The sequence below is a fragment of the Trifolium pratense genome, linkage group LG1, assembly GCF_020283565.1.
Source record: "Trifolium pratense cultivar HEN17-A07 linkage group LG1, ARS_RC_1.1, whole genome shotgun sequence".
NCBI lineage: Eukaryota > Viridiplantae > Streptophyta > Magnoliopsida > Fabales > Fabaceae > Trifolium > Trifolium pratense.
The window spans coordinates 44,531,489-44,596,071 of NC_060059.1; the positions used below are offsets into that span (position 1 = coordinate 44,531,489).

General features: G+C 34.0%; 3 protein-coding genes and 1 long non-coding RNA gene across 19 annotated transcripts; 3 read left to right on the forward strand and 1 right to left on the reverse strand.

The window, feature by feature from the left end:
* Positions 1-6,357: 6,357 nt before the first annotated feature.
* LOC123907162 (EVI5-like protein) lies at positions 6,358-32,993 on the reverse strand. 7 transcript variants are annotated; one of them, XM_045957324.1, is made up of 19 exons: positions 32,826-32,993; positions 32,464-32,560; positions 32,179-32,248; positions 31,230-31,904; positions 30,991-31,137; positions 30,765-30,878; positions 29,076-29,134; positions 23,996-24,062; positions 18,441-18,492; positions 18,250-18,342; positions 18,052-18,135; positions 17,515-17,939; positions 15,253-15,314; positions 14,592-14,661; positions 12,564-12,644; positions 12,331-12,432; positions 10,833-10,957; positions 9,032-9,107; positions 6,358-6,844 (listed from the first exon to the last, which is right to left on the reverse strand). In XM_045957324.1, exons 2-19 carry the CDS (start codon positions 32,508-32,510, stop codon positions 6,755-6,757), a joined length of 2,439 nt encoding a protein of 812 aa, XP_045813280.1. In that variant the 5' UTR covers positions 32,511-32,560; positions 32,826-32,993; the 3' UTR covers positions 6,358-6,754. The 7 variants fall into 7 exon arrangements, 3 of the variants coding, with proteins under 3 accessions (XP_045813280.1, XP_045813272.1, XP_045813263.1); XM_045957316.1 differs by having other exon boundaries at positions 32,464-32,553; positions 32,826-32,972; XM_045957307.1 differs by having other exon boundaries at positions 32,464-32,587; positions 32,826-32,972.
* A 1,715-nt stretch (positions 32,994-34,708) lies between these two features.
* On the forward strand, positions 34,709-35,863 carry LOC123885849. 2 transcript variants are annotated; one of them, XM_045935183.1, is made up of 3 exons: positions 34,709-34,871; positions 34,966-35,092; positions 35,301-35,863. In XM_045935183.1, exons 1-3 carry the CDS (start codon positions 34,816-34,818, stop codon positions 35,715-35,717), a joined length of 600 nt encoding a protein of 199 aa, XP_045791139.1. In that variant the 5' UTR covers positions 34,709-34,815; the 3' UTR covers positions 35,718-35,863. The 2 variants fall into 2 exon arrangements, with proteins under 2 accessions (XP_045791139.1, XP_045791147.1); XM_045935191.1 differs by having other exon boundaries at positions 34,969-35,092.
* Positions 35,864-48,321: 12,458 nt separating this feature from the next.
* Positions 48,322-54,000, forward strand: LOC123917846 (thylakoid membrane protein TERC, chloroplastic). The gene is made up of 14 exons (XM_045969721.1): positions 48,322-48,559; positions 48,649-48,729; positions 48,856-48,953; positions 49,036-49,112; positions 49,646-49,733; positions 49,869-49,949; positions 50,067-50,123; positions 51,027-51,108; positions 51,607-51,656; positions 51,849-51,905; positions 51,988-52,066; positions 52,398-52,456; positions 53,456-53,513; positions 53,598-54,000. Exons 1-14 carry the CDS (start codon positions 48,436-48,438, stop codon positions 53,687-53,689), a joined length of 1,083 nt encoding a protein of 360 aa, XP_045825677.1. The 5' UTR covers positions 48,322-48,435; the 3' UTR covers positions 53,690-54,000.
* Positions 54,001-55,598: 1,598 nt separating this feature from the next.
* Positions 55,599-59,224, forward strand: LOC123917854. Of its 9 annotated transcripts, none has more exons than XR_006812572.1 (6): positions 55,622-55,832; positions 55,985-56,361; positions 56,543-56,629; positions 56,736-58,183; positions 58,530-58,611; positions 58,880-59,224. It is a non-coding gene; the product is annotated as an uncharacterized LOC123917854 (long non-coding RNA). The 9 variants fall into 9 exon arrangements; XR_006812566.1 differs by having other exon boundaries at positions 55,623-55,832; positions 56,543-57,211; positions 57,343-58,183; XR_006812570.1 differs by having other exon boundaries at positions 55,624-55,836; positions 56,543-57,660; positions 58,061-58,183.
* Positions 59,225-64,583: the final 5,359 nt, after the last annotated feature.

Below are 64,583 nucleotides of genomic sequence, written 5' to 3' on the forward strand. Positions count from 1 at the left end.
ATATATATATACTCCCTCCGTCCCAAAATATAAGCAAAAGTTAGTCAACAAAAATGGATGTATTTGGTCCAAATCTTTAACCAAATACATCAAGTTTATTTGACTCACTTTTGCTTATATTTTGGGACGGAGTAGTATATATATATATATATATGTGTGTGTGTGTGTTTGTGTGTTTTACATTTAATGCTGAATAATTATGGCATTGATTATATTAAATTATTTTAGTGTAAAACTGTCACGTTTTTATCCATTCTCTGACGTAATCTTCAGGCAAGTCTATCCATCATGCTTCTGAAATTTTTATTTCTGACGCCAGGTTTTTTTCTGATTCACTTCTCTGCACAATATTTCTGTTCTGTGTTGTCTTTTCAACTGACATACCCTTCTATATGTCGGATTTTTAGCCATATTCAGGTCTAAAACAAAATTTAAGTAGACTACTTTAAGTTGTCATGTAAGAAAGGAAGACTTGCTGTATTCCTTTATTGATTGTCTTACACCATTTGGTCAATTCAATCAAAGTTAAAAAATTTGTATTGTATTTACTATATTGTTTATTTTATTTTTCGTTAGTATAGTATTAATATTAATATTAATTGACAATAAACCCTATCTGTTTTATTATTAATTTATTATTACTTGAATCTTCCCAACAATCATTCGTATAATTTATATATAAATACCCCTATCTGTATTTTTATATCTGTGTTGCATATAGTGATATTTCTCTCTTATACTGCATTTCACTTTTCATTACTTTCTAATCTCAAAATGAACTTTCCTTTCTCTTATCTTTTTCCAGATGTTGCTGAGAGTTTGAAAAGGTATTTCTCTCAGTTTTATTACCATAAAAAAATACTAGGTGTTTTGCATGTTTATTTTTTTTTCTATATCGTATTTTATTCTATGTAATTTCTTCGTTTTATATGATTTTTTTTATCAGGGTTTACCGTTCATCTGTATCAAATTCTAATTTTGAATTTGAAACTATCATATCACCTAATGAGGTATAAACTTTACTTCATTAGTTTAATTTTTTTTTGAACTTTACTTATTTTTTGAAAGAAATTTAATTTATGATTATTGTTATTTTGAAGTGTAAGATTCGCCTCCCCAATGGTTTTTGGATGACTGAAAAAACAAGATTGTTGTCTGAAGGTGTAGGATTTATTAGAGATGATTATGGAAATTTTTTTAAGGTTTTGATCACTAACGATGGTGATGAAGGTTGTTTGTATGATGGCAGCATTGTTTCTCTGTATTGTGGTTTTAAAGAACCCCATAAGGTTATTCTCAATTATCAAGTTCTTGACAATGAATTTCAGATGAAGGTTGTTGACGAATTTGGGCAAGAGACTAATTACCTAGGTTTACAATTTCCTGAAGATCAACAAGTTCTTAGAACTATTGATCCTAATGTGGTTTTGCAGCCTACTTTTGTGAATACAGTCACATTTGAGGCTACTGAAAGGGCTGAATATTTATTACGGGAGGATGGTGTTGTGTTTGGCTATGATGATCTTGAGGCTATTCCCTTTGATGTTGGACAGGTTGACATGAATATTGATGAAGAATATTTCAATTGGGAGGTGAAAATTACTAATTCCATGGCTGCCGGAAGAAATGTTTTGGTTGGTTTCTTAATCATTCGTTGTTTTTATATTAGTGTTTTTTTTATTGTCAATGATTTGTTAATGTATATGAATACTGATATTAAAATATTTTTGTGTTCAAGCATATTCCAAAACACATTGCAGATAAGTGTTTTCCTTTAGATCAGAACAGTGTTGTTTTGGTTAATCAACAAACGGAGCAACTTTACTTTTGTGCTGTTACCACAAGTTATCCACCTGGTCGTCGTACCAGACGCATTGGCAAAGGTTGGTATTCTTTTGCAAGGGATGCTGGACTCGAACCTGGTGATAAAATCATTTTTACCCTTACAATTGCTCCTGAATTCATACTGGCTAATGTTGTTCGTGGTGCTGCTGGAAATGCTTTATTAATTTAACTCGTGGTTTTTCCATTATCAATGGTTCTGGGGTGGTCTTTCTATGTTGAACTAATTGTGTTTTTTCTTTTTGTATCTTATGTTTTTTGCTAAGTAATCTTTTATGAAGTTTTTATGAAATCTTATAATATAGTAGTTTGATCTATGTAACTCTATATAAGTGATGCATTAGGCTTTTGTTTCAATTTTATATAAATCTTGCCTATGTATAATTATATTAATTACTTCAATCTATTAGATGTTGCTTATATTCATTTGTTTGGTTAGCAATTTCATTGTTTATTTGGCTTTTTCTAATTTGGTCTTTTTTGCTTTCAATTGTGGTTGATAAGGGGTTTTCTGGATTGTTAACTAACATTTACATATGTTATAAACTGTTAGAGCATTTGATATTACACATTTATTTTCCTTTTCTTTTATAATTTGTTGTGCTCTTGATTGATTAAGAGGCTTATTTACATGTTACGAGATCTGTATGTGTATATACATATAGTTTGTTATATAGCAAATTATATCCACAGAAATACTTGGAACAGCAAAGATTTTAACATACACAATTATAAAGAGAAAAGCTAACTAAAATTAAAAAATTTGAGTTAAATTTCAGTTTACCTGGTCGAATTGAATGGATCTGGAGAAGATAAGTTCAACACTCCATTTGCGCTGCATGTTCAGTTTTCTTTTAAAATCGCCGGTTTCATTATTCACGCGAGTGGTACCCAGAATTTGATTCAAGCAATGAGTTGAGAGGTTTTCGAATTAATACAGTGAGAAATTGTGAAGAACGCTTTAGTTGTGGTCTAGATCTGAGGTTGAAGAAAGTTTGGTTGTGGTTACCATGGAAAAACCACTGTTTCTGATAGCAGATTAATTTTTTTTAGTTTTCATTTTGTTTGGTCAAAGTTGATTCAACGTGTGAATGAATGATTGGTCATATGGTGGTGACAAATACATTTTAATTATATGGGTTATACTCTATATGATATATTAAAAATTAAAATTAAAAAAAAAAATACAATGGAGTATGATGAGAAATAGTGGGCCTGACCCAATTTTAATAAGGTAAAGTGGTACGATGCATAACTGAAAATTTGGTGTTAATATAATTATACACAAATTTATATTTATATTTTTCATTTACAATAACTTAGGGATTACACCTATAAAATATAGTGTACTTCCGAATAGGGGTGCTCGCGGTTCGGTTTGGATTGGTTTTGAGGCAAAAACTCATCCGATCCAAAAATAAATTCATTTGAGGTTTGGTTCGGTTTTGGATGAAAAATAAAAAAAATCCGATCCAATCCGATCCAATATTATGCGGTTTAATTTGGATCGGTTTTTGGATATCCAAATTATAAAAAGATAAACACATATTAAAATATATGTATGCGGTTTGGATCGGTTTTAAGAAATCAATCCGAAATCCGATCCGATCCAGCGGTTTTCACAAAAGAACATCCAAACACATCCAAAAAATTTCGGTTTTTTGCGGTTTTCGGTTTTTTTGGATCGGTTTTCAGTTTTTATTTAGATTGGTTTGGATTTGAGCTCCCCTACTTCCGAAACTCTTTATTATTATACCAAATGTATTGACTTAGTTTAGATTTTGTTTATACTATTAAAATTATTATTTTTTAAGTAATTAAAGAGGATTGAATTGTAGTTATTTTTACCAATATCATCGTCAATAAATATTGAAACAACTAACGATTTGTTATTTTAACATATTTTTGTTTTTAAACATATAATTTACAAAATTTATTTTTGCATCAAGTGATTTTGGTTCCTCCTGTTATATATTTATTCCTTTAACATTGTAGTTTATTTTTAATTCGTAATTTTTTTTAATAATATTACTTATATCTTTTTTTTTCACTTGATTATCGTTTTTTTTTTCTCTATTATCATAAAACCCGTGCGATGCACGGGTCGCTAACTAGTATATACTTCAAAGGAACAAAAGTTATTATATATATATATATATATATATATATATATAGGGGTTTGCTAACTTAGACCCTAGTTAGGTCTAAGTTAGCAAGGTGCACCTTTTGAGTTGGACAAAAATACCCATTTTTTTTTTTTTGAAACAATAGAGCAACTGGGGCATGTATGTAATTTGCATCATAAAAATACCCTTTTTTTTTTTTTTTTGAAACAATAGAACAACTATTACATTTTTTAAATTTCTTTCAAATTTCGACCTCATTTTACGTGAGAATCGAACGCCGATTTCAAAAACTAATACCGGAAACCTTTGTAAAATTGAAAAACGATCAAAATCCATATAAGGAACGTCGAGTTTCGTTGAGTATTGAGGGAGATCGAACCGGGTCAAAAACCGGGTCGCACGACCCGTTTCTGCATAAAACGGGTGGGAGGGACGATGAACAGTGCGCGTCGCCCACGCCCACTCTCACCGGCGGCGCGTGGGGGCGCGTGCAGCCTCAGGGAGGCTCTATTTTTTTTTTATTTTTTCATAATAAAGTAGTAGATAATATTCTGGAAATTTTGGTATATTGTATGAAATTTTTGGAGACCCGAAACTATTTTTAGTTAATTAAATGAGTAAAAAGGTAATTAAAAATATTATAATTCCATAAAAAATTTCCAAAATTTTATGTAAAGTACTATGAATTATTTAGAACCCTCTTGTGTACCTCACTCTCCCTAGTTCAAGTCATGAAATTATTTTCACAAATTCCGCTGATTATTTAAAACCATTTAACAAATAATAATAATAATTTCATAGATTTGTACTCTGAAACCAATTGTTTTTTTATTTGTTTCTAATAAAATATTAGATAATATTCTGGAACTTTTGGTATATTTTATGAAATTTTTTGAGACCTGAAACTATTTTTCGTTAATTAAATGAGATAAAACGGTAATTAAAAACTATTGTTTGCTTCTGAAACCATTTAGCTGGAAGAATGGTTTCAGAGAGTTATACTGTGAAACCATTCTAGCAGTAAAATGGTTTCAGAAGCAAACAATTAAAAATCAACTCCCCTGAAACCATTCTATCAGTGAAATGGTTTCAAAGTACAACGCTCTGAAACCATTGTACCAGCTAAATGGTTTCAGAATGGTTTCAGAAGCAAACAATTAAGAAATTACTCACTGAAACCATTCTACCAGTAAAATGGTTTCAGAGAGTTATACTGTGAAACCATTCTACCAGCTAAATGGTTTCACAGTATTATATAAAGATAATTAAAGGTAGTGAAAAATTGAGTTTTTTTTTTTGTGTCCAAATCAAACGAACCAAGTCTCTATTTGTAGACAAAAAAAAATTATGAATTTTGGTATAAAAATAAAAAAATAAAAAATTAATTTACAACGAAATAATTGAGTTTAAAGTATTAAATGGAAAAAAAAACACGCCAACCACCCAGCAGTTGACACGTGTCCTGCTTTTTTAAAATGGAATTTTCTCTCTCCAGGCGCAGATCTAGTGTGGTGCACGCGCTGGCTTATCATGGAGATGGATGATCTGGACTGTCTGATTGATCCGACAGCCATGATGAGATCATCTCTTGGCCGTCGGATGGAAATCAACGGTCTGTAACGGTGGTCCTGCGGTAGGCGCGTGACACTGGATCAGCGCCAATATGTTTTTTTTTTTTTTTTTTTTAAAAAAGAAAGGGTATTTTTGTCCAACTCAAAAGGTGCACCTTGCTAATTTAGACCCAACTGGGTCTAAATTAGCAGCCCCCATATATATATATATATATATATATGTGTGTGTGTGTGTGTGTGTGTGTAATTAATGTATGAGATTTTATTTATATCGTGATTATGATTGATAAAACTTAAAATTAAATTGTATGTTTGACAAGTATGCTTTATATATACATGAATCATTCGTTATTATGTTGGGCTTCGAGGGGGTGTATGACAAAAATTAATTAAAAATGAATTTTTATAATATATACTTCAAATGAACAAAAGTTATTATTTAATTGGAAACAGGGGGCGCGCTAGAAATTTGGGGGGTGAGGTGCGCCAGAAGTTTGGAGGGAAAAAAATTGGGGGCGCGCTAGAAATCTAGGGGAGGAAAAAAAATTTGGGGGGCTCACAAGAAATCTAGGAGAAAAAGGAAAAAAATTGGGGGGTGCGCTAAGCAAAAGGGGGGCGCACAAGTAATGGGGTAGTATATGAGGGGCGGGCGAGTAATGGATTGCCTAATTTTGGGCTTGGGCTGACTTTTGGTGTAGGAAGCAAATATGCTGGGTGTAGGAAGCAAATATGCATGGTGCATAAGTTTGGGCTTATGCACCATAACCACACCCCGGATCAAATAGTTGATTTTTGAAAAAGGAGACAAAATTTAAAAATATCAAAATAAGGACACCGCCTAATATTTTTTCTCACATTTCAATGCTTACCGAATCTGTATCAAATCTAAGAGCCCTTGCTAACCAAGATTAGATTTCCGTTTTTCTTCTTTCGGTCAGTACATAATTTTGTCAACTTTTTCCACTATACTTGGCAAACAAATTGATTGGAACAATGGTGTCAAAGACAAAAATATATTCTCTACACCTAATTGATCTATCAACACATGAAACAATTTCTTACATCGGATTTAACTTTAGCAGAATACAATGGATCACGAAGAAAGGAAGAGGAGAATTAACAATGAAAATTGGGCAGTGATATCAGGAATAAGCAACAACTCAAAAGTTGGCAAAGAACTGGATTGTGGGTTCGAGCGCCACTGCGCTGCATGCTCTATCGACCTTGTTCTTCCTTATTGGACTCTTTTCTTGGAGTGACGTTGTCATGCAAACTTTCACTGGATTCCTCGGTGTTAGGTTTTCCCTGTTTAATAGCATGTGAAGGGATAAACTTTACAAACAATAATAAACAATAAACTTCTGGTTCTAGCTGCCGAAAACTGGCAAAGGTCTGCCAATTGGATAGAAGGATATACTACTACTACTACTAACAATACACTCTTCAACCCATTTGTTATATTGCCCTTTCTTTGGTACAAATTTTTATCTCAAAGTGACTCATAGTGTGACATTAGGAAGTTGAATGGCGTTGTGGGATTGTTCGGTAATATAATTCTGACACCCAAAAATTATGTCGTTGAGTAACGTTGTGGGATTGATCAGTAACATAACTCTGACACCCAAAAATTGGTACCACATGCATGTAGAATCCAGTTAAGAAAACATTGCATACATACTTGTAATCGATAATGTGTTGTGTGAGATTGGTGAGTTGTCTTTCCTTGATAAATGATGTGTTTTGTGATTGTTGAATGATGCGTTAATTGACTTGTGTTAATTGGTGTGTAATGGTGAGTTGAATATTTCAGTAGCACATATATATGATATTCTAAGAAATGATGTGTTAGTATTTGAGAAGTGTGCTTTGTTAATTGGTGCATTATGTTAATGATAATTGGATAATCATGTTGATGATTATTTGATGAAATGAGCCTATGTATGTGTCATATGATTCAACTGTTTATTGTTGTCTAGTGTTTGATGGATCGAGTCTATTCAGTTACTGTTTTATGAATATATTCTCGGGAGTTACTTTTGCCGCCCTATTGGTTACTCAAACACTGTCCGCTACTTAAGTAAGTAGCGGACAGGTTTTTTTTCCCAAAATTTGTGATTTTTACACATCCGCTATATTCTCACCCCTGTTTTGTGGTATGTGTTGGGCTCTTGGAGTCCAGATTCTCAGGTTGTTGAGTCTCGATGTTCTAGTTTTGGTGAAGCTCTGCTCTGATTGTGACACTCGAGAAGGGTTCATAGAGTCATATACCTTGTTTTATTGCAAATTAAAAATGTATCGTTTTAGAAAAGGATTTTTGATACTTGATGTTCATGCTGATTAATTACCTTAGCAATGTATGAAGTAGATAGCAATGTCCTGGACCAATATTTTTATACTTTAATTTTTTACTTTAAATCTTAAAGTTGTTTTTATCCGCTACCTGATTAGACAGAGCAACCTAAAACTAGAATATTATGAATATTGGATTTGGGGTATTACACCGGCGGCAAATGGTGCCACCGACAACGATAGTGAAGCACAAAGTCAAGTCAGAGAATTAGAACCTTCTCTGATACCATGTAAAATATGTAAAATTATGTGTGTCTAGAAGAAGATCACACACCTTCAATGATGCTGCAATAATTACTTTAAATTTCTATAAAGTTGTAATGACTAGGAATACTAACAAATAGCCTAGGACGATGTAAAGTCAAGGAATAGTAAAAACAGACCGACTTTTAACATTGTTGAATCCAATCATGTTTGTGAGCCATTAGTCCGTGTTGGAGTCAGGCCTCTGAGACCAGTTCATCTCAGAGTGTCCTTTGAATTTGTAAAATGGACAAGATAATAATAATTATGTGAGTTACAACTTTATTTCGTATAATTACCAGAAAAACTTCTATGTTGATCAACTGACAAATATAGATGTACCGACATCTAGGTTTTTTGTGGAACTCACTGAGACAAGTGACAGTCTCACACCCACATTATTGATTTAAGATAAATAGGTGGAAAGAGATATGAAGGCAGAAGAGAGGACGAACCAGTGGCAAAACCTCATGTTGCTTTGACCTGTTTATTTCAATGATGGAATTATTTTATAAGACTTAGTCTTGAATCTATGTTACTACTATGCGGGTTATAGTAGAATTATGTAATTATCTGAATTACTACTTTGTAGTTTATTTTATCGGACAAATTTTATTTTGTAATTTTAATATATCCTGATTTAGTTATGTACATCCCTATTGATATTCAAGATAAATCGATATGGGGTGTTATATTTCCCCCATCAAAACATGAAGCTGTGGGTTCAAATAACAGTCAGTGATCGGAATTTTAATGGCATGAAATTGCCAATTGAATTGGTGAACTGTCCAATGGTGAATTCTTCTTAATTAGATTTAGCAACACAAAACCGTAAGCATGTGTTCTCTACTTGAATATTAGTAAATGGGGCATACTTTAAGCAAATAGAGAAGATCTTACCTTGTTTCTGTCACGCCAGCCAAGTCCAAAATTTAGAAGACTAATCTTCCTTGCAGCGTTTTCTACACGACCAGCCCTACAAAAATACCTCCAATTAAAATGATTAGAAAGAAGAGAAATGCTAGTATCACACTCTCAAACACACTCTTTCAACACACTCCAATAATATTATACCACCTCACCCCACTTTTTTACTCTATTAACCGGCAACCCATACCAAATTTGAGAGGTTTAACTTTTTATTATTTTGTGTAAAAAAAAAAAACTTTTTATTATTTATTTATTATTTTGCCTTCGATCATTCATCTTCTTGTCAGTAACCAAAGTCCAAAAAATTCATTTTCTCCTCAAGGTGGCTCTGCAAATTCGCCACCATGGTTGCTAGAATCTTGCCAAAATAAAAAACGAACACCCAACAAACTTACAAAAATAACACTACGACGAGTCGCCGCGACGATGTTCAATCGTGAATACATATGGTCAAATTCTTTGTGTTTTGGTTGCTTGGGTGTGGGTAGAGAATTAAAGGTGGTCACTGGTGAAATAGAAGGTGGACATGGCAAAAGAACATATTTTATTTAAGGCAAAATGACCCACTTGTAATAAAAAATCCTTTGTTTTGTTCAGATCTGGTATGTGTATGAGAAAGCCAAAGACGAATAATAAAAGTGTTGCTTTTGTTGTTCATTGCAGATCCATCGATAGAGACCATAGATTTCTCCAAGAAGATGAACAATTAAATTCTGATTCTAAACAAATAAAAATAAAATGTGTTGTTTGTTTTAACCGATAGAACCGGTTAAACAGGTTGTAGAATAAAAAAATGGGATGGGGTGGCTTTATGTTATTGGAGTGTGTCAAAAGAGTGTGTTTGAGAGTGTGATGCTAGCATTTCTCTTAGAAAGAATGTAGTATCAGACGAAGTAGTCTCACATCATATGCAACACACTATATTAGCATCCCTTGCCCACAAAGGAAAATCCAGGGAAACTAGGTAATGTCATTCAAAGGACTAAGATGGTAGAAAACAAATTATTAAAGTTAATGAATGTACATTTTCTAATATTGGATAACAAAATAAAAATATTCTTTCCAATATTAGAAGTTTTTCCATGATATGATCATAATAACAACAGTCTTCTTTCCAATAGTTTGTCATTTCGGAAAGTTATTTGCAGTTCAGCACTAGAGAAGCATGAATGATGATATTGACCAAAAGACTTCAAGTCTTTCATTGAAGCCTTGGCTACTTTGTTGCTATTCATTCACTATTCAGTTTCATTAATGAAAATCGACCATTTAATGCTATTTGTTTAAACAAAAAAATCATTTTTTCATAGTTGGTTAAGATAAGCTTATGCAATATGGGTAGTTCATAGAGGATGCTGTTTACATCTAGTTTAAACCTAAAAAATTATCTATTGCATAAGCAAGTTCCTAAGACTGATTGTTAATATTCCTAGAGTTTACAACTTCCTAGGTTAGTGCTTATTCATTATACATTCAATGTATTTATTGTAACACTGTTATAAATATAAGTTGTGAGATCTGAGAAAAGACGCACATAAATTACATAATTTAGAAGGTAATTAAGAATCAATGTTTAACTTATCATACATGCACAATAACAATGGTCTTGAGGTATCAAGTTCCAAGAAATTGCAAAGGAGAATCATAGCAAGTAGTAAGAAACAATTTGGACTAGAAAATTGATAACAAACAATTTAGACTAGAAGAGGAATGTCGTATGTAGATTCATAGAATCTACGAAGAAAATCTGATATCTAAAACACGTGTGTACCTTGGAGAAGATAGTGCTTTGGATTGACCAGATTCATACTGAAGGGTAGCCTCTAACATACTTTCTGCCATAACAACTCGCTTCTGCATCTCAGCAATTGATGCCATGGCCTTCTCATACTTTTCCTGCATATTTATTACACTGCATATAATCATGTCTAGTAAGATCCTTAATAGTTAGCACAGTGCGGCTACTTCTTTCTCTCAAATACCAAATATTAGAAAGTTCCTCAACATAGAAGACGACTATAAAATATAGGGAAAGTTTGAATTTCATGATTTGGATATGCAGCACGTATAGAGTATATTTATTATACTGCTTAACGTTTTCATCCTTGCAACACTAAACTTGCTTTCTTGTTAGCCTTTATCAGCCAACGTTCAGCTTTCCACGACAAGATTTTTCTTTACACTTCGATTGTACTTTTCTATCACAAATCACACCAGAAATATGATAGACTTCTTATTATGGACGGTTATGAGCGATTATGTTATTTATTGGTGTCAGTTATGCATAGCAATTATTGATTATGTGTGTTTCTGTTGTTGAATAAATATAGAAAGGAAAGGAAAAAGTAATGATTGGGTAGTTATTGAATGGTTATGGGAGGGAGAGACCAAGTTCTCTAATACTTGGAGGGAGAGATCAAGACTCTCGACTTTCTTGGGAATTGCTTGTATCTATTCTATCATGGTGTCTCTAAACTTTCTCTAACGTACTTCTTTTTGAATTCTATATTAATAATACAAACTGTGGTTATAGACAAATTCTGCAGAGGATTGTTCTAATATGATAAAAGTTCCCTCGGGGGGCAGCAGTGGGGAACCTTGGACAATGGGCGAAAGCCCGATCCAGCAATATCGCGTGAGTGAAGAAGGGCAATGCCGCTTGTAAAGCTCTTTCATCGAGTGCTATCATTTTTATTTTCTTTTCTTTAGTTCAATGATTCACTATATAGCTACCGTTTTCTATCAAAATATTTAAGACATGTTTTGGTGCCTAACACACCAAGTTGTACATGCTCTTGCATACTTACTCTGTTCTTAGTGTTATGCTTTGGCATCTTATCATTATTCCAATTTTTAATATTTTTACAAAATGAAATGCTTCGTAATATGCTCTTTTAGCCCTAATATTTTGTTGCTTACTATCACCCTACAATCAAGAACATTTATCATTTGGTCCAAAGTCTCTCGATTCTTGGAGTGTATGTTTGTCTACCATTCTAATTCCTTCAGTCATCTTGTTACATGTCATCTGCACTTCCTTGAGTCTCCCAAAACATCTTTCTCAAAGAAACCTCCTTTTCACTCATATTTTGTAACATTCTCATCTTTGTAAAACCTATGCACTTCCAAGACTTGTCTCCATATCTCTTTTTTTTTTTAAAGAAAAACATTGATATGACATTCTAAGCATGTTTCCATATAAAAAAATTTACTGTGGTATACAGTAAAAAATGACCCAAATCATCATGATCATTAAGGGGAGAGGTTACCTGGAGGATGTGAACTTCAAGTTTCTGAGCTGCAAGTTCTTGCTCTGCTCTTCTACGGGCATCTTCAGTAACTTTTTGGTCCTGCTCTAGCCGAATTAGGACCTGAGCAAGTAGAAGAGTTTAAAATTTTCCATACAATTTATTATAGATATTTTTCTCAATTTCTATACTTATTTACTTCTGCAAATAAGCTTACAGAAATAGACACTGGAGAAAACAGGTGCACATAGAACCTGCAGCATGGAAGCTTCTTGTTCTTGCTTATCGTTAAGGGCTTGTTGTAACACAGATACCTCCTGCTCCAATTGCTCAACCTGCATGATGATCACACATTCTTGAAGCTCTTGAAATTCAAGTTACCATACATGAGTTTTGTAGAGAAGAAAGAAATCATCAACATATTTGTTTGTACTTGGATGCTGAACTAGCTTTCCTAGTAAAAAATCCTCTCTGAGGATTGAATGATTAAATGATATTTAAATGAAGGTATTTTATAATAATGCATCTCAGAGAATATGGCATTGACATTGTAAATTCTTGTAAATTGCATTGACATTTATTATTCTTGTAATTCATGTGTATAAATTGAACGTTGAAAATATATCCCGCCTTCCTATTTTTCACATATTACTTATACTCTATGTACTTAAGGAATGAGTCTAGTATAATGATCTCTTCTAAGATATATACCTTAACAGGAAAAAATAGGTGGTTAAGGTTAATCTATTGTTATCTTGAAGTTTCAAAATTTCTCCCTATTTGCTCTGTTATAGAAAAATGAAATTGACATAATAGTGAGTTCATGTCAAGACATTTGAAGGATCAAGCACATAAAATATTCCATAGTAACAATCTGACCCAAGGGTATCACTTAAAAAAGTAGCAGCCTGGCTGTATGCCATAGCATTGGGTCAAACAATGACAAGGATGCACAGGGGACTAATACCAGTATCAGCAACAGAAAATTTATAAAAAGCATAGGACAATTTGACATATTAAAAGCTTCAAATATATCAAGTATCAATAACAACCAAGTTTAGTACCATTGGATAGAGTTAGCTATATGGACCAAGCAATGCCATTCGGCTCCATCAGAAACCAATTTTACAATAACTCAGGCACCGGTCAATTACACGGTATTCCTGTAGCAATTGGTATTATGGAGTTTGAGTTTTTGGGCGGCATTATTGGATCTGTAGGGGGTGAGAAAATTACTCAGTTGATCGAATATACTACACAAAAACTTTCACCTCTTATAATAGTATGTGCGTCCAGAGGATAGTTGTTTTTATTGTTTTGTCTCAGGTTTTTTAGTGTTCTTCAACCTTTTATTAATCAGACAATCTTCCATTTGATCCCCCTTTTGCACTATGAAGGATATTTATAGAAAAATAAAGGCAAGGCGAAAAATAACTTTCATTTTCAGAAATTTAATGAACACCATTAAGATCGCATATAAACTAGGGATATGGCCAAAATATAGTCCTCATAAATTATAAGGCTCAGACAGTTTAGATGTGATAACTTTTATAATTGAGTTATGCCTTAGCTCAAGTTCTAATATTGTATCAAGACCAAATCCTAGATTTGTTATTAGACCATCCGTATTTGTCCACACTATACATGTCTAGTTCTAGATGTGGAGATTTACTTTTGCCACCCTACTCTATTTTTCGTGTGTCCTACAAAATTACCAAAATACCCCCGTCCGCTACTTAAGTAGCGGATTCTACGTTTAAAATCTTGAAAATTTCACGGTAGGAGGGTGTTTTTTTCTCGAAAATCTCATTTTTACCAATTCTCTACTTAAGTAGCGGATTCTGTCCGTCCGCTACTTAAGTAATGAATGTTATAAAAATGAGAAAATTTCATGTTAGGGGTTTTTTTTTCTTCTCAAATTTCACATTTTTATAACATCCGCCACTTAAGTAGCGGAAGGGTAAAACTGTAAACTTGTAGGGCGCACGAGAAACTGGTAGGGTGGCAAAAGTAAATCTCCTAGATGTGAATGAATGTTGTTATTGGGCCACCCAAATTTGTCCACACTCTAGATTTCTCATCTTGGATGTCAAAGGGTGTGTGTTGAGATCCTACTTCGACAAGAAACATGGCTAAAATAGTCCTTATAAGGCATGAACAACCCTCACCTCTTGAGCTAGCTTTTGGGGTTGAGTTAGGTCTAGTCCAAATTCTAAGAAACAGAAATAGCAACAAAGAGATAATATAAAACAGAAAGATCAATTTTCAAATCTTGCATATACCCTTGCAGTCAACTGCAGACGATTATCTTCCTTCACCATCTCCATTAGAGCTGTTTCTAGTTCCTCAGCTCTGTTCAAGATATGAAACACACATGGAAATGTATAAGGTATTAACTATTATTAAGGCAATCTCAAAATTCTGTATTAAAAACATAAAGTTATCATATTAATAAAGGAACATGGGTAATGAAAAGGGGAAAGCTACACATAACATTAAAAGTGCTAAATGCACTACATTATAAAGATTTATAACACTTGAATTATATGCAAGAAGACCTGAATGGAATATAAAACAAATAAGCAAAATCAAGAATATTCAACAACGGATCAACAATGAGGCGTGAAGTAGAAAGATGCATATACTGTTGGTTGATAACTATTTCCAAACTCAGTTTTGGGGATTGATTTGAACACAGTCATTGGAAATATTGGAAGGAATTTCTTATGGGTAGGCTTTGAATTACTGTAGCCGCAGATAGGTGACTAAACAAGGCTAAGCCTGAGGCTATTGCACTGGGATTATGATTCCTTCATGAACTTAATTTTTCCTCCAATTTTATTAGAGAAACATTCTTTGCAACTTTATATGTAATACGCTAGAGAACAAATCAAGTTGTCTAAAAGGATTGAGAATTAGAATATGAAGACCAATAATAGTAACCTGAGTATGGAAGATCTTTTCTCCTCCAGCAATCTGCACAACTCAACCTTCAACCAAACCACCTGCACAAAAGCTGGTAACCATTAAAACTAGGAGTTACAGGGTTATAATAAAGCAACAATTCATAGGATAAATGCTTTTGGATCACTGTAAACCATAATTGAACCCGGAAATAAGACTTTGAAATTATGAATTGTCATGATTGTAATAATACATGATTTCAATGAATTTGTGAATCATTGAAATTTATAATGTTGCACAATAATTTCAAGTCCATAATTATTTATAGGATACATACTTTCAGTCCATAATTAAACCAGGAAATTAGACTTTGAAATTATGAATTGTCATGATAGTAATATTACATAATTTCAAATTTTGGCCACTGGGAATGTATAATTTGACAAATGAAGTTGTGGTTCCATCAGGAAGATTTGTGTCACACAGCCAACCTACACTTAGGAAGAATAGAATAGGTTATTTTATCCGAGTGTTGCAGCCAACTTACAGTATCCAGTCATGTCAATTATGCAAATGCAATAGCTAAAAATTTAACAATAGTCAACCCACATGACCTCAAAAATAAAGGTCATTCGATAGAAAATTGTATATTTACATTCGCACACAATTGCATGCTTCTCTAGTAAGAATGTAGCAATTTAAAATTTTGATTTCACTAAACATGTTTTATCTGTGACAGTGATCCTTCATTTTCTTTATTAAGAAAGTAAAAAAATAATAGCCCTATATTTGTAAATAGCAAGCCAAATTGCAAACATTTATAGCACTACAGTATGCAAACATTTATAGCACTAAAGTACTACAGAAGCAAAAATTGAACAAGCAATATCCTGCTGCTGAAGTGGACACTCAAGTTAAGGTCAAAAAAAGGCAAAAAATTATTAGACTGTTATAGACCATGGATCACAAGCTCCACCCCAAACCCAAGATTCACAAGCATTAATAGTTTGATTAGAATTAGAATTTTGGAACATCTTAGATGTTATAAATGTTTTGGTATTTTGTAAGCATCTTAAGAATATTACTAGTGTTTTGGTATTTTGAAATCTACATGAGATGCACACAGTGCAATTGAAACTAATGTTTTGGTGTATTTTGGTATTATGGTATCTTGAAATCAACATAATAGATGACCAATTTATGGTATACTTTATTTCATTATGAGGCATAATTTTCTGATTTTTAATTATATATTTGGATAATTTACTGATTTTTAATTATATATTTGGGCAATTTACTGATTTTTAATTATATATTTGGGTAATTTACTGATTTTTAATTATATATATGTATAGATGTTAATTTTACTGTTTTTTTTTATTATTATTAATTTATTTAATTAATTAATTATTTTAATACTTTTAAAACATAATATTTTATTTAAAGAAAAAAATTAATGACATGGAATATGATTTGTCCACATGGACACTGCCACGTCATCAATGAGCTTCACACATCAACAAACATTTGACCAAATTGAGTTGGGGGACTAAAATTCAGAAAAAACTAAAATAGGGGGATCAAAGTGTTGGCTTTTAAAATAGGGGGATCAAAAGTTCAAGTTTTTCAAACTAGGAGGATCAAAAGTGCATTAAAGCCCTAAATTTTTTATTTTTAATTTATACAAAACAAAGTTGTAACAAGCAATCAATCCCAATTTTGTTAAGTAGACAGATAATAGATGTATATCTATTAGATGGAACCAAAGAAACGCTATAGAAATGCTTCGTAGAAAATAATTATCTCCATACGGAGCAAGCATTTTTTTTTAAGTACAATTTTCTGATTAATAAGATCTAATTCTGCTTTAAAGGACAAAAATTCAGAAGTATAAAATCAACAAATTAAATCCCACTGAACAGACACAATTGCAATTTAGTTTCATCCTATTCTAGTTCCTTTTAAATGTTTTAAATGCGCCTGAGTCAAATGGTATATGAGTATCACAGATAGACAGTTACTCGTGCTTGATATTACAGATTGCTTAATTTCAAATTGTATACAGTGCATACACCTTTTACCACTGTTAAGTTAACCTGACTTTAAGATAGAGAGCATAACAAAACAAAACAAAACAAAACAGACACATCTTGAAGGAGTTTTAGCATACTAAGTTGGATATATAGTTTGAATTAGAGTTTAAGGGTAGATAAATTTCAATCTAATTTCAATCAAATTAGAGTTGGATTTATAGTAAGTTGCGATGGAGAAGCAAGGTGAAAATTGAGGAGGAGAAGCAACCTGATCCTGGACATCTGGTAGGGAATCCACTTTGGAATCAATATTGAGGCTATTGAGCAATTCATCTAAATTAGAGGAATGGGACTCCAAGTCCAACTGCACATCCTTATCAGCTACCATATCACCTTCGTCATTAGCTTTTCTTTCTTCTACCAGGGGCCCTGGGTCTTTCTTGAAACTATACAATTTAGATGCAAGCCCTTTGGAATCTTTCCAAACTCGTCCTTTCTGTGACCTTTCTTCTATAACTTCTAATACAGATGGACGGTGTTTTTCTCTCAGTTCCTGTAATCTTGCCTCAGTCACAGCTAGGTAACCCATACAAGCAGTAAGGACAAGTTGGCTGCTATCAAATGTTGAGCCAGCAAGTGATTGCAATAGAGTAATTGCATCACCTGCATCTGTTGTTGTAACTAATGCAGGACCTAGAAAGATACATTATTTTAACAATGTAAACAATAACTTAGTTTAGTTTACTACTTGCACATACTGGTCAGCGCATATCAGAATGTAAACAAGAAAAGCACAAGTCAATACCATATAATTCCATTAGAGCCAGTGCTGTTCGAAATAGCATAACACGGTTTCCTTCAAATAGCAGAACATCCCAAACTCGAATAACTGAGATGCAGAAACACGTCGAAAGGTAACATTTAAGAACATGCCAACTTGCCAAGTTCAAAATCAATACTGTAATATTAAATAAAAACAAAAATATTCCAAAAAATATTTTACCACTTTCCCATGGAATCATGTTCACAAAGATTGATAGAAACCACGGTCCAGATATCCATGCCACCTGCACTCCCAAGTAATCTAGATGATTAACTGCACCAAAAACATCCATAGAATAAAAAATGCTATCCAAGTTGATTCAGAGACAATTGTAAGAAGAATACTAAAGAGCAAAGATGATGAATACAAACCAAGTTTAGGAAATCTCTCACGCATCAATTCCTCAAAAACAAGCTGGTCCACCTGACAAGTTAAAAGCTTCTGTGAGTCTGTTACTGATAGAATTGTGGATCAAGTGGGCTTAGATGAGAGTGAGCCCAAGCCAAGAGTGTGGCGTGTCTATCAGAGAAAGAAAAGAAATATGAATGATGACGTGGATAAGTGAGGAATTGTGTGGAAGTTAGCATTATAAAAGGAGGTGTCAGCAAATGATTAATTCACTCTGGAATTTGTTATTGAGTAGGGCCACTGTGTCAGTGGTTAGGAAGCATCTTTGCTTATTTTGGCTGTTAGAAATCACTAACAGAGTTCGTTCATTCCCTTTCCATTCCCTATTTGTCAGTTTGTACTCTTTTTCTTCCATTAATAATATTCCTATCACATATTCACTGTTCTATTGAAACTGTTATATCCCATTACTGCATAAATCATACACACACACCTATCAATTGGTCCGACCTGCCGGATCCAATACCCAATACAGAAAATACATACCTTATGCCAAAGAAAGCTGCCGTTCCAAAAATGGGAGATCGTGTAGAAGTGTTGGAGAGCCAGATGGGTGAGGTACAAGCTACCTTGAAATCCTTAGCTGAACAGATGCAACAACAGAGTAAAGTGATGACTGAACTAAGTAAACAGTTGGGCAAGAGGGTTCCTGCGTCGTCGGCGTCGGAGTGTGAAGGATCGGTTACAAACGATCTGAATGAATCTCGTTTGTCTGGAAAGAAAGTGAAACTTCCGGTGTTTGAAGGAGAGGATCCAGTGGCGTGGATCACACGCGCTGAGATTTATTTCGATGTTCAACACACGACGGAAGAGATGAAGGTGAAATTAGCCAGATTAAGCATGGAAGGGTCCACTATTCACTGGTTCAATTTGTTGCTGGAAACAGAGGATGATCTGTCTTGGATCAAATTGAAGAAAGCGCTGATTGCAAGGTATGGGGGTAGGAGATTGGAAAATCCATTTGAAGAACTTTCGGCGTTAAAACAAACCGGAAGTGTGGAGGAGTATGTTGAAGCGTTTGAACTTCTCTCGTCTCAGGTAGCACGACTTCCAGAGGAGCAATATTTGGGATATTTCATGAGTGGGTTGAAGGCTCAAATCAGGAGACGTGTGCGAACGTTGAATCCGGTGACGAGAATGCAAGTGATGAGGATTGCGAAGAATGTGGAGGAAGAATTGAGAGATGAAGATGACGATGGAGATCGCAAAGTGGGTAAGAAGATGTACGGTGATCGTATGGGCCGGAGCGATTGGTTTGGGCCAAATTCCAATCGTATCGGGTCGGGTACGGCCCAAAAGGACACTAGATCTAACCCGAATCCAAAAACGGGTAGTAACAGTTCTAACGCAAATTCTTCGTCTTCGCTTGCAACAACTGGACGAAAAATGGACAGTGAAGTACGATCCAACTCTTGGAAGGGCGTACGCAGTGTTAGCAACGATGAGGTGGTAGAAAGGAGAGCTAAGGGACTTTGCTTTAAGTGTGGAGGGAGATGGCACCCAACCCAGCACAAGTGTCCAGAAAAGGCACTTAGGGTGTTGATTTTAGGGGACGGTGAAACAATAAATGAAGAAGGTGAAATAGTAGTGATGGAAGGAGAAGTTTCAGAAGGTGAAGAGGAGGTGGAGGTTGAGTGTAAGTCTATGGGAGTTCTAGGAAGTATGGGGGGACAGAGCACGATGAAAGTGGAAGGAAGAATTGCTGATGTTGATGTATTGGTCTTGATTGATAGTGGAGCCACGCATAACTTCATTTCTCCTCAGATAGTTATGGCGTTGGGTTTGAAAATCACTCCAATGGCTGATAAATACATCAAATTGGGCGATGGACATAAGGTTGTTTCAAAAGGAATCTGTAAAAATATTACAATTCAAATTGAAACGATTCAAGTTGTGGTTGATGCGTGGGTCTTGGAGCTTGGAGGATTGGATATGGTGTTGGGGGTGGCATGGCTCAGTACATTGGGCAAAGTAGTGATGGACTGGAAAACCTTGTCAATGCAATTTATGCAAGGGGATCAAATGGTTAAACTTCAAGGTCAGGGTAGCAATCATGAGAGCTATCTCAACAGTTTTCTGGGCAACAATCACAGTAGGTGGAATAATGAGTGGTGGTGGGCTCAATACCAACAGATGGAAGATGAAGCTCAAATCCCAACTGAGTTTGAAGAATTGTTGAAACAGTTTAATGAAGTGTTCAAAGATTGTATTCAGCTGCCTCCTGAAAGAACCAAAGTACATCACATTAAACTTTTTCCAGAGCATGAATCAGTGAATGTCAGACCTTATAGGTATCCTCACCATCAGAAACAAGAGATTGAGAAGCAAGTCAAGGAGTTACTGCAAGCAGGTGTTATTCAACCAAGCATGAGTTCTTTTTCCAGTCCTGTGATTCTAGTCAAGAAGAAGGACAAAAGCTGGAGGATGTGTGTGGATTACAGGGCTTTAAACAAAGCCACCATTCCAGATAAGTATCCAATTCCTATAGTTGATGAGCTACTTGATGAACTGTTTGGCTCTACAGTTTTTTCTAAGATAGACCTTAAGTCTGGATATCATCAAATCAGGGTACATAAAGATGATGTACATAAAACAGCTTTTAGAACTCATAATGGACATTATGAATATCTAGTAATGCCATTTGGTTTAATGAATGCCCCAGCCACTTTCCAGGCCATAATGAATGATATTTTCAGACCTTTTTTGAGAAAATTCGTATTGGTCTTCTTTGATGACATTTTAGTTTATAGCAAAAATGTGAGGCAACATAAAGATCATTTACATCAGGTGTTGTCTGTGTTGCAAGCAAACTGTTTTGTGGCTAATCAAGCCAAATGCAAATTTGGTTGCAGTCAAGTTGATTACTTGGGCCACATTATTTCTGGGGCTGGTGTGTCTGTAGATCCTGAGAAAATTAAGTGTATACTTGATTGGCCTGTACCAAAAGGTGTGAAGGGAGTACGTGGGTTTTTAGGTCTCACAGGGTACTACAGGAAGTTTATCAAGAACTATGGCAAAATGGTTAAACCTCTCACTGATTTAACCAAGAAGGACAATTTTAAGTGGGGTAATGATGAGCAAGAAGCCTTCCAATTGATGAAAAATATCATGTCATCTCCTCCTGTCCTAACCTTGCCTAACTTTGAAATTCCATTCGAGGTAGAATGTGATGCAGCTGGCAGAGGAATTGGGGCAGTCTTGATGCAAAAAAGGCAACCAATTGCTTATTTCAGCAAAGCATTATCTGATGGGAATTTAGCTAAGTCTGTGTATGAGAAGGAATTAATGGCATTAGTTTTGAGCATTCAACATTGGCGCCATTACTTGCTGGGAAAACATTTTACTGTTTTCACTGATCATAAGAGCCTTAAACATATTCTGCTACAGAAGGTGACCTCTCCTGATCAACAAGGATGGCTAGCCAAACTGCTAGGCTATCAATTTGAAGTGAAATACAAGCCAGGATTAGAGAACAAAGCAGCAGATGCACTATCCAGGTGCTATGATGAAGCAGAGTTCAATACATTGCTGTCTTATCCTACTTGGATAGATAGTAAAAAACTATTAGATGAGGTTACACAGGATAGTGATATTCAGAGTCTGATAGATGACATACAAACAGATTCTAATGCAAAACCAGGATATTGTGTGAAGAATGGTGTTCTGTTCTATCATGGCAGGTTAGTGATTTCTCACAAATCACCATCCATACCTCTGTTACTTGAAGAATTTCACTGCACACCTACTGGTGGTCACTCTGGCTTCCTCAGAACTTATAGGAGACTAGCAGAAAATTTATATTGGGTTGGTATGCAAAAGAGTGTCAGAGACTTTGTTAGAGCTTGTGACATATGTCAGAGGCAAAAGTATTCAGCAACTACACCTGGGGGTTTATTGCAGCCTCTTCCAATTCCCAATGCTATATGGGAAGAATTATCCTTAGACTTTATAACAGGCCTGCCAAAGTCTAAAGGATATGATGCTATAATGGTGGTAGTGGACAGGTTATCAAAGTATGGTCATTTCATTCTCCTTAAACATCCCTATTCTGCAAAGTCTGTGGCTGAATTGTTTATAAAAGAAATTGTTAGACTTCATGGTGTGCCTAAGTCATTAGTCAGTGACAGAGATCCATTGTTTGTAAGTCACTTTTGGATGGAGCTGTTTAAATTACAGGGCACAAAATTGCAGATGAGTTCTGCATACCATCCTGAGACTGATGGTCAAACTGAGGTCATAAACAGGTGTTTGGAGAGTTATCTGAGATGTTTTGCTTCAGATCAACCTAAAACTTGGTCTAATTGGGTTGCTTGGGCAGAATATTGGTATAACACCACATATCATGTTTCTATTGGCAAAACTCCTTTTGAAGTGGTGTATGGTAGACAGCCCCCTGGTATTGTGAGGTTTCTTTCCAATGAAACCAAAGTAGCAGCTGTAGCTTTAGAGTTGAAAGAAAGAGACGAAGCTCTCAATCAACTCAAATTACACCTCAAAAAGGCTCAAGAACAGATGGTTGCATATGCAAACAAGAAGAGAAGAGACTTATGTTTTGACATAGGTGAATGGGTCTTCTTGAAGCTAAGACCTCATAGACAGCAGTCAGTAGTTAAAAGGATTAATCAGAAACTTGCAGCACGTTTCTATGGCCCTTTTAAAGTTATAGATAAAATAGGAACAGTGGCTTACAAGTTACAGTTGCCTGAGCCTTCTAAAATCCATCCTGTGTTTCATGTATCTCTGTTAAAGAAAGCAGTTGGGGAATATCAACAACAAGGAGAGCTTCCTAAGGATCTGGAAATAGCTGAAGCTATTGATGTATATCCTGAATTGGTGGTAGGCGCTAGAGTTGTTATGAAGGAAGGTATAGCTGTGCATCAGAGCTTGATCAAGTGGCAGGGCAAGTCTCTAGATGATGTTACTTGGGAAGATGTGGAATTTCTGCGCAGTCAATTCCCTGAATTTAGCCTTGAGGACAAGGCAGTTTTTAAGGAGGGTGGTGTTGATAGAATTGTGGATCAAGTGGGCTTAGATGAGAGTGAGCCCAAGCCAAGAGTGTGGCGTGTCTATCAGAGAAAGAAAAGAAATATGAATGATGACGTGGATAAGTGAGGAATTGTGTGGAAGTTAGCATTATAAAAGGAGGTGTCAGCAAATGATTAATTCACTCTGGAATTTGTTATTGAGTAGGGCCACTGTGTCAGTGGTTAGGAAGCATCTTTGCTTATTTTGGCTGTTAGAAATCACTAACAGAGTTCGTTCATTCCCTTTCCATTCCCTATTTGTCAGTTTGTACTCTTTTTCTTCCATTAATAATATTCCTATCACATATTCACTGTTCTATTGAAACTGTTATATCCCATTACTGCATAAATCATACACACACACCTATCAGTTACTGGCAATGACAATTGTGTCTCTCAATACTATGATTACCAGACAAACAAATCTGACTCAGGAATCAAGATAAATAATATATTCTGTTACATTTTAATATAGACATAAGTTTCATTCACACCTGAGATTCTATCATTTCTTCCGTATAGTAGCCTTCAAAATAATCATCAATAATTCCAACGAATGTCCTGAGTTATCCCAGTACAACAAATCAGTTCATATAAACATAAAACAAATTAAACCGAGTATTGGTAGTATACCTCCAATAATGAAGGTTTATGTTACACAAGAAATAAGCAGGGCAGTAGGTAAATAGAGCCTTAAAAGAAATAATAACAGTGGCACAGCAGAATAGCTAACAGTTGGTTACTTACCCCACTGCTTCTTATAGTAGGTTTGCAGTCATAGAGGTGAGGTAGTTACATAAATTTGGAAAATAGAAAATGTTGATTATCTTGTATTTTGGGAAATAGTATTGAGGAGAGCAGTACCAAGTCTTTGAACACCTGGATACCCAATAATATTTCTATATTTTCACCATCCTTGACCTCTGTGTATCAAGTTGGTACAAAACTATGGGTTGAGGATTCAATTCATTAATAATTATATCTTTGCTACTTCTTTTGATACAGTTCTAATATGTGTTGTGTTAAACACTTAAACCATGCCAATATGCAGTCATACTTAGAAGATTGAGTTTCCCTTATATAATCCATTACAAAAAAAATATTGATGGAAGTTTATTCACGAGAACAACTATTGGTTATGTTGGAAAATATTTAGTTTCCTAGTTTGTTATTTCTAGGAGATTCTAAGCTTATCTATTATTTCCTTTAATGCTTGTACTCTTCCTATTTAAACCAGCCTTGAGCTGAGGAATAAAAAAAAAAAAAAAAACAGTATTCACTTATTATTTTCTACATGGTATCGAGAGCTCCCGATTTTGGGGGTCTCGCTTCCGCAAAACCCTAGCCGCCGTCGTGTTTACAATCTGACCACGACAACTGATTTTGTGTGCGGCACTGTTCATTCGCTGGCACTGTTCATACGTACTGTTCACTCATGGTACTGTTCATTTGTTGGCACTGTTCATATGTACTGTTCACGTGGTTACTGTTCGCGCGTACTGTTCACCGGTTTTAATTTTTCTTTGCTGCTTCCGGTACTACTTGGCTAAGATTATTAATTATGACGTTTTTTTATTCTCGACGACGATCATCCACTTTCAAATATCGTCGTGAATGCAAATATTGTCATCGTTTGGGACATACTATTTTTCAATGTTGGAAATTACATGGTCTTCCGCGACCTTCAAATCAGAAGAACAAAGGTGGAGGTGAGGGTCATACATTCCAAGCCAGTAATTCTGATCAAGAGCATCAGTCTTCTTCAATTCAGCTTTCATTCACGATGGAACAACTAGACAGACTGTACAAAATTCTTGAATCTAACACTCTTTCTGGCTCTGTTGCCCCCAAAGGTACTTCTGCCCTTTTTAGTGTCAGTCCCAGTCGTGCTTGGATAGTAGATTCGGGTGCAAGTGATCACATGACAGGTGATTCTACTCTGTTTTCTTCTTATAGTCCATGTGCAGGTAACCATAAAATAAAAATTGCGGATGGATCCTTTTCAGCCATTGCGGGTAAAGGTTCGGTTGTGTTGTCTCCAAGTCTAACCCTTAAAGATGTTCTTCATGTCCCAAATCTATCTTGTAGTCTCATGTCTGTCAGTAAATTAGCCCAAGATAGAAATTGTCAAACTAATTTTTTTCGTACTCATTGTGTTTTTCAGGATTTGAACTCGGGGAAGATGATTGGTAGTGCTAAGGAGAGTGGAGGACTCTACTACTTCGACATTGAACCTGAATCACAACTACCTTCCAAACCAATAAGTTCATGCTTTGAATCTTTTTTAGTTCTGAATAATAATAATGATGATGTTATGTTATGGCATTCACGATTAGGTCATCCTAGTTTTCCTTATTTAAAACACTTATTTCCTGAGTTATTTCGTAATAAGGATTTATCTTTGTTTAAATGTGAAGCATGTGAATTTGCAAAACATCATCGTTCTCATTTTCCATTACAGCCCTACAAACCATCAAAACCTTTTTCTGTTATTCACAGTGATGTTTGGGGCCCTAACCGAACGAGTACACTTTCTCATAAAAAATGGTTTATCACATTTATAGATGATCACTCAAGAGTTTGTTGGGTGTACTTGTTAAAGGGGAAATCTGACGTTTGTCAGGCCGTAAAAGATTTTGTTAAAATGGTGCAAAATCAATTTCAAACAAATATTCAAGTATTTAGAAGTGATAACGGCAAAGAATATTTTAACACAATGTTGAGTGATTTTTTTCGTGAAAATGGAATTGTGCATCAAAGTTCATGTCCTAACACTCCCCAACAAAATGGAGTTGCAAAAAGAAAAAATAGGCACTTGTTGGAGGTGGCTAGAGCTTTACTTTTCGCAAGTAAAGTACCAAATTATTTGTGGGGTGAAGCAGTTTTAACTGCTGCATACTTAATTAACAGAGTGCCCTCCAAAGTTCTTAATTTTAAAACTCCAATTCATATTTTCAAAGAATGTTTTCCTAATGATCGTGTTTCAAACGATTTGACCTTAAAAATCTTTGGTTGCACTGCATTTGTTCATGAACATAAGAATATTAGCAAACTTGAACCGCGTGCTATAAAATGTGTTTTTGTTGGGTATTCTCCAACCCAGAAGGGATATAAATGTTTTGATCCAAAAAATCAGAAAATGTTTGTCACCATGGATGTTACATTCTTTGAAAACAAACCTTTTTTTGACACGCATCTTCAGGGGGGAAATTTAAATGAAGATTCGTCTCAAACTGAGGACATGAGTTTTTTTAACTCGTTTCAAACTGAGGACATGAGTTTTTTTAATAATTTATCTTTGCCGGTATCACAAAGTTCTAAGACTTATACTTCTGCACCAACGAAAAATGGTCATGATTCTTTATCTAATCCTACTCCTGTTATGAGTAGTGAGCTTGGTGAATCCGAGCCTACATTTTCTCATGAAGAAAACAATGAGAATCTTGAAAACAATGATAATGATGATCTAATTGAAATGCCACAAAATAATGAGTCATATAAAGATAATAGGTTTGAAGCAGGAAACAAGACTTGGAAAGGAAAGGTTTTTGTGAGAAAGAATCACAAAGAAAGTGATGAGTCCACATCTCAACACTGTCATGAATCTGAACCGGGGGATGATCAACTTCCTAAAAAAAGAAAAGGTAAGTCTATCTCTGTTTCTGAGAGTCGTATTTTGTATCCCGATATCGATGATCCTGTGGCTGTTAGAAAACCTATTAGATCTTGCACTAAATACCCATTGTCCAATTTTATATCATATTCAAATTTGTCTTCGTCTTTTTCTGCCTTTACCTCAAAATTGTCTAGTGTAGAGATTCCAAAAAAAATGTACAGGTTGCTCTAGAAGTTCCAAAGTGGAGGGAAGCTGTACTTGAGGAGATGAAAGCTCTTGAAAAGAACAAAACCTGGAGTGTTATGACACTACCGGATGGCAAGAAGACGGTTGGATGCAAATGGGTGTTTACTGTGAAGTATAATTCAGATGGGTCAATCGAAAGGTACAAGGCTCGATTGGTGGCTAAGGGTTTTACTCAAACTTATGGTATAGACTACTCAGAGACTTTTGCTCCTGTTGCAAAATTGAACACTGTCAGAATTCTCTTGTCTCTTGCTGCTAACTTAGATTGGCCCCTACATCAGTTGGATGTTAAGAATGCTTTTCTCAATGGTGATTTAGAAGAAGAAGTATATATGGACATTCCTCCTGGCTTTGAAGACAAGTTTGGATCAAATGTATGCAAACTAAATAAGTCTTTGTATGGATTAAAGCAGTCTCCTAGAGCTTGGTTTGAAAAGTTCACTTATTCCATGAAGAAACAAGGGTACATTCAAGGACAAGCTGACCACACCTTGTTCACAAAGTTCTCCCAAGATGGAAAAATTGCTGTCCTAATTGTTTATGTTGATGATATCGTCCTTACTGGAGATGATATAGTTGAAATGGCAAGAGTAAAAGAGAAATTAGCATTAGACTTTGAAATCAAGGACTTGGGATCCATGAGATATTTTCTTGGTATGGAGGTTGCTCGATCAAAAGATGGTATTCTAGTTTCCCAGCAAAAATACATTCTAGATTTATTGAAAGAAACAGGAATGAGTGGATGTCGACCAGCAGATACTCCCATGGATCCTAATGCAAAACTTTGGGAAGAAGGTAGTGTTCCTGTTGATACTGGAAGGTACCAGAGATTGGTTGGGAAACTGATTTATTTGTCACACACTAGACCTGACATTGCTTTCTCGGTTAGTGTAGTAAGTCAGTTTATGCATTCTCCTTTTGAGGAACATCTTGAGGCAGTCTATAGGATACTGCGATATTTGAAAGCAAATCCTGGAAAGGGATTATTTTTTAAGAAGACTAATGAAAGAAATGTGTCTATCTTTACCGATGCTGATTGGGCAGGTTCAGTCACTGACAGAAGATCAACCTCCGGATATTGTACCTATGTTTGGGGTAATCTTGTGACATGGAGGAGCAAGAAACAAGGAGTTGTAGCAAGAAGTAGTGCAGAAGTTGAGTTTAGAGCTATGGCTCAAGGTATTTGTGAAGGATTATGGATCCACAGAGTCCTAGAAGAGCTTAAGATGAAAATTGAGCTTCCATTGAAATTATACTCTGACAGTAAAGCCGCTATTAGCATAGCTCATAACCCAGTTCAACATGACAGAACCAAGCATATTGAGATCGATCGACATTTCATAAAAGAGAAGTTAGATGCCGGAATCATATGTCTACCTTTTGTAACTTCGAGTCAGCAAACTGCAGATATCTTGACCAAAAGCTTAGAAAGACCCACCTTTGAGCATTTGATCGGCAAGTTGGGCATGATAGATATCTATGCACCAACTTGAGGGGGGGTGTTGGAAAATATTTAGTTTCCTAGTTTGTTATTTCTAGGAGATTCTAAGCTTATCTATTATTTCCTTTAATGTTTGTACTCTTCCTATTTAAACCAGCCTTGAGCTGAGGAATAAAAAAAAAAAAAAAACAGTATTCACTTATTATTTTCTACAGGTTATGCTGTAAAGGTGCTGACAAAGGGAAATAAAAGGAAAGTTTCGTAAACCTACCAAAAGGCATTTTCTTCTGGCATAAGAAGCAGCAACAAACCAGCAAAGAAGTTCATTGCCTGCATGCGTTTCAGTAACAAAATTTAATGACAGAAAATATTATGATGATGGCGATGACAACAACAATAATGAAGAATACCACCAGTGAAGAGATTAATAGATGCAATCAACAAAATTGATAGTGCTAGTCAAACACAAAACACACATGCACACACACAAAGGGAGTAATAACTATGGAAATGCAGAGATGGTCAATAACAGCGACTAGCGTGTATATCACACCTCAAGTTGCACAGAACATAAAAGCTTCCAATCAGCTTATGCTTGAGGCTTTAAACATTCTATAATTATCTAGCAAACACATGCTAAAGATTTAAGGAGGAACTAACAAGTAGGTACCCTAAGAATGCTTAAGATATTCTATATATGGAAATGCATTATTAATATATTAAATAAAAAATAAAGGCAGGTGCACTTAAAACAACAAATGGTCATCAGAATTAAGTAGGCAAGGTTTCACAGACCACTAGGAACCAATGTCAGTCTTCGGCTATAAGTTGAAGAGACCTTACTAGTTTGCAAAAGTTAAAGCAAATTTAAATTTATTTCCAAGCATTGCCTCTATTTTACCCTTATTGTCTGTTTATTTGATTATCCAACCAACTCAACCATGGGACCACTGAATGGTATATTTAAAAACTTGTCCGACATCCATATACATAAAGCAACATTTCATGACCCTAACTTTGCTGAAAAATAGAAAGTTATAGATAGATACTTATATTGACATGGCCTGACCATGCTTGACAATGGCAAAAGGTTAGTATCAACTATCAAGTAACTGCTACTAATTATATGATCTTTAAAAACATAATTCCCCCACCATGAACATAAGTCTACTTTTGACATAAAACCATAAACAATTAATGTATGGGTCTGCTCAACAAATTAGTTCAGAAACTAGTTTTTATTTTTATAGTATAACAAGTGAAAAGACACATCGAAAGCTATTCCGCACAAACTTTTTTCAAGTCCTCTACTGTAGCTCAGACAAAAAAATTGTCAGATATTTTACTATTGTTTTCATTTTCTAGAACAGAAGTCCTTTTGGGAAAAGAAAAATTAGACCAGAAATAGTAAAGCACGGGTTTCAAATTACACAAGAAGTAATTAAATCCCAAAAAGAACTTGGCAGTTTTATAGTATATTAACATCTATAAACACATTTAGTAGTTCTTGAAAGGATACTTTCAACTTCAGTTATGACATAATTTGCAAACCAGATATCAAGTGGCTAAATGGAGAAGAAAATTAGACTTGACATAATTTATATTGTTCTATGGTCCAACTGTAAGTGAAAAGTGAAAACAAAGAAATGAACAATTTTTTTTACAGTTTTACACACACACACAGTGAGTGAGAGAGAGAGAGAGAGAGAGAGAGAGAGAGAGAGAGAGATTTTCAGTTACAAGATCACTAATTTTTCATAAAAGGAGAAAATTAACATTACAGTTTTTGGACATACTGACTAAATTTCTCAATGGCACAACATATTTCAAAAGCTCCAAAAGGGAAAGTACTTGTTTGGAGGAATGGAAATTTTATAAGCAAGTTCCAAAAGCTCCAACATTAGGAAATAGTAGATGAATCAGTACTTACCAAGAAATATATTTTTTATTCTACATTTACCTGGCAGTACCCAACGGAGGGGTTATGTCGAGCATATGCTAGCAGTAAACGCCTCAAGGAATTTCTGCCATTTTCATCCAAAGCAGGGTGCCCTGGGAAAGTTCGTGGTATGTCCTGAGAATGAAAAATGCAATTTAGTATAAGGAGAGAACCAACTTGCAATATAAAGCAAAAGATGCAGCACCTACAAATCAAAATAAATTCCAAGGCGCATGCAGCTAATGACCTTCTCAATCTGCTTTCTGCATTTCCCTGATGCACCAGATGGAACAGCTTGCTCCTCGCCTTCACAACTGTTAGTTTCTTGAGCTAACAGATCATCATAATAGCTCTCAACACGCCGTACTTTCACACCTGCAAAGGCTTGCCAGACCTGTAACAACAATATTGTAGTGTAGGGAAGGCTACTGTACTTTTTCCTTAACAAAAGTCGGAACTTGACTGAAATAGAAAGCACAATTTTACCTCTCCTCTAAGATCCTTTGGGACTCCTCCCCTAACAAGGGACTCCAGTTCCTTCCATGGACAGAAAAGTTCTGGCAAGTCCTGATCCGTTATATCATTTTCAGCCCTTGAGCCATTACCACCATTTAGTGTTTCATTAGTGCAGACCTCTCCTCCCTGAATATTTTCCTCAGGATCCCCTTCTACAGGTTCTGATTCTTCTATAGATGGAAGGTGGTCATCACGACCATTTATCCTTTTAACTTTCATTTTCTTTCCTTTCTTGACACGAGAGCTCAATATTTCTTCAATGACACTAAGAGATGGTCTAATTTCAGCCCAGCGTTGAACCTTACGGGTCTTTCTTTCTTCCGAATGGTGCAGTTCCTTTGCAGAATTATTTCTTAGTGAACAATCAGATAAAGACTTTGTGCCAGAAGACTTCCTCCCACTTGAATTGTTTCCTTCACTAGTTCTGTTTGCATTTGTGTCTTCTACCTCTGTACTTCCAGAAAAACTCCTGCTACTTGAATAATCCCCATTACTTACCCTATGAGGATTTTCCTCTTCTTTGACCTCACTACTTTCAGCTTCCGATGTTTCTTTATGTTTGTTCTCAGAAGATTTTACTTGAGATGATTTGTCTATCTGTTCAATGAAACTTGTCCATTTATCCGATCTTTCGCCTTCCTCTTCCTTATATGACAAATGCATCAATTAAAGTTACATTGTATTTGTGCTACTTATTGGCAAAACCCAATTCTCAGAATTTTCGAATATTCAGCTGAATTTTTAGTTGTATCAAAAGGCTAAATTATATAATTAATGCCTTTAATCGCTTTTCTTTTATTTATTTACTCATAAAATACATTTAAATTTGGCAATAGGGGACTGAAATGTGAAAATAGATGAGCGGTTAAGTACTAAGCAGTAAAATAAATGGAAGATGAAGTACAATGGGCAGAGTTACCTTGTAGATCAAGGAATATTCTCGGTATCTTTGTGCGTATTGAGGCCTTAATGCAAATCCATAAGAATCCCTGTAGACATGGACACATGTGAGTGATTATTGCTATTGCTATTGCTATGATGAAGAAAAGGAATGACCATAATAACATGATAAAAGTAGAGTTTCTGCAGAAATAATCATGAAATTCAAACACAGGACAGGAGGGCAACAAAAATGCAAAATCAAGGACAAATGTGTGCACCGCCTCCTCTACCATATATATATATGTTAATTAATAATAATTACCTGGAATCAACCTCCAATGTACGCTTACTCAACAAGGACAACAACATAATTTAAGAACAGTTTCGATTCTACAGCCCATAGCTTTTCACTCTGAAAGCTAATCTCAGAAATCCAATCGTTAGCACTACATTACATTTCAGACAGTAACATGAAAATTACAGTGAGATCTCGTAAACAAGTGTTAACAAATCGGATTGTGATTAGAATAAAAAGTGATTAGTGAGTCGATAAATTGCAGTTTAACTTAGAGCAGTGAAGAAGAAACATTCAAAATAAGATTGAAGAAATAGCGAAATGTTAGGGTTAGAAGACAGAAGGGGAGAGAAAAGGAATTATGAATGTGTGGAAGGAAGTATATATACCTGTTTGATTCGGAATTGTGGTGGAGATTGAAAGTAAAGTCCGGCATGTTCGGTAGTGTTGGCGCGAATGTGAATTGTAAGAGAAGAAGGATTAGGGATTGGGGAGTGAGTGAGTTTCGGAGCGGAGGGTGGAGTGGAGGATCAAAACCAGATGCTAACTCAATGTATATATACTCATACATACGAGCAAGGTTTTAAATAGCCGTCGCGATCGCGTCAAGGATTTCGCGATTTCGGCTGTTACGGCCGTTGCGTTATGAAATACAATCGTCGCGGTGTGAATTAATCACAATATCACACAAATCTTATTAAAATTATTTGTACTATGATATATGTATAACAACTTAAATATGAGATAAATGTAAAGTTTTGAACTTGGAAAGAGTTAAAAAGATATAACACCTGTCCCATAAGTGTAGCTCAAATGGTAGCTACCAGGGACATTATTAGAGTGGCTGGGGTTCGAACCCCGGATTCCACACTTCTCCACATTTAAATGTGTGAGAGTCTAGCCATTAGGCTACTTGACCAAAAAAAAAAAAAAAAGATATAACACCTTATGAGTCCCGTTTGATTCGCTAAAAATAAGGGACTGGACAGGACAACTGTAGTTGTACTGTGTTTCATTGTAAAACTGTTTCAGGAACTGGACAAACTGGGAAGCAATGGACTGGACAAAAACAGAATTTTTTGTACCTCACTAAACCACAGCACAACTTTTTGTCCGCAGTACAAGTTGTCTAAAATGCCAAAATACCATTTTATTAACAAAATATCGCATAAGACAAAAAAATGTTCAATATCCCAAAAGTTTGTGTTGTGCTGTTCTGTCATGTGTTGTGCTGTTCTGTCTTGTACTGTTCTGTCCAGTATTTACCCTTTAACAAATCAAACACACCTATAATTTATGTTTATATTTGTATTAAAAATGTGATTTTTATGCATTTTTATTGGAAAAAATAAAAATCTTTATCTATTAGTATTTTGTCGCGGCCGTATTGCGTTTCTTTGCGGTTGTATCGGTGTTTCGTCGCGGCCGTAACGGCGTTTCGGCGTGATTTTTTTCACCATATAAAATCGGTGAAAAACGGTAACGATAGGCGCCAATACCTTTTTGTCACAGCCTTTTTCACGATAACGGACATTTATTTAAAACCTTGCATACGAGTAAAGTCATACAATGTTGTCATACAAATTAAAAGATATAACACTTTATAATTTATGTTTATATTTGTATTAAAAATGTGATTTTTATGCATTTCTATTGGAAAAAATAAAAATCTTTATCTATTAGTATTTTGTCGCGGCCGTATTGTGTTTCTTTGCGGTTGTATCGGTGTTTCGTCGCGGCCGTAACGGCGTTTCGGCGTGATTTTTTTCACCATATAAAAACGGTGAAAAACAGTAACGATAGGCGCCAATACCTTTTTGTCACAGCCTTTTTCATGATAACGGACCTTTATTTAAAACCTTGCATACGAGTAAAGTCATACAATGTTGTCATACAAATTTATTGAGATAGATGTATAATGAATTGAATTCCACATTGAATTGAATTAAAAAAAAAATGGGAAATACTTTTTGTTACGGAAACTTAACAAACGAATTGCAAAAATCATTCCACTTATATATATATTCTTGCCTTTCTTGTATCAAGATTTTCGTACTATCCAGCAGTACTCTTATTAACAAAAATACAGTATATATGTGGTTGTATTGTATGACAATCTTTTTACATTATTAAAGGAATAAGTGCCAAAAATCACTGAAAGTATATTTAAAAAGTTACAGTCAATAAGTGCCAAAAGACAAATAAAGCAATCCTACTTAGAGGTGGATATTAAATTATTTATAGCTAAAAGACAATGACATAAAACTCACCACACAAATTCCTTTCCAACCCTTTTGTTTATTTTTTAAAATTATACATCACCCTTCCCTTTTTTTTCTTCCAACTATTTTTGTTCTGATCTGATTCTAAAATTCAGAGATGGGTACTTTTTGTGATGAAATTGAAGCTAACACAAAACAGGTCCAAAAATGCAGGTGCGTTGCTCTATCTCTATCTATTTATCTATAATTTCTCTTATACTGAATTAATTGCGAAAAATTGAATGACATTGTTGAATTATTGATTTAGTAGCAAGAAAATGGAAGTAGATGAAGGTGTGAATTTGAACACTGTGGCATGTTTAAGAGGGAGATTACTAGCTGAGAGACAAGCTTCAAAAGTAGCTAAGGAAAAAGCAGAATCAATGGCAAACAAAGTAATAATATTCTTTATTTTTAACTAAGTAACAATGTTTCAATTCAACTTTCTGTAACATTGTTTAGATCATTACTTTAAAGGAGTGAAAATGACATTCATGTTTTATTGTTTTCTGTTTTGTGTTTATTTTTCTGACAACTTTTATTCTATTTTTGTGTTTCTGTATTTTTTTTAAAAAAATATATAATATTTTTTTTCTGTTACAGTTGGTTGAGTTAGAAAAGTTGGTTAAAGAAGAGATCAAATTAAGAGATAAATCTGAGAGAAAGCTTAAATTTTTAAGGAAAAAGCTTGAATCTTTAAGCATATCTTCCAAATCAAGACAATTGGGTCATTCTGATTCATCGCGGAATTGTGAAAATTCTTCTGGGTCATCATCGTCAATTTGTTCAAATTCCAAATTTTCAAAAAAAAAGGAAACCCAAAATTGTGCAAAAAATACAACTTTGAAAGAAAATGTTGTGCCAAATCACAATGTTTCAGGGACACAGTATAGTTCATCCACTACAAAAGATTGTGATTATCATATTACTGATAATTCAAGTAGCAATTATTCAGAACATGCATGGTTATTCTTCTTCACAAATTCTGAACCAGAATCCAAATCCAAGCTCCGAGTCTGAGGATTTGAAGAATGATGAAAGTATGTAATATTAGATTAGATTTGAAGATGTGATTTTTTTTTGTTGTTGTTGAAGAAATTTGAATATGTGAATTGAATGTTTGTTTGTTGAAGAAATTAGAGTATATTAGATGAAATGTTTTTGTACTGTAATTGTATTTTTTGAGCATGTTGTCAATTTTGGAAGATGTGGTATTTTTTAAGCACAAAATCATCAGTGACAGACAATGAGAGAGTTATCAAGTAGATTCCTTTGATAATTCTTTGGCTTTAGTTCCTGCGAATGTGAACATGACAGAAACATCACAAGCTACCAATAATCACAAATTATTTGATATGTTTATGTTAATACTATAGAAAATGAAATGAGATTATTATGCATCATGCTGATAAAGATAAGTAGAAGAGTGGTGAATTTATTGTGAATTGTGTTTCAATTGACAACAGAAAGCATGTGACGTTGGGATGTGTTGTCAGATATAAACTATTTTGTCTATATCCTTTGTTTTCTTTTGTTTCTTCATACACATCTGGTGACTTTCAATGTGGTCATCAGTCATCACTTGATTCATGTGACTCACATCAACATTGTTGAATTTGGGTTTTGGGTTTTGGTTTATGAAAAGGCCAAGACTTTGATTCAAAACTAGAATTTGGGTCTTGATGATACTTTTAGTTAGGGTGGTGTCTACTCAAGGTTTTAAATTGCGATAGTTGTAAATTCGATCATTGTGGTTGTAGTAACGCTCAATGCGGCATGAAATCATTTTAAAATTTCACAAATTATATACTATTTATCCACCATTGCATAGTTTTAGCTTATTTCATAAACACTAATTTGAATGTGCTTAAAAGTACACAATTGAGAGAATGTTAACAGTAAGATTTTTCATTAGATTTGATATAAAATTAAGATTCGTAGTTCATAAATTTTACTTTTGGTGAGAAAATTTGAACGAACATCACCGAAAATGTCTAATGCAGCTTCTGATGCGGTTACGGTGCGGCCTGCAATTGCAGTGCAATGCGGTTGCGGAGCCTGCTGCATCAGCAATATTGCGGACCGCAATTTAAAATTCGTATTTGTTATATAATATTATCCATGACTTGTGCACCGTGGAAGAGATGTGTTTGGTTTAGAAGAAAAATTGTTATACAAATAACTGACAGTTAAGTGGATAGCTGTTAAAACAAAGTCTTGCAAAAATGTTTCCACTTATATCTATCACAGTCTTATAAATCCAATTTTGCGGTTCAGAATCTGTTGTATTCAGAGGCTACTACTCTTTGGAGTTTCTTCTCAAAGACTCTGAATGTAGCAAATTCTAACGACTTTCAGACTGAACACCATTCAGACGCAAGCAGTATTCATTGATAAAATGCATGTTCAAACTTATTTTTTATAAAATCAAGTCTTTCAATAGCAAGAGGTTTGGTAAATATATCAGCCAATTGATGTTCAAACTCCAGTATCTAAAATCTCTTTCTGAACTTAGGGTCCGTTTGTTACAGATTAAAAAAAAAAATAATGATTTTGATGTAAAATAATTTAGAGATTAGTTTTTAGAGATTTTTAGAAAAGTTGAATTTACTTTGTGTTTGTTTATTGTGATAAAAATCGTTTTTTTAAATAAAATAATCTTTAGTTTGTTTAGATACAACTTATCAAAGTGATTTTTTTAATTACAAATAAATCTCTTCTTTTAACATTTATTTTCTCTCTCTTCTAAAAAAATCTATTATTTTATAAGCTATCTTAGTATTTTGTCATTTTTAGCTGTTTTCTGATTATTTTTAGTTTCTGATTATTTTAAAAATTTGTAACAAACAGATGCAAAACAATTAAAAATGATTATTTTTATAAAAAAATTGATTTTTTTTTTCTCTAAAATAAGTTATAACAAACGGCCTCTATAATCTCTAATAAAATGATGCTTAATTTCAATATGTTTAGCTCTTGAATGCAAAATAAGATTCTTCGACAAATGAATAGCAGCAATATTATCACAATAAAGTGGATTACTGCTGTTATTTATTTGATAATCCTCCAATTGATATTTCATCAAGAGCAACTATGTGCTACACTTTTCCAGCTGAGATGTATTTTGCTTCTACTGTGGACAAAACAATAGTTGCTTGTCTTTTACTAGCCCAGGATATCAGGTTTTCACCTATAAATTGACACTTTCCACTAATGGACTTTCTCTCGATTTTACACCCAACATAGTCAGCATCATAGAATCCAACTAACTTGTAATCTAAGGATTTCTTATGTTTTAATTTATGATATTTATCTCAATGTAATATGTTTTTGTTTTTATCATGTTTTTTATCTTTCTTTTTTACTAATTTTTCTTACTAATTTTTCTTCAGGTACCGTGTGCTAGTTAAGTAGCTTACAAGGTGTTCTCAACTTAACTATCGAACATCTCTATTAAAGAAAAACAAATTCAAATTGATACAAAACATCAAAAAATTGTTATTCTCTCTGTCAAATTTTTTATTACTATTCGTATTATAGCTCTCAAAGTAAAGTTACATTGAAATATATTTGTTACAACGTACCGTCAAAAACATAAAATTGTTACAACGTAAAGCAATGTAATTTAAAACATTAGACAAAAAATTACATCAAGTTAGAGACTCCATCAAGTGTCTCAACTTCTGAGAGAAGAATAGAGGCATACTCAACTTTTGTTTTTGGTCCTCGAGACTTCCACTTAGGTGTGTTTGGTTCGAGGTAAATGGAGGGGAGGGGAGGTGAGGGGAGGTGAGGGGAAAATTTTGAGTTTGGGTTCTCTCCATTTATTATCCCTCCATTTATTCTCCATTTAGAGAGAGATAGACACATTAAACCCATTAAAAGTGGGTCCCACTAATTTGTGGACCCCTTAATTTTTTCTTGTGTCTATCTCTCTCTAAATGGAGAATAAATGGAGAGATAATAAATGGAGGGAACCTGAACTCGAAAATTTTTAGTTGTCCCCAACTTCAAGTTTGATAGCATATGTGACAGTTCCATTTGACTAAAACACATTTTAGTTAGTGATGACATTATCAATTTGACAACAAAAATCTCTCGTTGATTACTTGATTGATTAACATAACGATCCCAACCATCATTATTAAAGAACGTCAATAAGATCATTAAGACTAAACTACAACAAACTATAAAAATTAGACAAACAAACTGTGGTTTATTCAAAAAAAAATATTTTTACAACGTCGCGTGAGAAGAGTATGAGAGGAGGGTGCGCCAAAAAGAAATTCTCCGGAATTATTGATGAATGGGGGTGTGTTGTGACCAGACCACTAGTCCACCAAGTGGGTGAGAATCAAATGTCTGATCTCTTATCACTCCCATGAATTTTTCTCTCCCCAACCCATATTTCTATCAGGGTTCCGTTTAGGATAGGCTAAAACATGTTTTTGTTCATCTTGGACCAATAGAAATACCTGCTATCAAAGGTTTTGATCCGGTAAAAGATTCATTTCCACTGTATACACTCCAACATAATAGTATCCTCAATTAATATTTAAATTTAATGAAAAAAGACAGCTGTATTTACCTTTGTTCAGTCAAGTGTCAACAAAAAAAAAAAGATCCCTTTTGTTTTCTCTATCTAAAAACACGATATCCATATCCAAATTTCTTGTTGAACATTTTTTTTTTCCATTGGTAAATTCTCAAAGGATATGGAACGATTCTAAAAATAAACACTGTTAACCAAATCGAGTAAAATTATGGATTTTGTTTCGGATTTTGAAAAAATCTTTATTTCTTCGATCTATCTTCTCTCTCGAAAAGATTGTTGATCCTCAAAATAAACCTGAGATCTCGTTTTGTTTTTTAATGGCGACCAAAACCCATATCAAATCATTGTTTTTCGTCGCCTGTATATAGAGCGAAATCGATCCAGGTAAAACATTCTGGGTCACACGACCCGTTTTTTCGCTAACCGGGTGAAGAAGAAAGCGTACCAAACTTAAAACTTCCAATTTATTATTTTGCTAATTATTTTTTATTTCGCCTGTATATATTGGTCCAACTAATATTTATTTTAATATTTATTACTAATTACTAATGTATTAAAATCGATTACCACCAAAGTTACTAATTTATCCTTCTTACTTTTAACCACGTTGTAAATTTTATATACTTCATTGTAATTTCACAAAAAAAAAAATATAGAAAGATGATATGCTTAAATATAAGAATAAAACAGATTATAGATAAGAACAAAAACAGAACAATCTATATATAAAAATAGGAAAAAAAAAATCAAAAAATTATATAAAGTTTACCCAATAAAAAAAAATAGAAAAAATAAGAAGAAACCGCATAAAAATAAACATATAGAAATAATAAAAAAAAAACATAAACAATTTTTTTATTTTATAAACGAAACATAACTAATATTACTACAAAGTTTACTAAATTATACTAAATATTCCTAATAAAATTTCAAATTTTTGATTAAAAATATACACGGGACCATTATTTATCACTTAAACATAAAAATTGAATAAATAAATTTACAAGAAATAATTAACACAATAAGCTTTCATCATCCTAACCCTTGTAACACTCCTAACCCTTTTAACCCTTCTAACCCTTATTTAAGGACAAATAATACTACATGGTAACCCTTAAGTCGTTATAATAAAATAAAATATGGATTAACACTAATTTAATATGGATTAAGGACAAATAATAAGTGATGATTTTGCTTATAATATGAGACGGAAGGAGTATTTTTTATCTAATAATTAATATTCTTTAGTTAATAACTAATAAAATATGGATTAACGGTCTTATAAAAAAAATTATGGATTAACGCTAATTCAACTAATATTCCTCTAACTCATTCCTTGTTCATCTAAACTATAACTCGCGTCACTTAAGATAAATTTACTCTAATTCGACCATTTTAGTTCAACTAATATTCATCGAACTCATTCCTTACTCATCTAAATTAGAATTTGCGCCACTCAAGACGAATTAACTCTAATTCGACTATTTTTTATCTTATAACTAACTTTGTTTATGTGTCAAAAAATAAATTACTTTTGTAAGTCGATAGGTCCAATCGTATTAAATATGGATTATTCCTAATTCAAGTAGTTTTTTACTAAAAAAAAACGTATTTTTTTACTTAATAATTAAGTAAGATTATTTAAGTCATTAATAAAACAATTATGTAAATCATAAATATGTCACCAACTGCCATAAATAAATAACTATATATTTTCTTTAAACCAATTTTTATTTTTATATTGACCTCCAGTCCACTTATTGTCAAAAAAAAAGTCCAGTCCACTAATCTGGTAAAAAAAAAAAAAGAAGAAAGAATCATGTATGATAGTTTTACATGCACCTCTGTCCTTGCAAATTTATCCTAAAAGGTAGCAAACATTTAATCCCAGCCATCCAAATAAATTTATATTATATCCATGGTAATCAAATGCATTGGTCCAAGATGGACAAAAAGAGTTGTTGGTCCAAATTAAACGGAACCATCTATCATAGCCTCAAAATTTCCAATCTTTTATAATATAAGCTTGTATACATAAGCAATTTCTAAACCCTAATTTGCTTTTCCCGTTTCCCTCCATTTTGTCGTGCAATTTTTAATATAAAATAATACAATTTCATCTTTACTAGGATTCGAACCCGCAACCCTTCAATACAAGGCAATATTCTCAACCACTATGCCAAGTATACAAATTGTGATTAAAATTATGATCAATAATTGATAAACACCATCAATAATTTCCTTTATATTTATTAGCATTCCCTTTTTTTTTTTTATGTGTTTGCATCATCAATGATTAAATGTATTCTATATATATATTGAGTATTTTTTTACCGTATATATCCCTAATATGGTTACATAATTAGCATTCCTTTTTTTTTTTTTACGTGTTTGCATCATCAATGATTAAATGTATTCTATATATATATTGGTTGTCCTTTTGTATTCTATATATATATTGAGTATTTTTTTACGGTAAATTGTCTTAAAAAAATGTAAAGATGTTAAATATCAAGCAATTAATTAATACATTTAATGTCGTTTAATTTTAGAAGTTAATTAATACGCCTATAATTAATACGATTTTATTTTATTGAGTATTTTTTTGTCTCTTTTTTGGTTTTTAATGTTTATGCGTAAAATTAATCTTTTATATTATAAGCTTGTATACACAAGCAAACCCTAAACCCTAATTTGTTTTCTCTGTTTTCCCTCCATTTTATCTTGCAATTTTTATTAAAAAATAATACAATTTTGTCTTGACTAGGATTCGAACCCGCAACCCTTCAGTGCAAAGCAATATTTCCAACCACTATGGCAAGTATACCAATTGAGATTAAAATTATGTGCACTAATTGATAAGCACCATCAATTTTAAAAGTATATCATATCGAAATTATTGTTGACTATATTATTCATCACGAAATATTTTTATGTTTTTCCTAATCAATGATTTTTTTTTCTACCGGGTCATAAATTTAGAGAATAATTATCATGTGAGATTTGGAAAGTTATTATCACGTGTGATTTGGAAAGTTATTATCAAACTCAATTCTGCTAAATCAATTTTTTTTGCAATACAACCAAACACAACCATAGTCATGTCACTAATCACATTCATTACTTTGATTTTAACATTGCAGATTTAATATTAATCGATGATCAATTGATACAATATGCACTAGCAGATATTGAGATGATGTTACGTAGTTGTGGGAAGAGTTTAAAAGATTATCCTCCAAAGCCTAGAGCAGACACATCATTAGTTCCTGATATACAAAATAGTTTAATACACGATGAATTGAATTATAACAGACAATCATTAGCTGAGGAACATGTTAGATTGATGTCAACTATGACTTCAGAGCAACGTAAAGTATATGACACAATCGTGACAAGAGTTAACGAAAACAAATCTGGTGTGTTTTTTCGTTATGGTTATGGCGGTACATGGAAGACATTTATCTGGAGGGTTATGTCAACCGCATTACGCTCAAAAGGTGAGATAGTTTTAACAGTTGCCTCAAGTGGGATCGCTGCATTGCTTATACCTGGCGGTAGAACAATACATTCAAGGTTTTGTACTCCTCTAAATGTTGACGAGTTTTCAACATGTATCATAGTTCCTAAAAGCCCTTTGGCGCTATTAATACAAAAAGCAAAGCTCATTATATGGGATGAAGCACCAATGATGCACAAACACTGTTTCAAAGCTGTTGATCGAACTTTAAAAGATATTCTCAAGTCTGTTGATGAAAAAAATAAACACATTCTCTTTAGTGGAAAAGTTGTTTTTGACGGAGATTTTAGACAAATTCAACCATTAATACCCAAAGGTACAAGGACAAAAGTTGTTCATGCTACTATTAATTCTTCAGTTCTTTGTAATTTTCGTGAAGTTTTAACATTGAGTAAAAACATGAGGCTTCTCGGTGGTGCTTCGAGTGCAGACGTTGAACAAAGAAGATTGTTTTCTAAATGGGTTTTGGGTGTTGGCGATGGAGAAATTGGAGATGACAACGATGATGATTTAGAACTTGACATTCCATCAGATTTATTGATTCCAAATTCAGGTTATCCTCTTGCTTCTATCGTTGAAAGCACATATCCCCAACTTTTACAAAACATGAACGATATAACGTATTTCCAAAATAGAGTTATACTAGCTCCTAAAAATTCAATAGTCGACACAATAAATGATTATATGTTGGATTTAATTTCCTGGTGAAGAAAAAACATATTTGAGTTATGATACTCCACTCACACAAAATCTAGACGGTCAAACAGTGGATGATGTTCATACTCCCGAATTTTTGAACACGATTTCTACGTCGGGACTTTCAAATCACAAGTTGAAACTTAAAGTTGGAGTTCCAATTATGCTATTAAGGAATTTGAATAAAAAATTAGGATTATGCAATGGAACAAGATTTATTATTACGAGATTGGGAAAACGTGCTCTTGAAGGAAAAATTATTTCAGGAAGTAATATTGGTGATCAGGTTTTCATACCTAGATTTTCTCTGACACCATGAGAATTCATTTTAAATTTTAACGGAGACAATTTCCTATAATGATTTCTTTTGCGATGACTATTAATAAGAGTCAAGGACAATCTTTAAAGCATGTTGGGATATATCTCCCGTTGCCAGTGTTTTTACATGGTCAGTTATATGTTGCAATTTCAAGAGTTACTTCTAGAAAAGGATTAAAAATATTGATCATCGATGACGACGATGAAGATACGAATAAGACTTCGAATGTGGTCTATAAGGAAGTTTTCCGTAATATAATATAATTTTCTTTGTATGAATATTTATCCAAAATTATTGTTGAACTATCGTTTAATGTTATTCAACGTTTTTCATATACCTTACATTATTGAAATTATCATATCTTATTTAATCATTATATATCTTACAGCTAATCAAACCCGCGCACCGCACGGGTCGACGTTCTAGTTTTACCTTTAAACTTATTTCGCAAAACATGTTTTAAATTAGGGTCATGCTAATTAGTGCCCCCGGAGCACTAGTTAAGGAACAAAAAAAGTAATTTTTGCATTGGAAATGATACTTTTTATACTTTATAAACATTGACTACACAAGTTTCAATGTAATTTTACTATAACTAGTATAACTTACCCGTGCTATCGCCCGGGTTAATGTTCTATGAAAAATATAGATCATTTTTTTTCACACATGAAAAATATGGATTATTAAAATTTTAATATTGTGATTTTTTTAATTATTTGTAAAATTAATTTTATATTTAATGTAATAGTTTATTTAAATATGATAAAATATCCAAATTTTGGAGATTTTAAGGAGAAATGGCAGAATGGAGAGTGATACTCCACTCCGCGTTCCCAACTCACATGTTCATATATTTGTTCTTTTATTTTCATAAAAAAAAAGTCATTATGCAAAAACTAATCTAACGGTTAATATATTTGTTCTTAATCGTCATCTCTCTCCTTTAGACATTTATTTTCTTCAGAAGTATTTTATCTCATGTCCCCGTGTGAAAAAATTTCACATTTGAGAAGCAAAATGGGGCGATTTTGATTTTAATATTATTTATTTAAAAGTAATGAACAGTAGAATTGTTTGTTATTTGCTTGACACAAAAAAGAAATTATATAATTTTTTTAAGCATATCTCATTTGTTAATGTGCAAATTTTAAAAAATGTATCTATTTGTTTTTATTTTTATTTGTTTATTTTACAGTGATGTATGAAGAATAAAAATAAAGTAATACATGATATTATTGCTTTTAATTCTTTTTTTTTATATATAAAATCATTGTTACTTTCCCTGCTTTCAATTGATATCATATTTTTTATATAATAAAATCTACAAATGTATGTCTCACCCCGTGTAAGTTATTTTTTGCTTAATACCTCCATGTAAGTTTTTTTTATCAATGCCCCTGTATTTTAATATTTTGTTTGGTACATATCACTATGTATTTTTTTTTATTAGAAAAATCACGTTAAGGTAAACCATAATTAATAAAATAATAAAATGAAATAGAAAAATAATCTATGAAGTCAATTACTTCATTCCTTTTATATTTCAGACAATGACACCTTTTTCTCTACGTGATAAGCATGAAGTTTAAGAATAATTTTTTTTAAGCATATCAATTTCTCAATTCCACATTTTTCCAATTCATTCTATAGTATAGTCATTCGAGGAGTTTCTATTATTTTATCAGTATATTTGTTAAATATCACATGAAAAATTAGACAAATAAAAAAATAATGAGTAAAAAAATAGAGTACAACATTTATTTATAAATAATAGTAAAAAACATTTAAAAGCATGATTTAAATCCAATAAAAAATAATACGAACAACAATTCTTTTTTAATAAGTAAACATATGATTTAAAAAAATGACAATAAAATATAAAAAATATAAATAAATACTTAAAACTCTAACATCAATTGATAATACTTAATCCTAATTTGAATAACAAACAATGTTGTTCTTCCGTATATGGACCTGCAAATAAAGAATTATAACTCAAAATTAGTACAATTATCTGATTATAGAATTAAACTTGAATATTTTATCCACTCCTCTGTTCCTAATCCACATGTTATTTATCCCTCGTAGTCATCTTCATCAGTGTCTGCAAGAATCTTGTCGATCATCATATAAAAAAATTAGATTATTATCATATATGATTAAGGTTAAAGTTAATTAGTTGAGATATTAGTTTTTCTAAATTTAATTTTAGTTTTTTTATTCTTATTTTTAGTTAATGTATTTTTTGTTAAGTAATATATAGTAACTAAAATTTCAACTTTTTAAAGTAAATAAGTAAGTGTATGAGAGTTTACACTAAAAACAAATGTAACTATAAAAAAAAATGCACTATTATTAATATGAGTGTAAATATAAGTACCAGTAAAAATTATAAAAAAATAGGTATATCTAGCATTAATACGTGTAGAAATATAGGTTCCCATAGAAAAAAAAAAGAGGTCATTCGCCCCGTATTAATAAATCTCGTATTAAAACATCTGTAGAAATCTAACTCCGTAAAAATTACAAAAAAATAAACCCCATACATGAGTATAAATAAAGGTTCTGTACAAATTTTAAGAAAAAGTGGTCCCAATATTGGTATATGGATAGAAAATCTTCGAAAATTAACTCCGACATGCAAAAAAATAAAAATATGATAAGTTTCACCTTCCAAATAGATGAATCAATATATTTGTCAACAATATATTGTTATGGATCCAAAACAATTTCCTCTCATTGTTGGAATTTGAGAGCATCTATTATTTGTCGTTTAAAAAAAAAACAAATGCCCCGTAAATTTATATATAATAATAATTTCTTACATTTTTGTGTATCACCGTAACAAATATCAAATAGTAAATAAAAGTTACAAAGATAGACGAATAATATTTTGGCTTCTTAAAAAGAAGTTTACAAAATATTATTGACTTTAGAGAAGAAAATGATTTCTCTTTTTTATGTTGAATCCTGTTATTGTAGCCTAACACAAGTAAACAAAATACCTGCAAAGAAAAACAAATAAAATTTAGATTTCATTTCACTTGAGAGAAACAAAAATTATATTGAACAAATAAATAAGAAATAACCAACAATAGCAATAGATTTTTTATTTAAAAAAAAAAACCAACAATAGCAATAGATAGAAAAAAAAGTAGTGATTCTGTGAAAAAAAAAAAAAAGAGTAGTGAAGGTGAGAAGAGAAAATAGAGAAGGGGCGCTGAGACACTCAATGACCCTCGCTCTTACATGTTGACCCGTATATATAGAAATTATAGTAGATTTTTGGTCCTTAATTTTTGAAATTTTCATACATTTCAGCATTGATTTAATTTAATCAATATATATTCCAAAAATGAGTTGGTCAATAATCAAAAGTTTTCATATGTAAAATTTCAATTGTATCAAAATATTAATATATAGACATTTATTCATAAAACCTGATTGAGCAATTTCTATATTTATAATTGAGCACTAATGACTAAAGGAAAAAACATAGAAGAATGACACATCAGCAAAATGAATTGAGAGATTGTCACGTGAGATTTTGACCGGTAAAAGAAATGAGAGGACGCCACCTAAGAAATTGAGCATAAGAGAGAAAAATTTCAATAGTATAAAATAGCTATATATTGTAAAAAAAAAAAAATAATTGTATATGTAACGTAATAAATAAACAAAAATTATGAATTTTTTATATATTAAATTACATTTGGCTATAGATATTAAATATATAAATTTTGTCCATGACTTTGTAAGGGGCTTTTCGATAGGTCTTTAAAATTATGAATATTTTGATATAGTTCTTTGATAGTACCTGCAAAAAAAGTGCATTTTCGTTTTTATGGTTTTATTGAAATTGAGTAAAAAAAATAGTTTTATTTAAAATTGGATCGATATAATTCTTTTTACTTTTTATTTTCTTTTTATCACCTCCAAAAATTATTGCATCATGTTGTTAGATGATGCGACTGGCACCCACTGTTCTCTTTGTTTTCCTTACTCATATATAATTTTTTTTTGTTGGTACATATTATATTTATTAACAAATCAAAATTGACATTTGCGTACAACTTAAACTTTGATTTGTTAATAAATATAATATGTTTATTTTCCTAATTTGTGAATGTGCAAAATAAATACTGAGTTTTAAGGAAACCTATTAACAAAGAGAATTAAAAAAAAAAACTTAAATATGAGTTTTAAGGAGTTTTAAATGTGATAAGAAGATCAAAAACTACCAAAATTGTGAACATAAAACTCAAGAAGTTGTAAACAAACGACACATAAGCAACTCATGCTTGAGAAGATGTCATGTAGGATGAAAACAAAGTTGGCTAAGCAAGAGAATGCCACATAGGAAAGTTTCCATGAGAAAAAACTCCTAAACATATAAATAATAGATTAGTATCCTTAACTAGTGTCCGGGGCACTAGTTAGCATTTTCCTTTAAATAATACGCAATTTTTTCAAATAATATTTTCCAAAATGTCATTTTGGGAAAACAAATTATCCTTTTAACTCCAGCAAGTAGAGTCCACACCACAGAGTCTTAAACAAACAAACAAACTTATCTTCTAATTCCATTCAATTCAACTCAAGAAGGGCAAAATAAGAGGATCGTTCCCATTTTCTCAACTCAAGAATTATGGGTTTGGCTTCTGTGGTTTACAATGGCGTCCAAATTCCATTCAACTTCAAGGTTTCATCTTTCAAAACCTCTACACTCCTCCATTTCCTTCACCATCCTATCTCTTCTTTTTCCTCACGAGGTATATATTCTCCATCTCTCAATTCACCTTCCTGGTAATTACTTCTTTACCCCTTACCACATTATTTTTATTTGTGTTTGTGGTGGTAGTGTATCATTTTCATCATCCTCTCCGTCTTCCCCTTCCATACTCCAACCGAATTCCTCAGGTTCATCCATTTCCTGCTTCAGGTGATTCTATTCATTTGTTTATTTTTTTTTAATGCTTAGTGTTTTTTTGTCAATGAATATAAAAACATATTTAACCTGTAATTTAGTTTACTATTTCTTAATTTTTTTTTTTGAGTGGTTGTGTAGAAGTGAAGAGAATTAATGCTCAACGAAATGATGACATTGAGGAGACATCTTCTACTGAGGAATCACAGAGCTCTGCTGTTAGAACTGTAGCCTTATGGGTTTGTTTTTTTACTGCTTCTCTTTTGCATTTATTTGGTTCCTCCGATATGGATCAATCTAGTTATTTATTGTTTCTTGTAGGTTTGCGCTGCAGTGGCATTTGGTGTTGGTTTGGGTTTTACAGAAGGTTATGAAAAGGCATCTGAATTCTTTGCTGGGTATGCAACATTTTTATATTTTCCTAGAATGAATGAGTGACCTCTCAGGAACTTACTTCTCTTTTTGTACTTCGGGTGTTGTTTGATACATGTGGTCGATCCTACCTAGTAGATACTAGATAAAAGGCTTTGTTGTTGTCCTATGCAGAAGAATATTTTAATTTTGTTATCCAATTTTACACTACTGGAATACAAGAACCGATGTTTTGGATGATTCCACTGTTAATATTTTTTGCAAAGTTTCTTTATGATTTTTAATTAATTCAAGTATTTCAGATTTCTTAATATCACTTTTGATAGGCTGCACTTCATCTCTTTTTATTTTTCTTCTCCTCTGGATCTATGGCCTTAGACTAGTATATCACAGAGATTGATCAAATGCCAAGAGTTTGAAGTTATAGCATATGGATGTTTATTTTGGAATTCATGACTAGTAACTTCAGAGCTTTGGATGTTTTGAAGTTTTTTAGATGTTTACATCTTTTTTACTTTTGCAAACTTTGTACTCTTATGACCTTTGTGCACGTTTTTAGATACATATTGGAGCAAAGTCTCTCTGTGGATAATCTCTTTGTCTTTGTTCTAATATTCAAATACTTCAAAGTGCCAGTTTTGTATCAGGTGATGTATAAACCTTGTCATGGGTAAACTTTGAGCAATTTAAACTTTACATTTAAACAAGTTGGTACTGCATAATCAAATAGCTCTAATGCAAATAATTGATCAATTTGTGCCCACTTCTTATTAAACCTACAGAATCGTGTACTTTCCTATGGTATTGTTGGTGCAGTTGTTTTTCGCCTGGCAATAATACTTCTTGGAACAGCCACCATTCAGGTGTGTTTTCAAGATGGATAAATTTCTGTTCATGTTTTTTTTTTTCTTTTCCTTTTGCGGTAAAAGATGTATACTTTTTATTGACTGTCCTATCTTGTTTAATACTATGATGTTTAGAGGTTTGAAGCAGTCAACCTTCTATTGGCCGCGATATTACTCTTCTCATCGTTTAAGGTAACAATTCTCATTATCCAATATTTAAGTACTTCATACTTGCTTGGTATAATACTTTCTATATTCATATTTGTCAAGGAAACAATGTGATAGGACCTAATAGTAATATGATAAGGTGTTTAAGTGATTAGTAGGGTATCTAAATAATAAGAATATTCTATTAGTAATTTATAATAAAGATATTCTTTAATAATATCTCCTTAGTTATAGGAATGTTTTATTAGTAGGATATAATATATTATCTGATTTTATCTCTTTAGTAGTATGTTTAAAATGTACCTGCTTAGTGAAGATATTATCTATTTTATTTTCTTAGTAGTGTTTAAGAATAAGTTCTAGGGTTTTAGAGGCAATGATGGGAATAGTTATTTGTTAGGGCCAAAGTAGGATTCCTCTGGGAGTTGTGTCTGAGATTTGCTCAGGGAGTAGTTAGCGCATTATTATTATTACCAATAAAATATTACTCAGTACTAATTATTCATTGTTATCATTTATTTTGATTATTGTTCCTTATTTGTTTTGGGTTTCCCATTACAATGATCCCAAAAGCTTAAGATATTAGAACATGGATGCATTTATATACATAATATCCCCTTCATGCTATTTAGGGTTTGAAGCATGATAACAAATATTGCCATTTTTATCTTGTTCCGAAGTTTGCTTAAATTATGAAGGAATGAGAGTCACGAGGATCAAGTTCTGGGCTCTGGCTACCTGGTGAAAGGGACTTTTATATGATATCAAGGACCAATCATCATAAACTTTAAACTTTTATGTTGAAGCACTCGAGTCAAATGATTTTATCTCTTTAACAGTATCCTATGAACATCCAACTTCTTGTTGTGGTATTCACAATTCTATGGACTGGTTTTAATCAAAGCTTGTTTCTTGTTTTATGAATAGCTATTTGCTAGTGAAGAAGAAGAGTCAGACTTATCTGATAACTTTTTGGTGAAGACATGCCAGAAACTAATCCCTGTAACAAGTAATGTTCTTTAATCATGTTTATTTCTTTATCTTTTCATTGTTGGAGATTTTCTTTTGATTCCTTTGATATTTTGAAATTGAAATTGGATTATTCATTTTTGAAACAAAATTGTAGAACTGGATCAGAGTATTGAAGAAAATAATGAAATTTTTAATGAAAATTTGCTCAATTCAGTGGTAGTGCCCATGGGGTATGCAACCAATGAAGGGGATTGCTGGATCGAAGTACATAGATATAAGCTGGAGTATTGTTAATTTGTAATATTGGGTTGATCCATTGCTCCTTTTTGGAATGCTGGATTAGAATAAATAGATATACACATGCATACCTACATACATGGATACATGTATGCTACCAAGGAGAACGAAGAACAGGGGAAAATGTAGTGTTGGCTTATCAGTCTACTGGACATGTGGTCGTTTGCTTTGAGTTTATATATCATTCTGCTGAGTAATATTGTCATCCAAATCTTTACTCTGAAATTTTTTGTTGCAGCATATTATGATGGAAACAAGTTCATAACTAATCAGGATGGAATATGGATGGTAAGATATCTCGCAAACTGAAAATAATTACTTATTCGCTTGATTTAAACAACTGTTATCTTTTCCCACAAATGCGTTGAAGTTTTGTTCGATATGCATTTGGTTCTTTCTTGTCAATAAGTCAAAAGATTTTCTCATTCAATTAAATTAATTTCAACTTGATTTCTAACAGGGATCAAACATTTTGGGCAGGCCACACCTTTGCTTCTTACAGTAGCAGTTATTGAACTCAGTGACATTGCATTCGCAGTAAGAATTTCGATTCCCCGATCCTTCTATTCAATATGGAATTTTGTGGTACAAATCTTGAAACAATTTTCTTGTCTAATAGGTGGACTCAATACCTGCAGTTTTTGGAGTAACACGGGATCCATTTATAGTGTTTTCTTCTAATCTTTTTGCCATTTTGGGTAAGTTCTCTTGCTTCTCTTGCTAGTACATTTGAATTTAATTCTAGAATTTGAATTGTGTTCCTTAAAGTTTGATACCTGGAAAGATTGCAAATGAAATTTCAGTTTTAGTTCATCCATTTGCTTGTTGAACATGTGCTAATAAAGAATCGTATAACAAATGTTTCTGCAAAGAAGTGGTTCTTTTGTAATTTTTATCCATCTGATCTCCGTTAAGTCATTAACATGCGGAGCTGGAGGGACAGGATGAATTCATTCTTTGTTACTATCTTGAAGATTTATTTACATTTCAAAAAGCAATAAATAAACAACTGTTATTTGTTAAATGTAGGTTTGAGGTCACTTTACGTGATAATTTCAGAGGGTATGTCAGAATTGAAGTACTTACAGGTAACTATTGACTTGGTCTGTTAAAATATACCATGATTGGTGCATGCTTTTCAGCTGTATATGCATCTATTATTTAAAATAACCGGGTGTATTACATTCAGGACTTGTGAAGTCTTGAACTATGTTTCTGTTGTCACTTTATAATTGCTGTTTTCGTTTGGCTTCCTGCTTATATAGAAATCTGCGACCTCATCCAAAATAGTGGTAGAAAATTAACTAATGTAGTATTGGCCTGGAGCAGAATTATTGCAGAAATGTATACATCTTTTTGTGGACTGGCTGAGAAATAGAAGTTTTAGAAAGACACGTGACTTATGTTCCTCTGTAAAAGTAGAATCTCATTGCATTGGCTTCTATTTGATAAATAATCCTTAAAGGAAGATACACTAGCATCGTTTCAGCAAAAAGGGAAACACTTAGTGATGTAGGAATAGTATAGGGTACTGCCCCAATTTGATGAGTAGGGATCCTCTCCATTTCGCAAAATAATGTAGGGCTCTATTACTACAGTTTTAGGTAAAGAAAAACACGTTTCATGAACTTGCAACATAATTGGATTTTTATACTCTCAAAGATATAGTAACAGAGCCTTATATTTCTTTTGACAAATAGAAGAAATGGTTTCACATAACTGATCATTACTCGCATTTGACTTGCGTCAATGACAATTTCAAATTTGAGGATGATATATGTTCAATAACTCATGGTCAAAGGTTTTGGTTCTATATGGAATAAATCTTTGTGATTGGTTTTTAATGTCTATGTAATTTATACTGAATTTTATCATACGGACGCCTTAATAATTTTGTTTGATTTAACGATAGATGAAAACATGTAGCAACCCTCTGTTTTCTTTTCATCTGTAGCCTATCTATATGAATATAATTGCTTATATGGTAGTCACATCTCTTCTAAGTTCTAAATACAATTTATTTGCATAAGTTGCTACTGAGAAGTTCATTTTGTACTTATTGGTATCCATATTTTGTTCTTGTTTAGCCGTCCATTGCTGTTGTTCTGGGATTCATTGGGATTAAGATGATCTTGGACTATTTTGGTGCGTATGCATTTCTCGTTCAATTACCAATTTTAATATGATCCACTCTACTTGAATTTTTCACATATATTCTCATTTGTACAGGAATCCATGTCTCCACAGAGGCATCTCTTGGTTTTGTAGCCTCTAGTCTTACCATTGGAGTGATATTAAGTCTGGCTAACAAATCTGACTAGCTTATAGACCAACTCAAAATGAGTTGAGCTCTGCATGATTGCTTCTATTTTACCAAGCAATCCAATTCTACCCTCACCACCAATAAAAAAAAAACCATTTATTTTTCTTTTATTATCTTGTAAACTATGCCAGCAAGATTTACTTTATATGTTAATGACATTAGCCAATTGCCAACTGAGGAACCCTTTGTTGCCTGTGCTACGGCAATAGTTGATGTTCAAAGTTAAAAGCATAATTGCAAATTGTCAATCAAATCATTTTATTTTTGCTTAAATGCAATTTTGGTCCACCTATTTACAATTTTTGAAAATTTTGATCTCTATTTTAAAAATCAGTTTTCTGATCCCCCTATTTAAATCTTTTCTGATTTTTTATCCCGCATCCCATTTTATGTTGAATTTCGATGACATGTCAAAGAAACTAGACATATGCCATGTGGATAAATTAAATACATGTGGCATTATTATATATTTGCATTATTATATATTTGAACCTTTTTTTTACAGTATTATATATTTGAACTTAAATCATTGTTTTACTTCTTTTTTTTTGACAGTTATTAAAAAATAGGCTTTTAATTAAAAAATACACTACAAGAAAAATAGGTTTTGAGGCTGCCAAATGCCTAGGCAAATGCACAAAAGTGGCCGCAATGACAAATTTGCGTCCGCCGAAAACCCAATCAATAGATTTGCAATAGACATTTTTCGCCGCAAAAGACACATTTTTAAAAAATAATATAAAAAATAGGCAAGTTCTATCATGCACAAGTACATCATATGGTGCATGGTGCACAAGTCATCGATTTCATTATAACGAATACAAATTTTACAAAATTCATCGTTGGATTGAAAATTTATATCATATAGATCATTCATATTTTTATTTTTTTTTTGAAAAAATTGAAAATTATTTTATATGTTATTGAGACCCGTCAAAATTAACGGTTTATGAATTTACTATGAAATAGCGGGCCAGACAGGCGCATTCCGCGCCTACCTGTGTCTAACTTATGTTCAAAAAATAAGTCATGTCTTATGTTATAGTGAATTTGTTAATAAAATATTTTTGTTGCTAAAAAAAAAAAGGGTATTATTGGTATTTTGAAAAGTCGACACCAAAAATATTTGTAACATCTTTATATGTAGTATAGATGTAGTATTAAGTTGATAACCATTTATGACAACCCATTTGCCACTTATTCACATTTTTATGATTTGAATTTTTTTAAAAAAAAATAACTAATTAGTTAATGAAAGTTGTGAAACAAAGTCAATGATAAAATAGGTATATTGAAAAATCCATCTCAAACTCATCTATCCTTTTTATATATTAGGCTTAATTAATAAAATGGTCCCTTAAAGACATTTTTGGTTTCAGATTGGTCCCTTAAAGAAAAAAAGGTTCAAATAGGTCCCTTAAAGTAAAAAAAGTCCGAATAGGTCCCTTAAAGACATCTCCGTTAATCAGTTTGGTCCCTAAAAAGAGGTCTAAATAGGACCAATTCAACTGATTAACGGATATGTCTTTAAGGGACCTATTCAGACCTTTTTTTCTTTAAGGGATCTATTTAGACCTTTTTTTCTTTAAGGGACCAATATGAAACCAAAAATATCTTTAAGGGACCATTTTATTAATTAAGCCTATATATTATTAATATTATTATTATAGTAATAATAATAAAACATGTGGCTTTGCCATATTTAACCAGATTGACTAAATATGATGCAAGCATGGGCATAAATGACTTTTCCATAATATCTTATTTTAATAGATTTATATATGATTATTTGTATCAAAAAAATAATTAAAAAATACCGTTAGATCAAATGGATGGTTATGATCTCTTAAAAAAAAAGGAGAACACCTATATATATCTACATTCAATTTTACCCTCAATATTATTCCTAATTTCGTATAACATGTTTCGTATGAGTTTCTTTTTCATCAATCTGCAGATTCACAACAAAAACAAGTCTTGATCAACATCTACAATCATAGCCATCTCCTTTAACAAAACCCTAATTTCAACACTCTGGCCATCTTCATCATCTTCCACCAATTCCCAAAACTTGTTAAACCCTAAATCCCAAATTGAACCCAAAAATTAAAGGATTGTTATCATTGTAAGGTTTGAAGGAGGTAGGTATTTTCCCTTTTCTTATAGCCATTTCCCCCATTTATTTTTCTGTTGTCATGCCTTTTACATTTTGGATTTTTCTTACTTCATGTATGAATATGATGCTTTAAATTCCTTGTCAGTTTATAATAATGGATTGTGTGAATATTTTCAGTGATGGTATACGCCTTCTTATGGGTTTGTTAGTACGGGCATAGATATGAAATTTGTTGATGATGAGGCATAGAATATGGGCGGTGTAGCTATGAGATGATGATGTGTTGGTTGGTTAGGTTTAATATGGGTGTAGCTATATGAAGTTTATACTATGTTTTATGGTTTATCTAGACTCTCAAGTTCTTCTGAGTAGTCAAGATGCAAGTAGCAATTATACTTTTCAAAGTTTAGAATTAGCTTCACTAGAGCAGATGCAAAGAGCTATAAGTAATATTGGGAATGGAAGTCAGAAAGGGATGAAGAAAGTTGAAAGACAGAACCAGATTGAGTATGTGAGTGGTTTGTATGATCCTTCATTTTTCTGGAATGATCAAGGTAATCCTTTATTTTTATATAGGTTCATACAGTATTTCTTAAGGTCATGCTCACTGACTATAATGGTATTCAGCCGGATTCAATCGAGAAAAAGTGAATACATGATTTTACTTTGGAGCAAGTTCTTGCTCATAAAGATAAGTGTAGCAAATTTACTAATTATTTGTGTCATTACTTGCAGCCTCCAAAATTTCAATTCTATGATTCAAAGACACCTTTCTTCACTTCCCCGAGATTCTTACCACCCACCAGAGTAGAAAAATGCAAGGTATTCCCCGAGATTCTTACCACCCACCAAAGTAGAAAAATGCAAGGTATTGAATCTTTTTCATCTTCTATTTGGTATACGCCTTCTTATGGATTTTGCTATCTAGGATACCATGATGATGGGTGCTGATTAGTGATTACTATCAAACTGAGACTGAAATTGCATCTCTGCTGGCAGAAGCAAATGTCCTAGTTGGTGTTGGATTAGTGCGACTTTGTTTCAATAGGAGCTAGCTGGGTGTCGATTGTTGAATTCATTAGTGAAGTTGTCTGTGTATTGTTGTGCTTCTGCTATGCTGGTTCTGTTTTGTGTTATAGAGGTCCAACTTCATGATTTATATTTTGTTAGAGTAGGTGGTTGCATTATGGTTGTATTGATTTAGTACAGGGGGTTGTACTAGTATTTTTGTTCCATTGTTGAAAGGGAGGAGTGTATTGTATCATACTGTTGTTTTGTGAACCAGCACTTTTTGAGCTTAGTTCACTTATTAATCTATTTTTTCTTATCCAAAAAAAAAATCATGAAGTTAATTTAGTAGGAGATTTGGGAGCATAATTCAGTACTTCTAACACTGTTTCAGAGGTAGTTTTTGGCTTCATTTCCTTTTTATAATATTTGTTAGGTTTGTATTTCAAATCTGAACCAGCTTGTTTGATACAAAAACTGGATTTCTTATAGTGAATTGGTTTTGAACTGATTTTGATTTGAACCAGTCTCAAATTTGGTTTTGCCACCGTAAACATCAAAATGAGACATTAATATCAGATCTGGAATTCTCTTATCATCCTCTTCCTACGTATCCGAATGAAATCAGGAATCGATTGCGATGCTTTAAATGCGACGGCGTCTGGTCACAGTAGCAAATGGGTCTCGGAGAAGAACCTTAGTGGTGAAAGTTTACCGGTGAAGTTGTGAAGGTCATATTTTTCTATTGTTTCTTTCTTTCTCTCCTCTTTTATGTTGTTTCTGATTATTTCGTTTCTTTTTCAAATTGCAATAACTGGAACCCAAATTAAAAGCTTCACTTTCAGGTATCAACATAAGAATATCATATTTTTTGTATTTTCTGTCTACAAAAATTATTCTGATACTTGGATCTGTCATGAATGTTGAAATTTATATTTGTGCATCCTTAGTTTTCATCTATCTATACGAACTGTTGAAATTTGTTAGAATATGATGAATGATTTGTCTCTGTTTGATATGATGTATTATTCTTATACTTGGATCTGTCATGAATCTTTGATATCTAAAGTTAGAAAGAGATATATTGAGTTACTTGTTAAGATAATCTAGAGTAGATGTATAATTTGTCAAATGTTGATATGATTTTAAATAACTGAAAAGTTATATGGGTGAAAAGAGAAAAGTGGAGATAAAATGTTAGAGATGCCATACTAATACTTTCAGCTCTTCCTGGTTCAAGAATAGATTCAAGTGATTTTTAGAAGATGCTAACAGAACTATGAGATATGCAAAGGCTACTTCAACAAAGCTTTGATTCAGACGAGGAAGAGAAACAAGTTTAAATGAGACACTTGCATTTTATCATAGGTAAATGTATTTTAGTGACATTATTTATTGATGTATGTTTTAGTGAAGAATGTTGCTTTGAATTGGATTTTCTTGTTGATCCCTTTGTTGCTGTTATATGGTGGTTTCTGGTCTTGGTTTTGAGCATGCTAGTAGTGTTGTTTCCAGTTGGCAAATATAAGTTATGCAGGCTAGTTTTGAGCATGCTAGTAGTGTTCTTGAGTATCTTTAAATACTTCAATTAATACATAATATATATTATGGCTTTGTTTAAATATCATGTCTTTAATTAAGTTTGATGTATGTATTAGGGAAGAATGATGCTTTGAGTTGGGTTATCTTATTGATCCCTTTGTTGCTGTTGTAGGGTGGTATTTGGTTTTTGTTTTGAGCATACTGGTGGTAGAAGTATTATACTTGTGACATTGCGTTGTTTCCAGTTAGCAAATGTAAGTTATGCCATTATCTTGGGTAGTTGAACTGTTAAGGCCCTTGTTCATGTTGCTAGGAAACAATTTGAATCAATTTGTGCTAATATTGTGTTCTCTTGTTGCATTCTAACCAAATGTCTAGGACTTTAACTGTGTTCTCTTGAAGAAATTTAACTTTAAGTTCATCAGTAGTTCAACCCACATTGGTTAAGTTAATTTTATTATCATTGTTTTCTTTTTGGACTAAGTTAGCATATACTAATGTCTGTTTTTGAAATGGTTTCAGAGTGATGTAATGTATAAACTTTGGTAGAATTAGAAGAATATGAATGAGTTGCTTCTTTACTTGATGAGGAGAGGAAACTGCTTAAAATTTGTAGAACCAGAAGAGTATGCAAGAGCTACTTCTAATTGATGAGAAGGACAAAGCCTATGTGTGAAGCTTTAATTGTACTCATTATTTTAACTTTGAAAAAATTTAGAGTGTTTCTATAGTATCACATGTCAATTGCAATTGTCATTACTTTTATAATGTTTCATATTTCATGTAGAACTCATGATTTAAGATTGAAATGTATGTGCATTGGTGTAATATTACATTTGAATGAAAGAGCTCATTAATTTGTATCAATTTTTGTAACCAAAAAAAAAAAAAAATTTGTATCTGGACTGGGCAATGGGCCTAAAGGCAAAATCAAATTAGCCCAATTAATATAAGAAAGGAAACAGGCCCAAAACAATTGAATTCCAAACGCCCATTTGGCGATACAAGGCCTAGGCGAGGTGGGTAATGACGGACGACGCCCATAAGACGGATTTGCATATGACAATAAAATATCTTCATCCTTCCCTGTCTTAGCGATTAACTTGGGAACGAAGAAACCAACTCCTTGAAACCGCCATGGCTTGAAGATCAAGGTTTTATTCCTACTTTCACGCTGCATCACCGGAAAAGGCGCTGAAGACCAGATTTGTAGGAACCCTAGCTTGGAGAAGAAGGCTTTAATGGTCTATAAATAGTTTGATACTTTCATCTGTAAAGGAGGATCGAATTCTGACTTATTAAACTCCCAGGGTTGTTGGGATTGAACTGAGTGTAATCACACCATTTGATCAATAATACAAACCCCCTCGTTTTTTACCAGAACATTTTGGCGCCCACCGTGGGGCTGCGGTAAAATCATTTGATCCCAGCCTATCACAGCAACTAGACGAAAAATCAAACATCTTCACATGGCTGGAGAACACGAAAACCACGACAACTCTAACGTTAACACCCTGCAAGCCGCCGTCGTAGAGATTCGGCGCTTACAAACTCAGATTGCGGCCATAGAAGCCGAAAGAACTAATGAGAAAGAGAAAGCGAAGTTGATTTTGGAAGAGGAGGAGGGAGAGGGCGTCATGGACGTACAACCCTTAGCACAGCACCTGTGGGATGCCCAAGTGGTGGAAACAATCAAGGTCCCTCACCTTCCTACTTTCGACGGAAAGACGGATCCAAGGGAGCACCTGATGGCAATTGGGACACAAACTGCCATAATCAATGCTCTGGAACATCTAAAGTGTAAATTACTAGCCGGCACCTTCAAGGATGTCGCCCTGCGTTGGTACATGAACCTTCCAAAAAACTCAATTGAAAGTTATGCTGACTTTCATAAAAAATTTATTCACCAGTTCGCTGGATCGAAACACGTGAAAGTCACATCAACCAGTCTTTTCTCTATCCGCCAAAACCCTGGCGAGTCATTGCGTAATTTCCTCGCCAGATTTAGCGAAGCTACCATCAAAGTCTCAAATCCAAATCAGGAGATGTTTGTGGCAGCCTTCCACAATGGGCTAAGAGCGGGACATTTCAATGAGTCCTTAGCCCAAAAGCCAGCCTCGTCGATGCAAGAGGTAAACAAGAGGGCGGAGTGTTATATTAAGGGCGAAGAAAGTAACGCCGAGAAAAGGCAAAGAGACGTTAAGGAGAAGGAATACGTGGGCCGTGCCATTAGAGCGCCCGAACACCCACGACCAAAATCGGGGGGCCACCAAGGAGACCCATGGCAGAGGCACCATGGGAAGCCCTACCGCCAACCGCCCAGAAGAGAATTCAGGAATCATCCCGCCAATGAAGACTTCACGCCATTAAACGCCTCAAAGGTTTACGTCTTAAATGAGATTCTGGCCACTGGTTTGGCAAACCTTCCCCCAAGGAGAACCAGTAACATCCCCATGGGGCTGGACGACAACGCCTGGTGCGCATATCACAGGTGTAGAGGTCACTCCACGGAGAAATGCTTCCGCTTAAGAGATTTAATCGAAGAACTAATCAAAAGCGGACACCTTCGCAAATTTATTGACGACGCCGCCCAAGGGCGAGTTGTCGTGCCAAAAGTTCCCCGGCAGGAGCCACGAGACCCTCCTGGGCCAAACAGAGAGCCTCCCAAGGGGAGGATCTCCGTAAATACAATAGCGGGGGGATTCTCAGGCGGGGGCGAATCAAGCTCAGCAAGGAAAAGGTATGTACGCCGAGCCATCTCGGAGATATACCTCGTAAGTCAACCCCAGCCATTAGACGTACCGGATTTGGCATTCACGGCAAAGGATGGTTTGGAGGTAGCACCCCACGACGATGATCCCTTAGTGATACAAGTCCAAATTTTGAACTGTGATGTGAAAAGAGTACTGATAGATTCGGGGAGTTCAGCGGACATTATGTACTGGGAAGCTTTCAAGGCCATGCAATTAGCAGAAGAGCAATTGCAACCATACTCCGGAACCCTGGTTGGGTTCTCTGGCGAACAAGTGGACGTAATGGGTTACGCCTCCCTTCTTACCACGTTTGGAGAAGGCATCAACGCCAAAACTATCAAAGTGCGATATCTGGTAGTTAAAACTCCTTTTACCTCCTATAATATTATTATAGGAAGACCCGCCTTTAACGCATTAGGGGCGGCCATGTCCACTTTATACCTAGCAATAAAATACCCCCTCGAGAATGGGGGAGTAGGAACAGTAAGGGGCGATCAGATTCTCGCCAAGAAGTGCTACGAGTCTAGCTTAAAGATACGACACCGAACTTCCAGCGCAAGCGGGAAATTCGAAAGAAGACAAGCCGCAACTCCAGGCGGCATAAACATGATAGAGAGCGCAGATATGGATCCAAGGGAGGAATTCCAAGATCGAAGGGTAAGCCCTATAGAAGACCTGGAGCAGGTTCAAATTGGCGATTACCCTCACCAGACAACTAGCTTGGGAACAGCGTTGCCCAGCGAGGAGAGGAGACGAATCATCAAAATCCTGAAGGATAACGCTGACCTATTCGCATGGAAACCTTCAGATATGCCAGGGATTGACGAAGGGGTGATAACACATAAACTCTCAATATCACCCAGCACAAAACCAGTTTCCCAAAGAAAAAGGAAGGTGGGAGAAGAAAGACGAGTCGCTATTGCAGAAGAAGTAGAGAAACTAAAGGAAGCAGGATTCATCGAAGAAATAAAATACCCCTCATGGTTGGCAAATGTCGTCATGGTGAAAAAGGCCAACGGGAAGTGGAGAATGTGCGTGGACTTCACAGACTTAAACAAGGCGTGTCCCAAAGATCCATATCCCCTACCTAACATAGACAGGTTAATTGATGGCGCCTCGGGGTGTAAGATGCTGAGTTTTATGGACGCCTACTCCGGATACAATCAAATAAAGATGAACCCCTCCGACGCCCGCCATACAGCCTTTATGTCGAATACCTGCAACTACTTTTACAACGTCATGCCTTTTGGACTGAAGAATGCGGGAGCAACATACCAAAGGTTGATGGACAGGGTTTTTGCTGAGCAAATAGGGAAGAATTTAGAGGTATATATCGACGACATGGTAGTAAAAACTTCCGAGGGAAGTCACCATGATGATGATCTGTTGGACATCATGGGATCAGTAAGAAAGTACAACATGAGACTAAACCCAGCAAAGTGTTCCTTTGGGGTACAAGCCGGAAAATTCTTAGGGTTTATGCTCACCAGCAGAGGAATAGAGGCTAACCCCGAAAAATGCCAAGCCATCATAGACATGAGGAGCCCTACATCCGTGAAAGAAGTACAGACCTTGACAGGCAGAATAGCCGCACTATCCAGATTCCTATCATGTGCGGGCGAAAAGGGTTTCCACTTCTTCGCATCTCTTAGGAAAAATGAGAGATTTTCCTGGACGCCAGAATGCGAAGAAGCCTTCAAACAACTAAAAGAGTTCCTGGCATCACCGCCCATCTTGACACGCCCATTACCAGGTAACACCCTTTACCTATATCTCGCAGTCTCGGATAGAGCTTTGAGTTCAGCTCTAGTTCAAGAAATAGAGGGCGAAGAAAAACCTATATATTTTGTAAGTAGAACCTTAAGGGGAGCAGAAACAAGGTATCAAAGAATAGAGAGATTATCTCTCGCGGTAGTTGTCACAGCAAGAAAGTTAAGGCAGTATTTTCAAAGCCACCAGATAGTTGTTAAAACAGATTACCCTATCAAGAACGTCCTCCGAAAGCCAGACTTGGCAGGAAGGATGGTGGCGTGGTCCGTGGAATTATCGGAATTTGACATCACCTTCTCACCTAGAGGGGCCATTAAGTCACAAAGACTAGCTGATTTTGTATTGGAGATGTCTACTCCGCCAACAACAGAGAAAACGGCGTTTTGGACACTCTCAGTTGACGGGGCCTCCAATGTGCGAGGAAGTGGAGCCGGAATAGTACTGGAAGGACCGGATGGCGTGATGATAGAACAATCACTACGTTTCGCCTTCAAAGCTAGCAACAACCAAGCGGAATACGAGGCTTTGATAGCAGGAATGAAGTTGGCAAGCGATATGGAGGTAAAAGAGCTAAAGGCCATGAGTGATTCCCAGCTGGTAACCAACCAAGTATCAGGGAAGTTTCAAACGAAAGAGCCGCAGTTAATCAAATACGTGGAGAAGGTGCAGAACCTAGCTAAGCATTTCGATTCGTTCGAATTAGTCTACGTTCCCCGCGAACAAAACATGAGAGCAGATCTATTGTCAAAGTTGGCGAGCACCAAAAAACCAGGAAGCCATAGAACCGTTATCCAAGAAACCATAAAAACTCCCAGCATCAACGGGGAAGAGGTAATGATGGTAATAGAAGAAGAAGACTGGAGATCGCCCATTATCCGGTACCTCCAAAAGGATGAGCTCCCGAAAGAAAGGGAAAAGGCTTTTAAATTAAGGAAAATGGCGGCATGGTATTCAATGGTAGGGGATAAGCTATATAAAAGAGGATTCGCGTCCCCCCTCCTTTTATGCGTCAATACTGAAGAAGCCAAGCGCATCATGAATGAAGTACACGAAGGATCATGTGGTAGTCATATCGGTTCAAGAGCATTAGCAGGAAAGATATTGAGAGCAGGATTTTATTGGCCAGATATACATGATGATACCGCCATGTATGTAAGAAACTGTGACAAATGCCAAAGACACGCCAACCTGCATCACGTTCCGGGGGAGCCACTAAAGTCAGTATTATCCCCTTGGCCCTTTTTCATGTGGGGTGTAGATATCGTTGGTCCATTTCCGGTTGGCTATAAACAAGCGCGATGGATCATCGTCGCCGTAGACTACTTTACAAAATGGATTGAAGCAGAGCCGGTATCCAGCATCTCGGCGGAACAGGTAAAAATCTTTTATTGGAAGAAAATCATCTGCAGATTTGGATTGCCCAAATACATCGTATCCGACAACGGTACACAGTTCGCCAGCGAAAAGGTCGTTGAATTCTGTCGAAGCAAAGGAATCAAAAACACCTTTATATCAGTGGAGCATCCACAAGCTAACGGACAAGCAGAGTCAGCAAACAAGGTGATACTAAGAGCTTTAAAAAGAAGGCTAGATAGTAAAGGCGAAGCTTGGGTAGCCCACATCTCACCCATCCTCTGGTCGTATCACACCACTCCCCAATCCTCGACAGGAGAAGCGCCATTTACAATGGTCTATGGTTCGGA

Bases quoted from the DNA above. Each gene is read 5' to 3' on its own strand.
- LOC123907162 (XM_045957324.1), bottom strand. From the start codon at position 32,510: ATGTTGTTGTCCTTGTTGAGTAAGCGTACATTGGAGGTTGATTCCAG. The intron at 18,493-23,995 runs GTGTGAATGAAA...TTAACTTGTCAG, and splicing joins AAGAAATGATAGAATCTCAG to GTGGACCAGCTTGTTTTTGA. The intron at 6,845-9,031 runs GTAAGATCTTCT...GCTATTAAACAG, and splicing joins GCTGGCGTGACAGAAACAAG to GGAAAACCTAACACCGAGGA.
- LOC123885849 (XM_045935183.1), top strand. From the start codon at position 34,816: ATGGGTACTTTTTGTGATGAAATTGAAGCTAACACAAAACAGGTCCAA. The intron at 34,872-34,965 runs GTGCGTTGCTCT...TTATTGATTTAG, and splicing joins AAACAGGTCCAAAAATGCAG to TAGCAAGAAAATGGAAGTAG. The intron at 35,093-35,300 runs GTAATAATATTC...TTTCTGTTACAG, and splicing joins CAGAATCAATGGCAAACAAA to TTGGTTGAGTTAGAAAAGTT.
- LOC123917846 (XM_045969721.1), top strand. From the start codon at position 48,436: ATGGGTTTGGCTTCTGTGGTTTACAATGGCGTCCAAATTCCATTCAAC. The intron at 49,734-49,868 runs GTGATGTATAAA...TTAAACCTACAG, and splicing joins AAGTGCCAGTTTTGTATCAG to AATCGTGTACTTTCCTATGG. The intron at 51,906-51,987 runs GTAAGAATTTCG...CTTGTCTAATAG, and splicing joins TCAGTGACATTGCATTCGCA to GTGGACTCAATACCTGCAGT.